We start from the raw sequence: 72,089 nt of genomic DNA on the forward strand, positions 1-72,089 counted from the left end.
GTTACTCGGGCAATGATAATAAACCTTACTAGAGTTTAATCAAATAATAATTAAATTAATATCAGAAGTTAATTCTACCAAAAATGTGAACACACATTCTGCATATTTGTTTCATTTTATGTTATTTTATATTATTTTATATTGTCACCATTAAGCAGAATTGCTTAGCGCATCGCTTTTGCCACACGCAGGTACTAGAGACCTAGCTGGGGAGCCCAGCAGACATCAGACGGGGTGAGTCTTGAGTCGCATCGAGAGTCGAGTCACCTCACATCACACTTGCATATGGTAGGACATTAGGACTATAGGTGGCCCTTTTGTATTTTGCATTTTGTATTAGTTTGGATTGTAACTATAAACTCCTGTAATTATGTATTAATGTAAATATATGAAATTTCATATTATTGAGATTTTCTGCATTATGTATGTTGATAAATGAAATATTGAGAATTATTTGTGAATATGCTTCAAGTGATGAAGTGAACAGAAAAGTTTTGAAAATAGTATCGTGATTGAGATTGAGATTTTGAGATTGACTTGAATATATATAATGGAGTTTGGATTTTGAAATTATTTTGGAAGTGTTTTTAAACAGGTTCAGAAGAACTGTTTTTCCAATTTACAGCCAGCACTCTGCTGGATTTTCTATAAAATTTGCGGATAAATTCAGATTTATCAAAATTGAAAATAAATGAATTATAAAGGGATAAATTTTAATAGAAATATAAATTGGTGCTCCGGCACACTGAGTGGCATAACTTGCTCAGCTACACTGTAGACGGGTAAGGGGTGTCACACAATTGACCAAATTGCCCCTCGCTGGTTCAACCCGGTTTGCAAATAATTCAATATTTCTTCCAACTCTCTGACCTAATTATTTGACTGGCTTAACAATTCTTTTTTATGATTTTCTCTTTTTCACTATGTTCGCAATAGTCCTAAGGACCGCGGTGTCACATTTTACGGTTTGAAAATTGAGTTTAAATCGACTTCGCAATCCTTCCCGATAAGGTTACCCATCGCTGTGACTCTTGGCTCATTTAACTTCTTATGTTCTGTTTTTCTTATTTATACTTAACTAATTGACAATTACTAATTATTTATATTTATGGCTTATCTAGTTGTCTTAAGTGTGGTTTTAATCCCCTTAATTATTCGGACCGACACCGATCATCGGAATAGTGAAATATTCCAGGCTATGCAAATAAGGGTATTACATGCATGATGGATGATCATGGACAATAAAAGACCAATGTGATTGGATTTATTTCTTTTATGTTTCTTTGGGTTATAAATTAATTAATTTATTTTAGTGGCATTTATTATAAGGTTGTAATATTTTTTGGGTTATAATTTCATTTGTTTGGTTCTTGTAAATTCGCCTTGGTATTCCAAGGATTACTATGTAATTGGATTGCACGAAGATCAAGGAGGTCAAGAGCATTGGTGGGACCAGTGGGATGAATTCAAGATCAAGTGTTGATTATGTGCTCATTCAACAACTCTTGTAATATGAATGAATGAAATGCACCTAGGAATGCCCTGATTCAATTCTTAGTGGCTCATAATTAAATTCCTTAAAAAGTCCATGATCATACCATATTTATATGTTTATCCATGAATGCATGAGATGTATGAGAATGTATGCAAGTGTATGATATATGCATGCTAATTGAATAATGTGCAAAGTGAGACCATAATAGTAATTAGGCCGACCACAAAATCTTTCAAACAAATGATTAAGTTTGAAATGGTATAATTAAAGGTAATTATAACATGGCCCCTCCATTGAGGCAATTATTTTAAGAAATTTTAAATACTTGCATATGATACAATTAATTTAAGAGATTTTCTTAAGAATAATTGTTAAGCATGAGATGTTGTAAATATGTAAATGGTTTGGTGGCCAATAATGGATGTGCCTGAGGATATTAAAATTATTTGCATGTTTACTGGCTCAATGGGATCAACTTAACTAATGCAAGATAAGTCAATAATGGATGTGCCTGAGATTTCGAGCATTAAGGGCTAGGTAAAGAATTGAACCTCACATGAGATGTGATGGGCAAGGAGTTACTCACTTATAGTTTATTGTAATTTTAATAATGGATGTGCCTGAGGATGATCAATAAGATTATAAGAATTCAATCACTCATTAGAAATCCATCCAACTAGGATTTCCGTTTTCTACTTTGGAAGTGTAGGATTCGCTAAGTTAGTAGGAGGACTAATTTGATTAAAAGACCATAATCATTTTGGTTAAATACTTGATACATTTACTAATTAATCTGATTATTTTCTGTAGTTAATTTTCTGATAATAATGAGAACACCACAACCACCACCATCCAATATCCTTGCAAGCATACTTGATCACAATTGTAACACTCTTACTGTAGCAATTCTGTACATTCTACTGTTTTAGTGACCAATGTCTATTCGGACAGCTAGAACATCCAGAAAAATATTTAAACTAAAGTGAGGAACCATAATTAACTCAAATATTAATAAGAAAAATTTAGGAAAAATTTTAGAAATAAAATACAACCAAGTTAAATGAGCCGGTACCTTAGCGATGGGTAACCTAGTGGGAAGTTGCGGTTCTCTTAACTAGGAGCCCTAGACCCAAAGGAAAATTCATAAAATAATTTTTCGACTCCAGAGAAGGGTCATTGAGGTTCCTATGGCACTAGAATTCCAAGGAAATGCTTAGAATAAGTTTTTAATCGGTACAGACAATTTTAGTCTGTTAAGCCAAATGGAGGGCATTTTAGTCATTTTGCCTTCACAAGTGATTTTTGGCTGACTTGTCCAATTAAGTAAATAATTATTATGATACAAAATATGAATAAATATCGCTAAAAATTAAATTGAAAATGAGTAGAGAAGAGAAGAAAAGAAAATGAAAGAAAATGCTAATTATGACATCATATGATGTCATTAAACACTTACCCACCAATCATATTTAATTAACACTTGAATTAACTAATAAAAAGACGATAAAGGATACAACAAAAATCAAACAAAGCCATCAGCCATTCTCACCAAAAACCAGCCGTCTCTCTTCCCTTCCACCCCTTTACTCCATGAAAGCTCCACCAAAGCTTCAAACCCCACCAAATCTCACCATAAAATCACTCAAGCTCTTCACTAAACTTGTTCCTCACACCTTAAATCACCACTAGACAGTAGAAAGAGGAAGGAGAAAGGAGGTTTCATTAGCTTGAAATTCTGCTCCAAGTGGTTAGTGTCCAAACTCTTACTACCTTTGATTTAATTCAAGTTCAATGGCATGAAATAAGTAGGAAATGTAAGAAAATGAAATAAAAATGTGTGTGTGTGCACCCTTAAAATTTCATCAGCTTAGGTTGGTTAGGGTTTGATGATTTTGCTTGATATCAAAATGGTTATGAGCAGCCCTTGGTATTAAATGAGTGATTGAACCTAGTTGTGTAAGTGAAATGCAAAGTTTAGGCATATATGAACATGGAAAATGTGGACACTTAAGAACATTAGGGTTTGCTCATGTAATGGTTTATTACCTTTTAATGGTCAATTAGTGACCATTTGAATGTGTGTGAGAAGGAATTGAAGTGAGTAAGGATGTTGGATTTGAGTTTAGTTGAGCTGCCTTGGCTGACCTGCAGGACTGAGTATGAGTCTAGCAGGTTTGGGCAGTTATAAATGGAGTTGTAGAGGTTCAATTGGTGCAAGGCCAATTGGACATGAAACTAGACACATAATGGCACCACTTTGGTGAAGAAACTCTGCCCAGAAAACCAAACCAAGTTGGCCTAAAAATTGCCGTAATCCGAGTGACCTGCATTTTACCTGGGCAAAATGACCAAATGAACAGTATTTCTTCATTTAGTCATAACTCAGTGTGGAAAGGTCCAATTGACCTGAAATTTTACCAATAGAAATCTGAGACATATACCTACAACTTTCATGAAGAACACAAATCCAAATTCTGATCATAACCTAGTCAAATTGCCAACCAAACTTAGGTTACCAAATCTGGCAGAACCAGTTTTGCCCAGAATTTTGGATTTTGTCTAATCCGGCAAGTTATGGTCTTTAAGCCATAACTTAAGCTAAAAAACTCCAAATGAAGTGATTCAAAAAAGAAAATGTAACTAGACAAAATAAGGAACAACTTTCATGAAGACAACTTTGCCAAATTCCTACTGTAAAAATGACCAATGGAACAGTAAACACAGGGCTTGAAATTTGAAAATTTTGAACAACTAATACTAAGCTTAGAAATGGTATTGGCAACCAATACCAACAACTTTAGAATGCAAAATGTGGTATGTTGGGAGTATTAGAACCAATGTACATATTGTTTATGCAAAAGTCAACATTTTAGTTGACTAATAAAATGAATAGTAACACCTAAACTTAAATTTCAAGAATTATAAAGTTTAAAAGTGTAACATGCCCTAGTACACCTAGCAAGATTGGTTTGGATAGGTTGGCATGCCAATAGGGTTCAGTTAGCGGTACTGCACATGGCATTATGCCATTCTGTGATTTCATGGCTTTTAGCCATTCTGACATTGTGTTGAGATGTGTCCTTGTGCCTAATGTTATTATAGCTTACTAGCTATTCTGTTGCACACCGAGAGACACACATGTGACCGATGGTGTGACGGCCCGAGGTACTTGATACTTAGTGCCAGTTTACCCGTTTATCTAGTCCAGTCATCTAATATAGGTTACTTGGGTAACCAAAAATGAAAGTTGATAAATTTAATGAAATAATGAATATAACAAGTACCAAATAAATAAGATTACCAATAATTATCAAAATTTTGTCTGCATGAGACATCAATGCACTCACTGCATATTTAATTTTTTTATTAGTTCTTTTTATTTTATTATTGGCACCACTAAGCATTATTGCTTAACGCATCACTTTTTGCCATGCGTAGGTTCTGAAGAGACAGACAGAGAGCCCAGCAGACCACAGACTGGGTGAGGTCATAGATCTGCCTGGCGTCAGAGTCACCTCTCATCTACAGTGCATCAGTGGTAGGACCTTTAGGTCCCTTTTGAAATTATGTTTTTGCATTTTGTATTAGGTAGTAGTTTGTGATTTGTAAATTATGAACTCATGTAAATAGTAAATCTATGTAATCATATATTGATGTACATATTTTGAAGAATTTTGTTAACTAATATAATTTGAGAATATCTTCATGAAATTTTAGTTGATTTTGAATTTGAACGAAATTGTGGATTAATGTTGAGAACTTGAAATGATTGCTAATGTTAAGACCATCTTGATGGTTATTGGAGTTTGAGAATGATTGGAAATGATTATTGGAAGTGTTTTTCACAGGTTCCGAAGAACTGCTTTCTCCATTTTTAGCCGGTACTCTGCCAAATTTTCTATAAAATTTTCGGAACCTTAAATAAATTGTAATTTTATATTTCATAAATTAACTTCATAACTATGAAAAAAATAAATTAGGAAGAATAAAAAAATGATTGAATTAAAATAGGGTGTTCTGGTACACTGCGTGGCATATCTTGCTCGGCTACACTATAGACGGGTAAGGAGTGTCACATTTAGAGGTATCAGAGCCTGGTTTAGGCATGTTGGAGAGTGACTGGTGCCTGCTTAAGGTTTGGGTAGACAGAGCATCAGTTGAGGAACTATCCACGCAGAACTACTACAGCTGCTCCAACACAACCAGACAGACCTGCTCCTGCACCACAAAGGGGTAGGAAATCTGGTAAATCTGAGGCAGTGAGACCATCACAGAGGCCTGCATCTGAGCCAGCAGAGAGACCTGAGGGCAGACCACCTACCAGAGCCTATGCCATGAGAGCTCAGGAGGAGCAAGATGCCCCGAACATCATCAGCAGTATGTTCTCCCTCTACAATACATCTGTGCATGCATTGGTGGATCCAGGATCCACTCATTCATACATCTGCATTAACCTACTCGTAGAAAGGGGGATACTAGTAGGGGAGAGTGACCAAGACATTCTGGTCACTAATCCATTGGGCCACAGTGTGGTGGTGAACAAAGTGTACAAGGGTTGCCCGTTAAGGATTCAGGGGTATGAATTCTTGGCAGACCTGATTGAGTTGCCCTTCCATGAGTTTGACGTGATTTTGGGAATGGACTAGTTGTCACGTCATCAGGCAATGGTTAATTATAAATTGAAGAGAATTTCTTTGAAAACTCCTAAGGGTAATGAGATCACAATTGTGAGGGAAAGGACAGATTTCTTGTCCAATGTCATTTCAGCCATAGTTGCAAGAAAACTGATGAGAAAAGGCTGTGAAGCCTACCTAGCACATGTGGTGGATACTAGGCAGGCTAAGCCAGATCTATGTGACATACCCATAGTAAGAGACTTCCCAGATGTGTTCCCTGAAGAATTGCCTGGATTGCCACCAGCAAGGAAAGTCGAATTTGCTATTGAAATACTGTCGGGTACAGCGCCAATCTCTATTGCTCCTTATAGGATGGCACCCACAGAATTGAAGGAACTGAAAATCCAGTTACAGGAGTTACTAGATAAGGGGTTCATACGCCCCAATGTGTCATAATGGGGAGCCCCAGTGCTGTTTGTAAAGAAGAAGGATAGGACTTTAAGGTTGTGCATTGATTACCGGCAGTTGGATAAAGTGACTATGAAGAATAAATATCCGTTGCCCAGAATTGATGATCTATTTGATCAGTTGAAGGGAGCAGCAGTATTTTCCAAAATTGATCTTAGATCAGGGTATCATCAGTTGAGGGTGAAGGATGCAGATGTGCCAAAGACTGCATTCAGGACCCAGTATGGGCATTATGAGTTTCTGGTGATGCCCTTTGGCCTAACAAATGCACCTGCAGCATTCATGGACCTTATGAACCGTATCTTCCATCCATACCTAGATCGATTCGTAGTGGTCTTTATTGATGATATTTTGGTGTATTCCAAAACCAAGGAAGAACATGATGAACATTTGAGGATTGTCCTGCAAACCCTGAGAGAAAAGAAGCTGTATGCTAAGTTGTCAAAGTGTGACTTTTGGATAAATGAAATTGCTTTCCTTGGACACATAGTGTCAGCTGATGGGATTAGAGTGGATCCCTATAAAATAGAAGTAGTGATGGAATGGAAGCCTCCCAGGAATACAACTGAGGTCAGAAGTTTCTTGGGGTTAGTTGGGTATTATAGAAGATTTGTGAAGGGATTTTCATTAATAGCTGCTCTAATGACCAAGTTATTACAAAAGAATGTCAGATTTGACAAGAATGACAAGTGTTAGACCAGTTTTGAGAAGTTGAAGGCTATGTTGATAGAGGCACCAGTGTTAACACAACCAGTGTTGGGAAAGGACTTTGTGGTCTACAGTGATGCCTCTCATAATGGGTTAGGGTGTGTATTGATGCAAGAGGGGAAGGTGGTTGCTTATGCTTCCAGGCAGCTAAGGCCACATGAATAGAATTACCCTACCCAAAATCTAGAACTTGCAGCAATTATCTTCGCACTGAAGATATGGAGGCATTACTTGTATGGTGAAAAGTGTTACATTTACACAGACCACAAAAGTCTGAAATACTTGCCAATCCAGAAGGAGCTCAACCTTAGACAGAGGCGATGGATTGAGTTCCTGAAGGACTATGATTGTGTAATTGATTACCATCCTAGGAAGGCAAATGTAGTTGCTAATGCTTTGAGCAGAAAATCCATCACAGCTTTGAGATCATAGAATGCCCATCTATCTTTTGCTCCAGATGGAGTTGCAAGTGAGGCCAAACCTATTACAGCAGATTTTAGATGGGCAGAAGGTAGATGTGAAGCTAAAGGCTATTATGAGCAAAATCCTAGAAGGGAAATAAACTGACTATGAAGTGAAAGCAGATGGGTATCTGTACTACAAAGGAAGAATGTGTGTACCAGATAATGGGGAATTGAAGGCCAGTATTCTAAAAGAGGCACACACCAGTGTTTATGCTATGCACCCAGGAACTACAAAAATGTATCATGATCTGAAACTTCAGTAGTGGTGGCCTGGTATGAAGAAGGACATAGCTGACTATGTGATTAAATGCTTAACATGTCAACAAGTCAAGGAAAAACATCAAGTTCCATTGGGTTTGCTACAGCCTATACGCATACCTAAATGGAAATGGGATCGGGTCACCATAGATTTTGTAAGTGGTCTACCTCTAACCCAGAAGAAGCATGATGCAGTATGGGTGATAGTAGATAGATTGACGAAGTCAGCACACTTTCTGCCAGTAAGGACTGACTACTCATTAGAGAAGTTAGTAGAATTGTATATCAGTGAGATAGTTAGACTGCATGGAATTCCACTTTCCATCATATCTAATCGAGACCCAAGGTTTACATCAAGATTCTGGAAGAAGTTGCATGAATCCTTGCGTACACAACTCCACTTCAGCACAGCTTTCCATCCTCAGACAGATGGCCAATCAGAAAGAGTAATCCAGGTAAACAATTGAAACCAATTGAACTAATACAAATATTGAACTGAAATGATAATAATAACATGAAATATATGTCAGGTCCTTGAGGATATGCTGAGGAGTTGTGTCATTGAGTTTGAGAGAAGTTGGGATAGATACCTCCCACTGGCAAAATTTGCATATAACAATAGCTACCAAGCTAGCATCCAAATGGCCTCGTATGAAGCACTGTGTGGGAGGAAATGTTGAACTCCAGTGTACTGGACTGAATTAGGTGAAGATAAACTGGTAGGGCCAGACCTGGTGAAACAGACTGAGGCAAAGGTAAAGCTAATCAAAGCCAATCTGAAGGTTGCCTCAGACAGACAAAAATCCTATGCCGACCTGAAGAGAAAAAAATAGAATATGCGGTTAGTGACAAAGTGTTCCTCAAGGTGTCACCGTGGAAGAAGGTACTGAGGTTTGGAAGAAAAGGTAAGTTAAGTCCTAGGTTCATTGGACCATATGAAGTCATTGAACGTGTGGGTCCAGTGGCCTACAGGCTAGCTTTACCACTAGAGCTGGACAAGATCTATAATGTGTTCCACGTATCTATGCTAAGAAGATACCGCTCAGATCCTTCACATGTCATCTCCATGGAAGAAATTGAAGTACAACCAGATTTGACATATGAAGAAGAACCCATACGGATCTTGGCTCGGGAAGTGAAAGAGTTGAGGAATAAGCAGATTCCACTGGTGAAAGTGCTTTGGAGGCACCACAACACTAAGGAGGCAACTTGGAAAAGTGAAGAGACGATGAGGCAACAGTTTCCTCAACTATTTGCATCAGGTAAATTTCAAGGACGAAATTTAAATTAGAGAGGAAGAGTTGTAACACTCTTACTGCAGCAATTCCGTACATTCTACTATTCCAGTGACCAGTGTGTGTCCGGATAGCTAGAACGTCTAGAAAAATATTTAAACTAAAGTGAGGAACAATAATTAACTCAAATATTAATAAGAAAAATTTAGGAAAAATTTTAGAAATAAAATACAACCAAGTTAAATGAGCCAGCACCCTAGCGATGGGTAACCTAGTGGGAAGTTGCAGTTCTCACAACTAGGAGCCCTAGACCTAGGGAAAAACTCATAAAATAATTTTTAGGACTTCAGAAAAGGGTAATTGAGGTTCATATGGCATTAGAATACCAAGGAAATGCTTAGAATAAATTTTCAATCGGTACAGATAATTTTGGTCTGTTAAGACAAATAGAGGGCATTGTGGTCATTTTTGTCACACCTTACCCCTCTGTAAGGCATAACATGATCCCGTAGAATACCTAATGAACTACCAAACTTCACCTACAGATAGCTCATTAAGTACCCCACAAGGGATTTTAAAAATTTTCTTACTTTTGACAAGTGGTGAGCATTTTCTAAAAGGTATTTCAAACATGTAATTAAGTGGAAAGCTAGTTGGAAATTTTGGCCCATTTTAGTTTTCCGCAAATTTTATAAAAATTTTGACAGAGTTCTGTCTGTATTTTGAGAAACTAGTTCTTCAAATACCTGTAAAAAGCACTTCTAAAAGTTTTTCTCAACCACTACTTCGATTTCACAATCAAACTCAATCAATTTCACAATCATTTCAATAAATTTCTCAAGTTCAAAATTCAATAATCCTCAGCATACTAGCAATACATTTCATTTAAATTAAATAAAATAGTTGTACTCATATTTCATTAGAGACAACACAATTTATGTACATTCTTACAAAATTTACATCAAAAGAAATACAAACTAAACTTTATTACAAACTTCATACAAATTTTTGTACAAGCTGCTCAAGACCCATTTGCACGTCCATACATTTATATGCAATACATACATGAAAAGAAATATTTACAATTACAGTATAAATTATACCCGAAGACTTTAAACTGATAGCTCCTCACACCTCAGCAGCTCAGTCTGCTACTCCTCTAGTATCTATAGAAGCCATCGCTGAGTACTAAGACTCAGTGGTGCACAACATACTAAAATAATCTTTATGCAGAATATAATCACATTTATTCAAAAATTTGACTAAACATAAGCATTAAACACAAAACATGAATTATGAAATTTTAATGCAAATCAAGTTCATTTCGAAGTATCAAAATACATTTCATAAAACCCACAGTTAGATCATGCCATTCGAAACAAATAGAATCTCAATAGCCAGAGGCTAAAGAGAAATCACATCACAAGGCTAGCTAGCTCAAATATATGGATATCCATTCACATCCTCTTCTACTGGCACACCTCAACACTTCTCCAGAGAAGGAATCAAAATTCGAAACTAATTACCTTCACTAGTCATGCTAGTGAGGTGTTCAAATATATGGTCATGACACTGTGGTTTCAAAACATATCTTAACAATTTGCTAAACATTGTCATTTCAATATACATAATAACTTTCAACAATTTAAATCAAAACATCATAAGAATGCCATAATTAAATATTTCACATTATTCAAAATAGTATGCAAAAGATGATCATAAAAAGTATACGTTGTGCACAAACCTCAAGCGAGTCGCCTCTGGGCCTTGACTCGGTTCCTCGGGTTTTTTCCCGGTATTCTTTTCAACTGAAACACACAATTTTACAATGTTTCAGTACTAGAACTTAACATAAATTCCAAAATAAATTTAGCTTCACATTTACCTAGTTCTAACGTGTTAAATTCGACGTTCTCGAAATTTTTTTGTTTCGGGTTACTATTCACTATACTATTCAAGTCAAATAATTGACTTTCTAAGGCTTAATAGGTATGGGAACTCCAACTTCACCCACATACCACATTTTGGTCACTAAACTTGTTGGTTTTGGTTGTTTACTCAAATCCTAAGTCTTTTAGGCAAATTTGGTAAATTTCAGTTTTGGAGTCCTAAGTTGCACTGTTCCATTGGTCACTTTATTGTTGGAATTTGGCAAAACTTTCTTCATAGAAAATGTTCCCCATTGTCGTAAGTTTATTATCCTTTTTGAATCACCCCAATTGGAGTTTTGTAGCTCAAGTTATAGCCAAAATACAGTTATTGTTCACGTGTACTATTCATGCTGCAATTTTGGTTATGGCAGATTTTTGATCCAACTTCGTTCAATAATTTGATCAAGTTAAGTCCGTAATTTGGTCTAATTTCCTTCATATGAAATGTTCTACTATATCTTAGGTTTCCATCGGTTCAAGATTCACCTAAATCATAGTTTTCTAGAGAGAGTTATAGCCATTGAAACTTTACTGTTCAAATTGCAATTCTGCAGTTTTGCAGGTTCAGTAACTCAACTTTGCTCAATAATTTGATTAGGTTAATGGCATAATTTGGGTTGGTGTTCTTCATGAAAGTTTTAGATCTATATCTTATCTAATTACTGGTAAAATTGCAGGTCATTTTGACCTTCCTAGCTCGAGTTATGACCAAATGAATAATTATTGTTCATTTGGTCAGTTTGTGTAGTGGCAGACTGCTCTTAACCAACTTTGGTCAATTGGTTCACTAGGTTTTGGTCAGTTTTTGGGCATGGTTCCTTAACAAAAATTGTGTCATTTTATATCTATTTTCATCCCCAATTGGTGGCATATCAATTGGACTTATAAAATTTCCATTTTGGTCCTTCAAAGTTGGCTTGGTCATGCTGCCAGCAGCATGACCATTTACCCTACGAATTTGACTTTCATTCTAGCAATTCCCACACATCTCCTTTGGTCATTATTGACCATTTTTCACTTCACAATAGGTCAAAGTCATCATTTATGCATTTCTCCAAAATTTGCCTCAAAACCCTAGGCCTCCAAACCCTAATCTCACTACTTAATTACCATTAGTAATTTCAAAGTTCCCAACTATAATCATTCAACTAAAGGAGGTCCATAACTCATTCAAACCCATTAAATTCATGCAAATCATGGCCCCCTTCAAGCTGGCCGAAAATTCAATAATGGTCCTTCCCCCATATTTTCATTTCATTTCATTAATTCTAAGCTCATTTCAACCATCACATATGCATTTAAAATGGAAAAATGACAAGTTAACAAACTAACCTCAACTTGTCAAATTTTCTTGAATTGCCAAGCTTGATTTTCCTTCACTTTTCTTCAATTTTCTTCCTCCCAACTTCTTGTTGAGGTTCAATTTAAAGGTTTCTACAAATTTTAGAAATGATTTATGGGGAAATTTTAGAGTTACCAAAGCTTGAATTTGAGCTCAAATGGAGGAATTAGAGTGAAAAGAGAGAGAGAGAAGAGGTGAATGGCAATTTGGAAGGAGAAGATGACCACTTTGTTTTTTTTTTTTTTTTTAATTTTTATGTTTATTTCTCTCCTTTTTGACTTAGTAAAAAATAACTTAAATAGGAAAATATTTATGAGGTATGCATGATGTCATCTATGTGATGTCATTACCTTTTTGACTTTTCTTTTTCTTTTTTTTTTCTATTTATTTTTCTATTAGTTCTTTAATTTAATTCTCGATTCTGAAATTTTCTTTTCTCCGATTTTATTTGACAGTTAGGTCAGGAGTCAGCTCTCGGGGTCAATTGACTAAATTACCCCTCGCCGGTTCATCCCGGCTTGCAAATAATTCAATATTTCTTCTGGCTCTCTGACCTAATTATTTGACTGGCTTAACAGTTGTTTTCCGTGATTTTCTCTTTTCTACTTTGTTTATAATAGTCCTAAGGACCGTAGCGTCATATTTTACGGTTCGAAATTTGAGTTTAAAATAACTTCGCAGTCCTTCCCGAGATGGTTACCCATCGCTGTGACTCTCGGCTCGTTTAACTTCTTATGTTTTGTTTTTCTTATTTGTGCTTAACTAATTAGCAATTACTAATTATTTGTGTTTATAGCTTATCTAGTTGTCTTAAGTGTGGTTCTAATCCCCTTAATTGTCCGGACTGACACCGATCACCGGAACAGTAAAATATACCAGGCTATACAAATAGGGGTGTTACAATTCTCCCCCCCTTAAATAAATTTCGTCTCGAAATTTTATCTGGTATCAATCTCTAAACAGCTGTGGGTATTGTCTCCTCATGTCCTCTTCTCGTTCCCAAGCAGCCTCCTGGCCCGAATGATGGTTCCACAGCACTTTTACCAACGGTATCTGCTTGTTTCGTAGCTGCTTCACCTCGTAAGCCAGAATCTCTATGGGTTCTTCTTCATATGTGAGGTCTGGATTTACTTCAATTTCCTCTACTGGTAGTGCATGAGATGGGTCTGATCGATACCTCCTCAACATAGACACATGGAAGACATTATGTATCTTTTCCAACTCTAGAGGTAGTGCCAACCGATATGCCAAAGGACCCACTCTTTCTAGAACCTCATATGGCCCAATGAAACAAGGACTCAGTTTCCCCTTTCTGCCGAATCTCATAATTCTCTTCCAAGGAGAAACCTTGAGGAATACTTTCTCGCCCACTGCATACTCAATATCCCTTCTTTTCAAATCAATATAGGACTTCTGACGGTCCGATGCAGTCTTAAGTTGATCTCGGATCACCCTGATCTTCTCCTCAGTTTGCTGAACAATTTCGGGTCCAATCATCTTTCTTTCACCCACGTCATCCCAACACAACGGGGTTCTACATTTTCTACCATACAAAGCTTCATATGGAGGCATCCCAATGCTTGATTGGTAGCTGTTGTTGCAAGCAAACTCAATCAAAGGCAAGTGTGTATCCCAACTGTCCTCAAACTCAATCACACAAGCCCATAGCATGTCCTCCAAGATCTGAATTACCCTTTCAGACTGGCCATCTATCTATGGATGGAATGCAGTACTGAAGTTCAATCTAGTTCCTAGGGCTCTCTGAAGACTACCCCAGAATCTAGAAGTGAACCTAGGATCTCTGTCTGACACGATAGATACTGGCACTCCATGCAGTCTCACAATCTCATCAATGTATAACTTGGCTAATCTTTCTAAACTGTAGTCCATCCGAACTGGCAGAAAATGAGCAATTTAGTCAGTCTGTCAACAATGACCCAAACTGCATTATGACTCTTCTGTGTCCTCGGAAGTCCCATCACAAAATCCATCGTTATTCTCTCCCATTTCCACTCTGGTACTGGTAGTGGATGTAACAACCCAGCGGGTACTTGATGCTCTGCCTTTACTTGCTGACAAGTTAGGCATTTAGAAACAAACTCTGCCACATCTCTTTTCATACCCATCTACCAGTAATGCTCCTTTAGCCCTTTATACATTTTTGTACCACTAGGGTGCATGGCAAAAGGAGACTCATGTGCTTCCTTCAAAATGATCTTCCTTAATTCAACATCATTAGGAACACATATTCTGCCCTGGTGTAGCAGTAGACCATCATCTCTGATTGAGAATTCTGGTTTCTTGCCCTGCCTGACTTCTTCCAACGACCGATACTTCGATCATTACGAGCGACCATTCTAATATGATCAATCAACACTGGCTGTACATGCCATGCAACTGCTGTCTGCCCATCATCATTAATCTCTAAGCTGGCATGCAATGATCTCAACTCATGTACCATAGACAAAGGAGTAACCCGTAGACTTGCCCTAGTCTTGCGACTTAAGGTGTCAACCACAACATTAGCTTTCCCTGGCTGATAGTCTATCAGATAATCATATTCTTTTATCAACTCTAACCATCTCCTCTGTCTCAAATTCAACTCTTTCTAGGTGCCCAAATACTTCAAACTCTTATGATCTGTGTAGATGTAACATTTCTCCCCATACAGATAATGTCTCCAGATCTTAAGAGCAAACACAGTAGCTACAAGCTCCAAATCATGTGTTGGATAGTTCCTCTCATGCGATTTCAGCTGGCGTGATGCATAGGCAATGACATTTCGATCTTGCATCAATACACAGCCTAACCCATTGTGAGAAGCATCACTGTAAACTGTGTATTCTTTACCCGGAGTAGGTAAAGTCAGGACTGGAGTTTCAGTCAAACATCTCTTCAATTCATCAAAACTCTGTTGGCATTTATCTGTCCACTGAAATTTCACATCTTTTCTAAGCAGCTTGGTCAATGGAGATGCCAACATGGAGAATCCCTTCACAAATCTACGGTAGTATCCAGCTAAACCCAAAAAACTACGAATTTCTGTGACATTTCTGGGTGGCCTCCAATTAAGGACAGCTTCAATCTTACTTGGATCTACCTTGATGCCCTCTTCTAATACTACATGCCCCAAGAAAGATATTTCTCTCAGCCAAAATTCACACTTCGACAATTTGGCATATAGCTGTTTCTCTCTCAAAGTCTACAGTACAATCCGCAGTTGTCTATCATGCTCTTCTGCATTCCTCGAATAGACCAATATATCATCTATGAATACCACAACAAACTGATCGAGGTATGGTCTGAAGATAGTGTTCATCAGATCCATAAAAGCAGCCGGAGCATTAGTTAACCCGAATGGCATGACTAGGAATTCATAATGGCCATAGCGGGTTCTGAAGGCAGTTTTAGGAATACTCTGCTCTTGTACTTTCAGCTGATAATAACCTGATCTCAGGTCAATTTTGGAGAACACAGCTGCACCCTTCAACTGATAAACCAAGTCATCAGTACGAGGCAATGGATATCTGTTCTTTATTGTCACCTTATTCAACTGCCGATAGTCAATGCATAACCGGAGAGTGCCATCCTTCTTCTTAACAAACAATACTGGCGCTCCCCAAGGTGACACACTAGGGCGGATAAAGCCCTTATCAAGTAATTCTTGCAACTGCACTTTCAACTCTTTCAGTGCGGTGCCATTCTATATGGCATTATGGAGATTGGGTCCACACCAGGCATAACATTAATCTCAAACTGCACCTCTCTTTCTGGAGGTAATCCTGGTAATTCATCAGGAAATACATCCAGAAAATCACATACAGTAAGGATATCCCTTAGTGCTGGACTCCCCACTTGGGTGTCTATCACATGTGCCAAGTATGCTTCACACCCCTTTCTGATCATTCTTACGGCGGTCAGCGAAATGATGTTTGATGGCGATAAATGCCTCTCCCGAGTATTACCACATCAGCATGCAGAGGAGACCAAAAGTAGTATCTTGATCTCTGATCAATCATGGCGTGATACCTAGCTAACCAATCCATGCCCAAAATAATATCATACTCTCTGAAGGGCATTTCAATCAAGTCTGACAGGAAAACATGTCCTTGGATCACCAAAGGATAGTCTCTATAGATTCTGTTGACCCGGACCTCTTGTCCTAATGGACTAGTTACTAGTACTTCAAAACCCATTTGCACACATGGAACAGCAAGTGAACTGACTATGCTAGCACTAACATATGAATGGGTTGAACCCGGATCAAGCAACACAAGTACATCTTGATCAGAGATAGAGAATGTACCAGCTACCATATCGGAAGTCTCAGTGTGACACCCCTTACCCGTGTACAGTATACCCGAGTAAGTAATGCCACCTGGTGTACCGGCACACTCTAATATTCCTCAATTAATTTAGACAATGCTTTTGCATATAATTTATGAAATATAATCTGTTTAAGCCATTTATCAAAAGTATTATTCATTTAAGGTTCCGAAAATTTTAAAGAAAATCCATGAGTCTGGCTAAAAATGGAGAAAACCGTTCTTCGGAACCTGTTAAAAACACTTCCAATATTTTTATTTCATCATCTCAAACTCCAATATCCCAAAATCTCAACAATATTTCTCAAACATCCATTATCAACACCAAATTCAATATCATGATTTCCACATTTCAATTTCCATTTTCATTCATCATTCACATGTGATGTTCGCATGTAAATCACAAGTAAACATCTACTTTTCCATTAACAAATACAATTTTCATAATTTACATATACATCAAAATATATTACATGAGTTCAAATACATATGAGAAAATACAAATCTGCTACAAAATATCAAAATGACAAAATGACACCTAGTGCCCTACCGATGCACTGCAGGTAGTGAGGTGACACGGACACTGAGCAGAACTGTCAGATAGACTCACCCAGTCTGTGGTCTACTGGGCTCACGATCGGGATCTCCAGTACCTACGCGTGGCAAAAGCAACGCGCTAAGCAATAATGCTTAGTGGTGCAATAATATAATAGAAGAAAATAGCAAGAAAATAAATGTGTATACAATGTGTATGCTTTCTTTGTTTGGTCTTGGTATATTCATTAAATCATTAGCTTTATTCACTTTTATTCATTTGGTTGCCCCAAGTAACCTACACTAGACGACTGGACTGGATAACGGGTAAACTGGCACTGGGTACCTAGTACCTCGGGCCGTCACACCATCGGTCACATATGTATCTCCCGGTGTGCAACAGAACAGCTAACAAGCTGTAAATAATATCAGGCACAAGGCCAAGTCTCAATACAAAGCCAGAATGGCTAAAAGCCATGAAATCACAGAATGGCATTTTTGCCATGTGCAGTACTGCTAACGGAACCCTATTGGCATGCCAAACTATCCAAACCAATCTTGTTAGGTATACTAGGGCATTTGAAACTTTTAAATTCTTCAATTTGTGAATTTCAACTTTTTTGGTGTCACTATTCATCATTGGTCAACCAAAAATGTTGACTTTTAGCATAAAAATGTGTACATCAACTTTGGCACTCCCAACATACCACATTTGGTGTTTAAAACTTGTTGGCATTAAGTGTTTTTGCAATTTCAAAGTGCAACCCACACTAGCAGAAAATTTCAGTTTTGGTACCCTTACTTCACTGTTTCATTGGACACTGTTACTGTTGGAATTTGAAGAAATGTAAAACATGAAAGTTGTTCCTTATTTTGTCTAGTTGAATTTCCTTTTTTGAATCACTCCATTTGGAGTTTTGTAGCTCCAGATATGGCTCAAAAACCCAAGCTGTCCGGATTGCATTCTGCAGAAATTTACCATATCTACAGTGCAGGAACAGTAACTTGAGTCACTTGGTTGGTTGGGTTCTGGCCATAATTTGGGGTAGGTTCCTTCATGAAAGTTGTTTGTCTATGTCTTAACTTATTGCTGTAAAAATTTCAGACCAATTGACCAAATCTACAGTGAGTTATGGCCAAATGAACAGTTACTGTTCATTTGGTCAAATTCTGCAGAATTCAGTGCAGGGAATCCGGATTGGAGCTGGGTTTTGACCCTTTTGCTTTGGTCTTTTGGGCATGGTTTCTTCAGCAAAAATGTGCCATTATAAGCCTAGTTTCATGTCCAATTGGCCAAACTTCAATTGGACTACCACTGCCCAAGTTATGGCAGTGCAAAGGGACTGAAATTTCAGTCCCTATGCTGCTGTCCATAGGGCAGAATTTTACTTTCACTTTGCCATTCTATTTTTAAGTTCTAATTATGGTCAACATACCTAAAATGGTCACTAATTGACCCTTATAATGTTCACTTACCACTTCATAAGCCAAAACCAAATTTCACTCTCCAAAACCCTAGCTTCACATTATGTTTCCTACATAATGCCTTAGTTAACATACCAAATTATTATTCTTATGTTTATAAACTTTCAACTTAATTCTAGTTCACTTCAAGCTCATCAAAAACACTCCTTACTATTTCTCCACTAGGGCAGCCAAAAAATTCATGTACACACACACATGAATTTTGTTCATTTAAATGACATTTTCTTACTAAATTCAAGTGCTCATTCATGAAATTAAGGAGTTTTAGGTATATAGTGCACTAACCTTGTTGTATGCCAATCCAAGCTTGAGAAAGCTTCACTTTCTTTCTTCTTCTTGGCTGCCAAAAGCTTTAGCAAGGTGCTAGGGCAAATTTTTGTGAAGATGACTAAAGGTTTTATGGTGATTTGGTGGGTTGTCTCAAGCTTCCATTAAGCTCCCATGGAAGAATAGGGTTTTGGGAGAGAATGTAACGTTTTTGGGTGAGGAAGATGGCTGCTGAAATTTTGTTATTTTGGTCTTATTTAGTCTCTTTTAATAGTTAGTCAAACAATGGCTTAAGTGTGATTGGTCCAACTCCCTTAATGACATCACCATGATGCCATAATTGATCTTTTTCTTCATTTTCTTTCCTTTCCTTCACTACTCATTTTAAATTTCATTTCTAGTAATATTTCTTTATATTTTATGTCATATTAATTATTTACTCAACTGGGCAAGTCGGCCAAAAATCACCTCGGAAGGCGAAATGACCAAAATGCCCTCCGTTTGACTTAACGGGCCAAAATTGTCTGTACAGATAGAAAAATTTTTCTAGGTATTTTCTTGGCATTCTAATGCCATAGGAACCTCAATGACCCTTCTCTGGAGTCCCAAAAATTATTTTATAATTTTTCCCCCGGGTCTAGGGCTCCTCGTTGCGAGAACCGAAACTTCCCTCCGGTGACCCATTGCTTGGGCACTGGCTCGTTTGACTCAGTTGTATTTTATTTCTAAAATTTTTACTAAATTTTTCTTATTAATATTTGAGTTAATTTTGATTCCCGACTTTAATTTAAATATATTTCTGGACGTTCTATCTGTCAGGACCGACACCGATCACGAACGATAGAATGTACGGAGTGGTTACCGGGAGGGTGTTACAACTCTTCCCCTCTAATTTAAATTTCGTCCTCGAAATTTACCTGATGCAAACAGTTGAGGGAACTGTTGCCTCATCGTTTCTTCACTTTCCCAAGTTGCCTCCTCGGTGTTGTGGTGCCTCCAAAGCACTTTCACGATGGAATCGCTTGTTCCTCAATTCTTTTACTTCCCGAGCCAGGATCCGTAGAGGTTCTTCTTCATATGTCAAATCCGGCTGTATTTCAATTTCTTCTCTGGAGATGACATGTGAAGGATCTGAGCGGTATCTCCTGAGCATGGACACGTGGAACACATTGTGGATCTTGTCCAGCTCTGGTGGTAAAGCTAGCCTATAGGCCACTGGACCCACACGTTCAATGACTTCATATGGGCCAATGAACCTAGGGCTCAACTTACCCTTCCTTCCAAACCTCAACACTTTCTTCCACGGTGACACCTTGAGGAACACTTTGTCGCCAACCACATATTCTATTTCTTTTCTCTTCAGGTCGGCGTAAGATTTACATGCATGCAGGCAACCTTCAAGTTAGTGTGATTATCTTTACCTTCTCTTGATCTGTTTCACAGTGCAGCCCTACCAATTTATCTTCACCCAATTCAGTCCAGCACACTGGAGTTCTACATTTTCTTCCATATAGTGCTTCATATGGGGCCATTTGGATGCTAGCCTGGTAGCTATTGTTGTATGCGAATTCTGCCAGTGGGAGATATCTATCCCAACTTCCCTCAAACTCAATGACACAACTCCTCAGCATATCCTCAAGGACCTGGATTACTCTTTCTGATTGCCCATCCGTCTGAGGATGGAAAGCAGTGCTGAAATGGAGTTGTGTACCCAAGATTCATGCAACTTCTTCCAAAATCTCGATGTAAACCTTGGGTCTCGATCAGATATGATGGAAAGTGGAATTCCATGCAGTCTAACTATCTCACTAATATACAATTCTGCTAACCTCTCCAGTGAGTAGTCAGTCCTAACTGGCAGAAAGTGTGCTGACTTGGTCAATCTATCAACTATCACCCATGCTGCATCGTGTTTCTTCTGGGTGAGAGGCAAACCACTTACAAAATCCATGGTGACCCGATCCCATTTCCATTCAGGTATGCGTATAGGCTGTAGCAAACCCGATGGAACTTGATGTTCTGCCTTGACTTGCTGACATGTCAAGCATTTAGTCACATAGTCAGCTATATCTCTCTTCATACTGTGCCACCAATCACGAAGCTTGGTCATGATACATCTTTGTACTTCTGGGTGCATAGCATATACACTAGTGTGTGCCTCTTTTAGAATCTCGGTCTTCAATTCCCATCATCCGGTACACACGTCTTCCTTTGTAATCTGACACCCATCCGCCTTTACCTCATAGTCGCTTGCTTTTCCTCCGAGATCTTGCTCATAATAGCCATTAGCTTCTCATCAGCCTTATGCCCATCTAGTATCTGCTGAAGCAAGTTTGGCCTCACTTGTAACTCAGCCAAAATAGATCCAACTCGAAACAAGGAGAGACGGACCTTCAAAGATCTCAAAGCTGTCAAGGATTTTCTGCTCAAAGCATCAAGAACTACATTTGCCTTCCTGTGATGGTAGTCTATTAAACAGTCATAATCCTTCAGGAAATCAATACATCGCCTATTTCTAAGTTTGAGCTCATTCTGTGTTGGCAAGTATTTCATGCTTTTTTGGTCTGTGTATATGTAGAACTTTTAACAATACAAGTAATGACTCAATATCTTCAGTGCGAAGATAATTGCTGCAAGCTCCAAATCATGGGTTGGGTAATTTTGTTCATGTGGCCTTAGTCATGCGGAAGCATAGGCGATCACTTTCCCCTCTTGCATCAACACACATCCTAACCCATTATGAGAGGCATCACTGTAGACCACAAAGTCCTTCCCTGACACTGGCTGTGTTAACACTGGTGCCTCTGTCAACATAGCCTTCAATTTCTCAAAACTGGTCTGACACTTGTCATTCCAGTCAAATCTGACATTCTTGTGTAACAACTTGGTCATTGGAGCTATTAGGGAAAATCCTTCACAAATCTCTGTAATACCCAGCTAACCCCAAGAAACTTCGACCTCTTGTATTTACGGGAGGCTTCCATTCTATCATCGCTTCTATTTTCTTGGGATCCACCCTAATCCCATCACGACACTATGTGTCCAATGAATGCAATCTCATTCAGCCAAAAGTCACACTTGGACAACTTAGCATACAGCTCCTTTTCCCGTAGGGTTTGCAGAACAATCCTCAAATGCTCATCATGTTCTTCCCTGGTCTTGGAATACACCAAAATGTCATCAATAAAGACCACTACGAACCGATCTAAGTATGGATGAAAGATACGGTTCATAAGGTCCATGAATGTCATTGGTGCATTTGTTAAGCCAAAGGGCATCACCGAAACTCATAATGCCCATAGGGTCCTGAATGCGCTTTGGGCACATCTACATCCTTTACCCTCACCGATGATACCTCGATGCGAGATCAATCTTAGAAAATACTCCGCTTCCTTCAATCGATCAAACAGATCATCAATTCTAGGCAACGGATATTTGTTCTTCACATCACTTTATTCAACTGCCGGTAATCAATACAAAGCCTCAAAGTCCCATCCTTCTTTTTCACAAACAGCACTGGAGCTCCCCATGGTGACACACTGGGGCGTATGAACCCCTTATCCAACAACTCTTGCAATTGAGTTTTCAACTCCCTCAATTCCGTGGTGCCATCCTATAAGGAGCAATGGAAATGGGTCTTTGTGCAGTTGTCTCAATGGCAAATTCAACTTCCTTTCTCGTGGCAAACTGTAACTCTTCAGAAATACTCGGGAAGTCTCTCACTGTGGGTATGTCACTCGGGTTTGGCTTAGCTCGCCTAGTATCCACCACATGTGCTAGGTAGGCTTCACACCTTTTCTCATCATTCTTCTTGCAATCGTGTTTGAGATGACATTGGACAAGAAATCATCCTTTCCCACAATCGTGATCTCATTACCCTCTCAAGTTTTTAGAGAAATTCTCTTCAATTTGCAATCAACTATTGCCGATGACGTGATAGCCAGTCCATTCCCAAAATCACGTCAAACTCATGGAAGGGTAACTCAATTAGGTGCGCCAAGAATTCATACCCTGAATCCTCAACGGCAACCCTTGTATACTTTGTTCACTACCACATGTGACCCAATGGATTAGTGACCGAATGTCTTGGTCACTCTCCCTACCAAGATCCCCTTTCTACGGGTAGATTGATGCAGATGTATGAGTGAGTGGATCCCGGATCCACCAATGCATGCACAGTGTAGTGTAGAGGAGAACGCACTCGATGACATCCGGCATCTTGCTCCTCCCGAGCTCTAATAGCATAGGCTCTTGCAGTGGTGCTGTCGGGCCTCTCTGCCGCTCGATGCAGAGCCTCTGTGATGGTCCTACACCTCGACTTGCCGATTTTCTACCTCTCGTGGTGCAGGAGCAGTGCACCGCTTGTGTTGGAGTAGCTGTAGTAGTTCTGCGTGGGACGCTTTTTCAACCGATGCTCTGTTGACCCACATCTAAAGCAAGCACAGTCCACTCTCAACACTCCCTTATGCCATCTTTGACGGTGTGGACATGCGAGAAGATGCCGGCTGGTCCTCGAACCCCATCCTCGGAGAGCTTCCCACCGATGGTGTGGGTGACCTCTCCTAGGGGTAACCGTGGCTGGGCCCCGAGATCGACCACGACCACGTGGTGAGCTGAACTTTGTGCAGAGGACCCTTGAACTTCTTCCCCGATGCGGGAGCTGAACTCGACCGACCCGGTCCCCTCTTACGCTATCTCTCTCTTCTAGTCCACTCACTAATTCTCACTTTTTCAACCTTTATGGCGCTTTCCACTAACTTGGTAAATTCGGTGATTCCCAAGGCGGTGAGCTGGATCTTGATGTTGTCATTTAGTCCCTCTTCAAATCTCTTACATCTTTCACTTCATTAGGGACTATCTCCCTTCCATAACGGCTTAATCGAACAAACTCCTTCTCATACTCACCACCGACAATTGTCTCGCCTCAGTTAATAAATTCTCTTCTTCTCTCTTCCAAATATACAAGACCCACATACTTCTTCTTGAATTCGAGAGAAAGAAATCCCAAGTTCTGACTTGCTGTACTTCATCGACACCGTGTCCCACCACTCATAGGCATCATCTTGCAAAGAAAGAAATGGCGACTTCGGGTTTTGCTCGGAGTGCAGTGAAGTTGTTTTAGTACTCGCCTGCTCTGTTCAACCAATTCTACCGCAATAGAGAGTCATCTTCTCTCTTACCATAGAAATCCACCGCCTAAATTTCCTTAACCTTTCCAGGTGTGATTTCTGCTGTGGAGCTGGTGGTGGTGGTGGTGGTGCTGGCATTACCCCAGCCATCTGTCTAAAGAAGTCGGCCATTTGTTGAAACATGGCCTGTGGAGGCTGAGCAGGTTCTGCTTGAGCTGGCGGAGCAGATTCTCTCATGCCCCCAGTCTCAGCTGCTGCAGGTGGAGCATGACTCTCCACTTCCTCCTCGACTGCCCTTTGCGATGAAGGGTCCATATCCTATTTAACAAAGACAAACAGATCTGCGTTAGTGTCACCTCGACTCTTACAAATGCAATGCATGGTATGGACTCAATCTAGGCCCAGAAACGCCTAAACCGTGCTCTGATACCACTAAATGTGACACCCCTTACCCGTGTACAGTATACCCGAGTAAGTAATGCCACCTGGTGTACCGGCACACTCTAATATTCCTCAATTAATTTAGACAATGCTTTTGCATATAATTTATGAAATATAATCTGTTTAAGCCATTTATCAAAAGTATTATTCATTTAAGGTTCCGAAAATTTTAAAGAAAATCCGGCGGAGTACCGGCTAAAAATGGAGAAAACCGTTCTTCGGAACCTGTTAAAAACACTTCCAATATTTTTATTTCATCATCTCAAACTCCAATATCCCAAAATCTCAACAATATTTCTCAAACATCCATTATCAACACCAAATTCAATATCATGATTTCCACATTTCAATTTCCATTTTCATTCATCATTCACATGTGATGTTCGCATGTAAATCACAAGTAAACATCTACTTTTCCATTAACAAATACAATTTTCATAATTTACATATACATCAAAATATATTACATGAGTTCAAATACATATGAGAAAATACAAATCTGCTACAAAATATCAAAATGACAAAATGACACCTAGTGCCCTACCGATGCAATCGCAGTAGTGAGGTGACACGGACATCGAGCGTAATCGGATAGACTCACCCATCTGTGGTCTACTGGGCTCACGATCGGTATCTCCAAGACTACGCGTGGCAAAGCAACGCGCTAAGCAATAATGCTTAGTGGTGCAATAATATAATAGAAGAAAATAGCAAGAAAATAAATGTGTATACAATGTGTATGCTTTCTTTGTTTGGTCTTGGTATATTCATTAAATCATTAGCTTTATTCACTTTTATTCATTTGGTTGCCCCAAGTAACCTACACTAGACGCATCGGATGGATAACGGGTAACCGCACTGGGTACCTAGTACCTCGGGCCGTCACACCATCGGTCACATATGTATCTCGGTGTGCAGTAATGTACCTAACAATGTCAGAATAATATCGTGCACAAGGCCAAGTCTCAATACAAAGCCAGAATGGCTAAAAGCCATGAAATCACAGAATGGCATTTTTGCCATGTGCAGTACTGCTAACGGAACCCTATTGGCATGCCAAACTATCCAAACCAATCTTGTTAGGTATACTAGGGCATTTGAAACTTTTAAATTCTTCAATTTGTGAATTTCAACTTTTTTGGTGTCACTATTCATCATTGGTCAACCAAAAATGTTGACTTTTAGCATAAAAATGTGTACATCAACTTTGGCACTCCCAACATACCACATTTGGTGTTTAAAACTTGTTGGCATTAAGTGTTTTTGCAATTTCAAAGTGCAACCCACACTAGCAGAAAATTTCAGTTTTGGTGCCCTTACTTCACTGTTTCATTGGACACTGTTACTGTTGGAATTTGAAGAAATGTAAAACATGAAAGTTGTTCCTTATTTTGTCTAGTTGAATTTCTTTTTTTGAATCACTCCATTTGGAGTTTTGTAGCTCCAGATATGGCTCAAAAACCCAAGCTGTCCGGATTGCATTCTGCAGAAATTTACCATATCTACAGTGCAGGAACAGTAACTTGAGTCACTTGGTTGGTTGGGTTCTGGCCATAATTTGGGGTAGGTTCCTTCATGAAAGTTGTTTGTCTATGTCTTAACTTATTGCTGTAAAAATTTCAGACCAATTGACCAAATCTACAGTGAGTTATGGCCAAATGAACAGTTACTGTTCATTTGGTCAAATTCTGCAGAATTCAGTGCAGGGAATCCGGATTGGAGCTGGGTTTTGACCCTTGTGCTTTGGTCTTTTGGGCATGGTTTCTTCAGCAAAAATGTGCCATTATAAGCCTAGTTTCATGTCCAATTGGCCAAACTTCAATTGGACTACCACTGCCCAAGTTATGGCAGTGCAAAGGGACTGAAATTTCAGTCCCTATGCTGCTGTCCATAGGGCAGAATTTTACTTTCACTTTGCCATTCTATTTTTAAGTTCTAATTATGGTCAACATACCTAAAATGGTCACTAATTGACCCTTATAATGTTCACTTACCACTTCATAAGCCAAAACCAAATTTCACTCTCCAAAACCCTAGCTTCACATTATGTTTCCTACATAATGCCTTAGTTAGCATACCAAATTATTATTCTTATGTTTATAAACTTTCAACTTAATTCTAGTTCACTTCAAGCTCATCAAAAACACTCCTTACTATTTCTCCACTAGGGCAGCCAAAAAATTCATGTACACACACACATGAATTTTGTTCATTTAAATGACATTTTCTTACTAAATTCAAGTGCTCATTCATGAAATTAAGGAGTTTTAGGTATATAGTGCACTAACCTTGTTGTATGCCAATCCAAGCTTGAGAAAGCTTCACTTTCTTTCTTCTTCTTGGCTGCCAAAAGCTTTAGCAAGGTGCTAGGGCAAATTTTTGTGAAGATGACTAAAGGTTTTATGGTGATTTGGTGGGTTGTCTCAAGCTTCCATTAAGCTCCCATGGAAGAATAGGGTTTTGGGAGAGAATGTAACGTTTTTGGGTGAGGAAGATGGCTGCTGAAATTTTGTTATTTTGGTCTTATTTAGTCTCTTTTAATAGTTAGTCAAACAATGGCTTAAGTGTGATTGGTCCAACTCCCTTAATGACATCACCATGATGCCATAATTGATCTTTTTCTTCATTTTCTTTCCTTTCCTTCACTACTCATTTTAAATTTCATTTCTAGTAATATTTCTTTATATTTTATGTCATATTAATTATTTACTCAACTGGGCAAGTCGGCCAAAAATCACCTCGGAAGGCGAAATGACCAAAATGCCCTCCGTTTGACTTAACGGGCCAAAATTGTCTGTACCGATAGAAAAATTTTTCTAGGTATTTTCTTGGCATTCTAATGCCATAGGAACCTCAATGACCCTTCTCTGGAGTCCCAAAAATTATTTTATAATTTTTCCCCCGGGTCTAGGGCTCCTCGTTGCGAGAACCGAAACTTCCCTCCGGTGACCCATTGCTTGGGCACTGGCTCGTTTGACTCAGTTGTATTTTATTTCTAAAATTTTTACTAAATTTTTCTTATTAATATTTGAGTTAATTTTGATTCCCGACTTTAATTTAAATATTTTTCCGGACGTTCTAGCTGTCCGGACCGACACCGGTCACCGGAACAGTAGAATGTACGGAGTGGTTACCGGGAGGGTGTTACACTCAGCCTCTTCTCGCTGTCTCATCGTGTAAACTCTGGCTGAAGCACTTCATTGTGCTGATTGACCAACTGTGCCCTAACTGCCTGAAGCAGTGCCTCTACCTCTGCCTCTTCCTCTGCCAACAGACTGTGAACCTCTAGGAGCAGGACTCTGAATAGATCCTTCGGCAGTAGTAAGAGCTGGACCATATTTAGGAGCACTAGTGCAGCCTTTAGCTATATGGCCCTTGCCTCCACAGTTAAAACAGGCTCCAGTGGCCCAATAGCATTCCCCCCCATGAATCTTGCCACAAGTCTCACAGGGGCAGGCAGAATGTGAGCCCCTGCTCGACTGCTGACCAGACCTAGGGGGTCTCTGTCCAGAAAATCTGCCCCTACCAAATCTTTCACCTCGACCCCTGCTGGGTCCACTAAATTTCTTCTTCTTCCTAGAAGTCCCACTAGAACTCTATTCTACTGACTTTTCCCCCTTGTCTTTTTCTGATTTCTCAGCTTTCTCTGATTTTTCTTTCACTTGGGTTGCTTCTGATTCTATTCTTTCCAACTCAAGTGCTTGAGACATGAGCTCTGAGAAGTTGCTGTGCCTGAATCCCACTACTTGCATTCTCAAACTGGGCTTCAAACCAGTCTCAAATCTCTTGCATCTTGCCTTGCTGGTAGAAAGGAGACTCCCCGCATAGTGACTCAAGCGAGAGAACTCCCTCTCATACTCTGCCACTGATCAGTTCCCTTGTTTCAAACTCAAAAATTCTTGCAACTTCTGATCAACATATGCATCTGGGATGTATTTCTGTCTAAATTCTCTAATGAAGTCATCCCAGGTCAGCACTGGTGGTTCAGCCAAGCTGTGGGGGATGGTTTTCCACCAATCATATGCATCCCCTTACAGTAGAGACACAGAATACTCAAACATCAGTTCATCTTGGCAGTGTAACTTCTTAAATACTCTGTCCATTCTTTCAAGCTATTGCTCTGCCTCTAAAGGGTCCACTGTACCCTTAAATTCTGCAGCCCCATACTTCAGTAATTTATCATACTGTCTGGCTGGAGGCAGTGGTTGTGCCATTGGTGTCTGAAGTGGAGCTTGAGCAGGCATACCCCCAGCCATTTGTTGAAAGATCGCAGCCATCTGCTGTGCGAACTGTGCAGGAAACTGCGGCATTTACGAGGATGGTGCTACAGATCTACTAACATTCTGTAAAGCTGAGGCTTCCCCTTGTGCCTTAGCTTCAACAAATTGCTCGACTGAGCGATCCCCTTCTTCCATTTCAGTCTGGAGTAGGATATCTCCTGAACAAATAACACAAGGAGATTTCCCTTCGTTAGTTCATATTTATGATGTAATGCACTGTATGTAACAAAAATGGACATTGAGCAGTTGTACTTAACAAAGAAAGACACAAATTCATAAGTTAAAACATACTTCAAAAATTTGCTCTGATACCACTAAAACATGTCACACCTTACCCCTCTGTAAGGCATAACATGATCCCGTAGAATACCTAATGAACTACCGAACTTCACCTACCGATAACTCATTAAGTACCCCACAAGGGATTTTAAACAATTTTCTTACTTTTGACAAGTGGTGAGCATTTTCTAAAAGGTATTTAAAACATGTAATTAAGTGGAAAGCTAGTTGGAAATTTTTGCCCATTTTAGTTTTCCGCAAATTTTATAAAAATTTTGACAGAGTTCTGTCTGTATTTTGAGAAACCAGTTCTTCAAATACCTGTAAAAAGCACTTCTAAAAGTTTTTCTCAACCACTACTTCGATTTCACAATCAAACTCAATCAATTTCACAATCATTTCAATAAATTTCTCAAGGTCAAAATTCAATAATCCTTAGCATACTAGCAATACATTTCATTTAAATTAAATAAAATAATTGTACTCATATTTCATTAGAGACAACACAATTTATGTACATTCTTACAAAATTTACATCAAAAGAAATACAAACTAAACTTTATTACAAACTCCATACAAATTTTTGTACAAGCTACTCAAGACCCATTTGCACGTCCATACATTTATATGCAATACATACATGAAAAGAAATATTTACAATTAGGGTATAAATTATACCCGAAGACTTTAAGCTGATAGCTCTTCACACCTCAGCAGCTCAGTCTGCTGCTCCTTTAGTATCTGTATCTGTGACAGCAATAGAAGTCATCGCTGAATACTAAGACTCAGTGGTGCACAACATACTAAAATAATCTTTATGCAGAATATAATAACATTTATTCAAAAATTTGACTAAACATAAGCATTAAACACAAAACATGAATTATGAAATTTTAATGCAAGTCAAGTTCATTTCGAAGTATCAAAATACATTTCATAAAACCCACAGTTAGATCATGCAATTCGAAACAAATAGAATCTCAATAGCCAGAGGCTAAAGAGAAATCACATCACAAGGCTAGCTAGCTCAAATATATGGATATCCATTCGCATCCTCTTCTACTGGCACAGCTCAACACTTCTCCAGAGAAGGAATCAAAATTCGAAACTAATTACCTTCACTAGTCGTGCTAGTGAGGTGTTCAAATATATGGTCATGACACTGTGGTTTCAAAACTTATCTTAACAATTTGCTAAACATTGTCATTTCAATATACATAATAACTTTCAACAATTTAAATCAAAACATCATAAGAATGCCATAATTAAATATTTCACATTATTCAAAACAGCATGCAAAAGATGATTATAAAAAGTATACGTTGTGCACAAACCTCAAGCGAGTCGCCTCTGGGCCTTGACTCGGTTCCTCGGGTTTTTTCCCGGTATTCTTTTCAACTGAAACACACAATTTTACAATGTTTCAGTACTAGAACTTAACATAAATTCTAAAATAAATTTAGCTTCACATTTACCTAGTTCTAACGTGTTAAATTCGACGTTCTCGAAATTTTTGTGTTTCGGGTTACTATTCACTACACTATTGAAGTCAAATAATTGACTTTCTAAGGCTTAATAGGTATGGGAACTCCAACTTCACCCACATACCACATTTTGGTCACTAAACTTGTTGGTTTTGGTTGTTTACTCAAATCCTAAGTCTTTTAGGTAAATTTGGTAAATTTCTGTTTTGGAGTCCTAAGTTGCACTGTTCCATTGGTCACTTTATTGTTGGAATTTGGCAAAACTTTCTTCATAGAAAATGTTCCCCATTGCCTTAAGTTTATTATCCTTTTTGAATCACCCCAATTGGAGTTTTGTAGCTCAAGTTATAGCCAAAATACAGTTACTGTTCACGTGCACTGTTCATGCTGCAATTTTGGTTCTGGTAAATTTTTGATCCAACTTCGTTCAATAATTTGATCAAATTACGTCTAATTTCCTTCATATGAAATGTTCTACTATGTTCAAGATTCACCAAAATCGGAGTTTTCTAGAGAGAGTTATAGCCATTGAAACTTTACTGTTCAAATGGCAATTCTGCAGTTTTGCAGATTCAGTAACTCAATGTTGCTCAATAATTTGATTAGGTTAATGGCATAATTTGGGTTGGTGTTCTTCATAAAAGTTTTAGATCTATATCTTATCTAATTACTGGTAAAATTGCAGGTCATTTAGACCTTCCTAGCTCGAGTTATGACCAAATGAACAATTACTGTTCATTTGGTCAGTTTATCTTGATGTGATCGCTCTTACCCAACTTTGGTCAATTGGTTCACTAGGTTTTGGTCCGTTTTTGGGCATGGTTCCTTAACGAAAATTGTGTCATTTTATGTCTATTTTCATCCCCAATTGGTGGCATATCAATTGGACTTGTAAAATTTCCATTTTGGTCCTTCAAAGTCGGCTTGGTCATGCTGCCAGCAGCATGACCATTTACCCTACGAATTTGACTTTTATTCTAACAATTCCCACACATCTCCTTTGGTCATTATTGACCATTTTTCACTTCACAATAGATCAAAGTCATCATTTATGCATTTCTCCAAAATTTGCCTCAAAACCCTAGGCCTCCAAACCCTAATCTGACTACTTAATTACCATTAGTAATTTCAAAGTTCCCAACTATAATCATTCAACTAAAGGAGGTCCATAACTCATTCAAACCCATTAAATTCATGCAAATCATGGCCCCCTTCAAGCTGGCTGAAAATTCAATAATGGTCCTTCCCCCATATTTTCATTTCATTTCATTAATTCTAAGCTCATTTCAACCATCACATATGCATTTAAAATGGAAAAATGACAAGTTAACAAACTAACCTCAACTTGTCAAATTTTCTTGAATTGCCAAGCTTGATTTTCCTTCACTTTTCTTTAATTTTCTTCCTCCCAACTTCTTGTTGAGGTTCCATTTAAAGGTTTCTACAAATTTTAGAAATGATTTATGGGGAAATTTTAGAGTTACCAAAGCTTGAATTTGAGCTCAAATGGAGGAATTAGAGTGAAAAGAGAGAGAGAGAAGAGGTGAACGGCAATTTGGAAGGAGAAGGTGACCACTTTTTTTTTTTTTTTTTTTTTAATTTTTATGTTTATTTCTCTCCTTTTTGACTTAGTCAAAAATAACTTGAATAGGAAAATATTTATGAGGTATGCATGATGTCATCTATGCGATGTCATTACCTTTTTTACTTTTCTTTTTCTTTTTTTTCTATTTATTTTTCTATTAGTTCTTTAATTTAATTCTCGATTCCGAAATTTTCTTTTCTCTGATTTTATTTGACAGTTAGGTCAGGAGTCAGCTCTCGGGGTCAATTGACCAAATTGCCCCTCACCAGTTCATTTCGGTTTGCAAATAATTTAATATTTCTTTTGGCTCTCTGACCTAATTATTTGACTAGCTTAACAGTTCTTTTTCGTGATTTTCTCTTTTCTACTGTGTTTATAATAGTCCTAAGGACCGCAGCGTCACATTTTACGGTTCGAAATTTGAGTTTAAAATAACTTCGCAGTCCTTCCCGAGAAGGTCACCCATCGCTGTGACTCTCGTCTCGTTTAACTTCTTATGTTTTGTTTTTCTTATTTGTGCTTAACTAATTAGCAATTACTAATTATTTGTGTTTATAGCATATCTAGTTGTCTTAAGTGTGGTTCTAATCCCCTTAATTGTCCGGACTGACACCGATCACCGGAACAGTGAAATATACCAGGCTATACAAATAGTGGTGTTACAATTTTGCCTTCACAGGTGATTTTTGGCCGACTTGTCCAGTTAAGTAAATAATTATTATGATACAAAATATGAATAAATATTGCTAAAAATTAAATTGAAAATGAGTAGAAAAGAGAAGAAAGAAAATAAAAGAAAATACCAATTATGACATCATATGATGTCATTAAACACTTATCCACCAATCATATTTAATTAACACTTAAATTAACTAATAAAAAGAGGATAAAGGATACAACAAAAATCATACAAATCCATCAGCCATTCTCACCAAAAACCAGCCGTCTCTCTTCCCTTCCACCCCTTTCCTCCATGAAAGCTCCACCAAAGCTTCAAACCCCACCAAATCTCACCATAAAACTACTCAAGCTCTTCACTAAACTTGTTCCTCACACCTCAAATCACCACTAGGTAGCAAAAAGAGGAAGGAAAAAGGAGGTTTCGTTAGCTTGAAATTCTGCTCCAAGTGGTTAGTGTCCAAACCCTTACTACCTTTGATTTAATTCATGTTTAATGGCATGAAATAAGTAGGAAATGTAAGAAAATGAAATAAAAATGTGTATGTGTGCACCCTTAAAATTTTAGCAGCTGAGGTTGGTTAGGGTTTGATGATTTTTCTTGATAGTAAAATGGTTATGAGCAGCCCTTGGTATTAAATGAGTGATTGAACCTAGTTGTGTAAGTGAAATGCAAAGTTTAGGCATATATGAACATGGAAAATGTGGACACTTAACAACATTAGGGTTTGCTCATGTAATGGTTTATTAACCTTGTAATGGCCAATTAGTGACTATTTGAATGTGTGTGAGAAGGAATTGAAGTGAGTAAGGATGTTGGATTTGAGTTTAGGTGAGCTGCCTTGGCTGACCTGTAAGACTGAGTATGAGTCCAGCAGGTTTGGGCAGTTATAAATGGTGTTGTAGAGGTTCAATTGGTGCAAGGCCAATTGAAAATAAAACTAGACACATAATGGCACCACTTTGGTGAAAAACCCTACCCAGAAAACCAAGTCAAGTTGGCCTAAAAATTGCCCTAATCCGTGTGACCTGCATTATATCTGGGCAAAATGACCAAATGAACAGTATTTATTCATTTAGTCATAACTTAGTATAGAAAGGTCCAATTGACCTGAAATTTTATCAGCAGGAAGCTGAGACATAGACCTACAACTTTCATGAAGAACACAAATCCAAATTCTGATCATAACCTAATCAAATTGCCAACCAAACTTAGATTACCAAATCTAGCAGAACCAGTTTTGCCCAGAATTTTAGATTCTGTCCAATCCGGCCAGTTATGGTCTTTAGGCCATAACTTGAGCTACAAAACTCTAAATGGAGTGATTCAAAAAAGGAAATGTAACTAGACAAAATAAGGAACAACTTACATAAAGACAACTTTGTCAAATTCCTACTGTAAAAATAACCAATGGAACAGTAAACACAAGGCTTGAAATCTGAAAATTTTGAACAACTAATACTAAGCTTAAAAATGGTATTGGCAACTAATACCAACAACTTTAGAATGCAAAATGTGGTATGTTGGGAGTATTAGAACTAATGTACCTATTGTCTATGCAAAAGTCAACATTTTAGTTGACTAATGAAATGAATAGTAACACCTAAACTTAAATTTCAAGAATTGTAAAGTTTAAAAGTGTAACATGCTCTAGTACACCTAGCAAGATTGGTTTGGATAGGTTAGCATGCCAATAGGGTTCAGTTAGCAATACTGTACATGGCATTATGACATTCTGTGATTTCATGGCTTTTAGCCATTCTGACATTGTGTTGAGATATGGCCTTGTGCCTAATGTTATTACAGCCTATTAGTTGTTCTGTTACATACTGGGAGACACACATGTGACCGATGGTATGATGGCCCAAGGTACTTGATACCCAGTTCCAGTTTACCTGTTTATCCAGTCCAGTCATCCAACATAGTTTACTTGGGCAACCAAAAATGAAAGTTGATATATTGAATGAAATAATGAATATAACAAGTACCAAATAAATAAGATTACCAATAATTATCAAAATTTTATCTGCATGAGACATCAATACACTCACTACATATTTATTTTTTTTATTAGTTCTTTTTATTTTATTGTTGGCACCACTAAGCATTATTGCTTAGCGCATCACTTTTTTCCATGCGTAGGTTCTGGAGAGACAGATAGAGAGCCCAGCAGACCACAGACTGGGTGAGGTCACAGGTCTGCCTAGCGTCAGAGTCACCTCTCATCTATAGTGCATCAGTGGTAGGACCTTTAGGTCCCTTTTGAAATTATGTTTTTGCATTATGTATTAGGTAATAGTTTGTGATTTGTAAATTATGAACTCATGTAAATAGTAAATTTATGTAATCATATATTGATGTACATATTTTGAAGAATTTTGTTAATTAATATAATTTGAGAATATCTTCATGAAATTTTAGTTGATTTTGAATTTGAATGAAATTGTGGATTAATATTGAGAACTTGAAATGATTGCTAATGTTGAGACCATGTTGATGGTTATTGGAGTTTGAGAATGATTAGAAATGATTATTGGAAGTGTTTTTCACAGGTTCCGAAAAACTGTTTTCTCCATTTTTAGCCAGTACTCTGCCGGATTTTCTATAAAATTTTCGGAACCTCAAATAAATTATAATTTCAATAAATGACTTAAATGAATTATATTTCATAAATTATACTTCATAACTATGAAAAAAATAAATTAGAAAGAATAAAAAAATGATTGAATTAAAATAGTTTTCTCCATTTTTAGCCAAGATCACCGGATTTTCTATAAAATTTTGAACCTCAAATAAATTATAATTTCAATAAATGACTTAAATGAATTATATTTCATAAATTATACTTCATAACTATGAAAAAAATAAATTAGAAAGAATAAAAAAATGATTGAATTAAAATAGGGTGTTCCGGTACACTGCGTGGCATATCTTGCTCGGCTACACTGTAGACGGGTAAGGGGTGTCACAACAATAGGTTGATAGGACCTAATCTCTCTAATTGGTTAAGAAATTTGAGCTTGTCCTGAACCTTAAACATATAGGATATGTTCTAGACTCACAGGTTCTCGGTCCCTTACCTCCAGAGGCCACTCAAGAGGAACATGAAACTTTGGACAAGTGGAAGGAGCATGATATGAGAGCCAAGTGTTACATGCTTGCTTCTATGAGTAATGAGTTACAGAAGCAATATGAGAACATACAATATGCAAGTGAGATCCTCCTTCACCTACAAGAGTTGTATGGTGAACATAGCAGGAATGCCAGGTATGAGATATCTAGGCAGCTATTTCGCATGAGGATATCTGAGGGGTAAAATGTTGGGGATCATATCCATAAGATGATTTGGCTTAATGAGCAGCTGGAACATCTTGACTTTAACATGGATTTCTAATTGCAAATGGATTTGATCTTTCAGTCCCTTCCTGAGTCATTTGGTAATTTTGTGACAAATTTTCGTATGATTAAACAGGAACGCACCTTGGCTGGTTTACTTAACAAGCTAGTTATTGCCCAAAAGAAAATGTTGGGCATTAAAGAAAAAGAGGTAGCTTTGATTGCATCTTCTTTTGCTGGAAAGTCCAACAAGAAGAAGGGCAATAAGAAAAAGAAACCTCAAATTCCTGGTCTTTCCAAGAAGTTAACTAAACAGAAAGGGAAGACTAAAGCTGGTGGAGGCAAAGGAAAGTGTTTCCACTGCCAGCAGGATGGGCACTGGAAAAGAAACTGCCCAGAGTATCTTGCTTCTCTGAATGACAAGAAGGATACACCTTCGGAAGGTATGTCCATTGATAAGTGCATAATTTATCAATTTTACTCCCATCACATTTAGTGTTTTTAATGTGTTTTTATGTTTAATTCAATTGGTTAAGTACAGTTATCTATTAGGCATATGTTTAGGAAGTTGTTTAAATAATTGTGTTAAATCAAGAAATTTGACTCTTGCTGTATTTTTCAGGGTTTTGGTGAAGTTTCTGAGCATAGAAGCATGGAAGGAAGCTTGGAAAGGTCAAAGGATTGAGAAGTGTTGTTGATACAAAGTACACGAGTCGTGTAAGCACAACCAAAAACCCGTGTAACATTCTGCCGGAAAGAATCCAGAGAACCGAGGAAGAAACGAAGTACACGGGCCGTGTAATTTGACCCGTGTAACTTTTTGTGCCAATGTGAGTGTGACACCCCTTACCCGTCTATAATGTAGTCGAGCAAGTTATGCCACTCAGTGTGTCGGAACACCAATTCATGTTTCAATTTCAATTAATCTCTTTTTATTCATTTTTTTATAATTTTTGATTAATCTAAATTTTTCCGAAATTTTATAGAAAATCCGGCAGAGTGCTGGCTATAAATTGGAAAACAGTTCTTCTGAACCTGTTTAAAAACACTTCCAATATAATTATAATCTAAATCTCAGTCAACCACCAACATTTTTCAACAATTTCTCAAATCAATTCAGTATCTCAAAATTCACATTCATCTCATATCACAACCAATTCAATGAGAAATACTCATATTTCTTTCTGAACACAGCTCATAGGTAATGACAACAAAAATATGATTACATGAGTTTATAATATACATAACAAAAGTTTTCAAATACAAAAGACTTAGGTAGCCCAATGTCCTACCAATGCACTGCAATTTGTGAGGTGACTTTGAACTCTGAGTGCAGATCTGAAAACTCACCCTATATGAGGTCTGTTGGACTCCCCAGCTATGTCTCCAGTACCTGCGCGTGGCAAAAGCGACGCGCTAAGCAATTCTGCTTAGTGGTGACAATATAAAATAATAACATGTATACAGAATGTATGTTTACATTTTTGGGTAGACTTAATTTCAAATATTTATTGCAATATTATTCGATTAAAGTTTGGTAAGATTTATTAATATTGCTCGAGTAACCTATACTAGTTGACTGGACTGGATAAATGGGTAAACTGGTACTGGGTACTAAGTACCTCGGACCATCACACCATCGGTCACATTGTGTCTCCCGGTGTGCAACAGAACAGCTAATAAGCTGTAATAATTATCGGGGATTAAACCCGAGTATAACAACTCAATATCATAGCCAAAGGCTATTATGTCACAGAATGGCATGGAAAGCCATGAAATACATAATGGCATGAAGCCATATGCAGTACTGCTAACAGAACCATATTGGCATGCCAACCTATCCAAACCAATCACATTAGGCCTACTAGGGCATTTAACACTTTTTATTTATGTAATTCTTTGAAATTGAATTCTTATGATTACTATTCATTTTATTGGTCAACCAAAATGTTGACTTTTGCATTGGCAATAGGTAAATTAGTTTAAATATCATCAACATACCACATTTTTCATTTTAAACTTGTTGGTATTGGTTGCCAATACCATCTCTAAGCTTAATGTGAATTGGACAGAATTTTCAGTTTTCAAGCTTTGGGTTTACTGTTCCATTAGTTACTGTTGCAGTGGGAATTTGGAAAAATGATAAACACAAAAGTTGTTCCTTATTTTGTCTAGTTGAATTTATTTTTTGAATCACTCCATTTGGAGTTTTGTAGCTCAAGTTATGGTCCAAAAACCACAACTGGCCGGATTGAAATTTTTATGGACTGACCATATCTACATTGCAGTGAACAGTGACTTCAACTCACTTGTTGGATAGGTTCTGGTCATAATTTGGGTTAGGTTTCTTCATGAACGTTGTTGGTCTATATCTCAGCTTGTTGTGGGTAAAATTTCAAGTCAATTGGACCATTCTACACTGAGTTATGGCCAAATGACCAAACACTGTGCATTTGGTCATTCTGTAGAAACAGACTGCAGGTCATCTGGATTAGGGCAAGCTTTTGGTCCACTTGGTTTGGTCTTATGGGCATGGTTTCTTCACCAAAGTTGTGCCATTATGTGTCTAGTTTCATGTCCAATTGACCAAACACCAATTGAATCTCTACAATTCAAGTTATGGCTGCCCAAACCTGCTGGACTCATGTCTAATTCTGCAGGTCACCTAGGGCAGCCACACTAAACCTAAATCCCATCACTCAACACACTTCATTTTTGGTTTAAACAGAACTAAATGGTCACTAATTGACCATTAATACCCATTTTCATCATCACATAGTCAAAGTCCTATTTCTCCACCCCAAACCCTAACTCAAACATTACCGTTCATGCATTTTCATTGCATTTCTTCAATCCACTTACAAAATGCACATTAAGGGCATCCATAATAACCTTTTAACTTCATTAAATCATCACAAACAAACCCTAACCATGGCTGCCAAAAATTTAGGGTTTACATACAATTGGTATTCAACAATTTTTCTTTGTAATTTACACTCATTTATACTTACTCAACATAAATTTGAAGAGAAACATAAGTTTAAGTCATTAACCTCTTTTAGCTCAAATCCAAGCCAACCAAAACTTTAATTTTTCTTCAAAATTTTGCTGCCCAAAGCTTCCTTAAGGTGTGGGGTGAATTTTTTGTGAAGACAACTAGGGCTTTTATGGTGTGGAAGCTAGGGAAAATCAAGCTTGAAAAAGCTTGTCCATGGAAGTTAGGGAAGGAATGGTTTACGGCAAGGAAGAAAGAAGAATTGAGAAATCTGGTTTTTCTCTCATTTTTCAGCCCATTTGTCTCTTTTAAATATAGTTATGCCATGTGTCAACATTGGGTTGGGTGAAGGCACACTAATGACATCATGTGATGTCATAAATTCCCATTTAATTCATTTTTTTTTCTTTTCTTTTCTACTAATTTTCAATTCAATTTTTAGTAATATTTATTCACATTTTATGTTATAATAATTATTTACTTAACTGGACAAGTCGGCCAAAAATTACTTCTGAAGGCAAAATGACCAAAATGCCCTCCGTTTGGCTTAACAAACCAAAATTGTCTGTACCGATTGAAATGTTTTTCTAAATATTTTCTTGGCATTCTAATGCTATAGGAACCTCAATGACCCTTCTCTGGAGTCCCCAAACTTATTTTATGAATTTTTCCCAAGGTCTAGGGCTCCTAGTTGTGAGAACCGTAACTTCCTACTAGGTTACCCATCGCTTGGGCACCGACTCATTTGACTTGGTTGTATTTTATTTCTAAAATTTTTCCTAAATTTTTCTTATTAATATTTGAGTTAATTATGGTTCCTCGCTTTAGTTTAAATATTTTTCTGGGCATTTTAGCTGTCCGGACCGACACTAATCACCGAAACAGTAGAATGTACGGAGTTGCTATAGGGAGGAGGGTGTTACAACTCTTCCCCTCTAATTTAAATTTCGTTCTCAAAATTTACCTGATGCAAAAAGTTGAGGGAACTGTTGCCTCATCATATCTTCACTTTCCCAAGTTGCCTCCTCGGTGTTGTGGTGTCTCCAAAGCACTTTCACCAGTGGAATCTGCTTATTTCTCAACTCTTTCACTTCCTGAGCCAGGATCCGTATGGGTTCTTCTTCATATGTCAAATCCGGTTGTACTTCAATTTCTTTCATGGAGATGACATGTGAAGTATCTTCTTAGCATAGACACGTGGAACACATTGTGGATCTTGTCCAGCTCTAGTGGTAAAGCTAGCCTGTAGGCTACTGGTCCCACACGTTCAATGACTTCATATGGGCCAATGAACCTAGGGCTCAACTTACCTTTTCTTCCAAACCTCAGTACCTTCTTCCATGGTGACACCTTGAGGAACACTTTGTCGCCAACCGCATATTCTATTTCTTTTCTCTTCAAGTCGGCATAGGATTACATGCATGCGAGGCAACCTTTAGATTGGCTTTGATTAGTTTTACCTTCTCTTCAGTCTGTTTCACCAAGTCTGGGCCTACTAGCCCAATTCAGTCCAGCACACTGGATTTCTACATTTTCTCCTATACAGTGCTTCATACGGGGCCATTTGGATGCTAGCTTGGTAGCTATTATTGTATGCAAATTCTGCCAGTGGGAGGTATCCATCCCAACTTCCCTCAAACTCAATGACACAACTCCTCAACATATCCTCGAGGACCTGACATATATTTCATGTCATTATTATCATTTTAGTTCAATATTTATATTAATTCAATTAGTTTCAATTGTTTACCTGGATTACTCTTTCTGATTGCCCATCCGTTTGAGGATGGAAAGCTGTGCTAAAATGGAGTTGTGTACCCAAGGATTCATGCAACTTCTTCCAAAATCTCGATGTAAACCTTGGGTCTCGATCAGATATGATGGAAAGTGGAATTCCATGCAATCTAACTATCTCACTGATATACAATTCTGCTAATTTCTCTAGTGAGTAGTCAATCCTAACTGGTAAAAAGTGTGCTGACTTCGTCAATCTATCTACTATCACCCATACTGCATCATGCTTCTTTTGGGTGAGAGGTAGACCACTTACAAAATCCATGGTGACCCGATCCCATTTCCATTCAGGTATGCGTATAGGCTGTAGCAAACCAGATGGAACTTGATGTTTTGCCTTAACTTGCTGACATGTCAAGCATTTAGTCACATAGTCAGCTATGTCCTTCTTCATACCAGGCCACCAATACTGAAGCTTCAGATCATGATACATTTTTGTACTTCCTGGGTGCCTAACATAAACACTGGCATGTGCCTCTTTCAGAATACTGGCTTTCAATTCCCCATTATCTGGTACACATACTCTTCCTTTGTAGTACAGACACCCATCTGCTTTCACCTCATAGTCAGTTGCTTTTCCCTCTGAGATTTTGCTCATAATAGCCATTAACTTTTCATCTGCCTTTTGCCCATCTAAAATCTGCTGTAGCAGGTTTGGCCTCACTTGCAACTCAGCCAAAATAGCTCCATCTCGAACTAAAGATAGACGGGCATTTAATGATCTCAAAGCTGTGATGGATTTTCTGCTCAAAGCATCAGCAACTACATTTGCCTTCCCAGGATGGTAGTCAATTACACAATCATAGTCCTTCAGGAACTCAATCCATCGCCTCTGTCTAAGGTTGAGCTCCTTCTGAGTTGGCAAATATTTTAGACTTTTGTGGTCTGTGTAAATGTAGCACTTTTCACCATATAAGTAGTGCCTCCATATCTTCAGTGAGAAGATAATTGCTGCAAGCTCTAGATCATGGGTAGGGTAATTCTGTTCATGTGGCCTTAGCTGTCTGGAAGCATAAGCGACCACCTTCCCCTCTTGCATCAATACACACCCTAATCCATTATGAGAGGCATCACTGTAAACCACAAAGTCCTTTCCTGACACTGGCTGTGTTAACACTGGTGCCTCTGTCAACATAGCCTTCAACTTCTTAAAACTGGTCTAAAACTTGTCGTTCCAATCAAATCTGACATTCTTGTGTAACAACTTGGTCATTGGAGCAGCTATTAAGGAAAACCCCTTCACAAATCTTCTGTAATACCCAGCTAGCCCCAAGAAACTTTTGACCTCAGTTGTATTCCTGGGAGACTTCCATTCCATCACTGCTTCTATTTTCTTGGGATCCACTCTAATCCCATCAGCTGACACTATGTGTCCAAGGAATGCAATCTCATTCAACAAAAAGTCACACTTGGACAACTTAGCATACAGCTTCTTTTCTCTCAAGGTTTGCAAAACAATTTTCAAATGCTCATCATATTCTTCCCTGGTCTTGGAATACACCAAAATATCATCAATAAAGACCACTACGAACCGATCTAGGTATGGATGGAATATACGGTTCATAAGGTCCATGAATGCCGCTGGTGCATTTGTTAGGCCAAAGGGCATCACCAGAAACTCATAATGCCCATACCGGGTCCTGAATGCAGTCTTTGGCACATCTGCATCCTTTACCCTCAACTGATGATACCCTGATCTGAGATCAATTTTAGAAAATACTCTTACTCCCTTCAACTGATCAAACAGATCATCAATTCTAGGCAACGGATATTTGTTCTTCACAGTCACTTTATTCAACTGCCGGTAATCGATGCATAACCTCAAAGTCCCATCCTTCTTTTTCACAAATAGCACTGGAGCTCCCCATGGTGACACACTGGGGCGTATGAATCCTTTATCCAGTAACTCCTGTAATTGGATTTTTAGTTCCTTCAATTCTGTGGGCGCCATCCTATAAGGAGCAATAGAGATTGGTGCTGTACCCGACAGTATATCAATAGCAAATTCAACTTCCCTTTCTGGTGGCAAACCAGGCAATTCTTCAGGGAACACATATGGGAAGTCTTTTGCTGTGGGTATATCACTCAGGTTTGGCTTAACTTGCCTAGTATCAACCACGTGTGCTAGGTAAGCTTCACAGCCTTTTCTCATCATTCTTCTTGCAACTGTGGCTGAGATAACATTGGACAGGAAATTTGTCCTTTCACCCACAACAGTGATCTCACTACCCTCAGAAGTTTTCAGAGAAATTCTCTTTAATTTACAATCAACTATTGCCTGATGACGTGACAACCAGTCCATTCCCAAAATCATGTCAAACTCGTGGAAGGGCAACTCAATTAGATCTGCCGAGAATTCATACCCCTGAATCCTTAACGGGCAACCCTTGTACACTTTGTTCACCACTACACTGTGGCCCAATGGATTAGTGACCAGAATGTCTTGGTCACTCTCCCCTACTAGTATCCCCCTTTCTACAGGTAAGTTGATGCAGATGTATGAATGAGTGGATCCTGGATCCACCAATGCATGCATAGATGTATCATAGAGGGAGAACGTACCCCTGATGACGTCCGGGGCATCTTGCTCCTCCTGAGCTCTCATGGCATAGGCTCTGGTAGGTGGTCTGCCCTCAGGCCTCTCTGCTGGCTTAGATGCAGGCCTCTGTGATGGTCCCACTACGTCAGATTTGCCAGATTTCCTACCCCTTTGTGGTGTAGGAGCAGGTCTGTCTGCTTGTGTTGGAGTAGCTGTAGTAGTTCTGCATGGACAGTTCCTCAGCTGATGCTCTATCGACCCACACCTTAAGCAGGCACTAGTCACTCTCCAACACTCCCCCTTATGCCATTTCAGACAATGTGGACATGCAGAAGATGCTGGGGCTGGTCCCCTGAACCCCATCCCTGGAGAGCTGCCCACTGATGGTGTGGACTGACCTCTCCTAGGGGTAAGCGTGGCACTGGGCCTGAGGTGACCCTGACCTTGTGGTTGACCTGAACTCTGTGCAGGTGGACCTTTGAACTTCTTCCCAGGTGCAGGAGATGAACTAGATTGACCCGAGCCCCTCTTCTGCTGTCTCTCTCTTCTGGTCTACTCACTTATTCTAACCTTTTCAACTTTTATTGCAGCTTCCACTAACTTGGTAAAGTCTGTGATTCCCAAGGCAGTAATCATGATCTTTATGTTGTCATTTAATTCCTCTTCAAATCTCTTCACCTTTCGGCCTCATTAGGGACTATCTCCCTTCCGTAGCGGCTTAATCTGACAAATTCCTTTTCATAGTCGGCCACTGTCAGCTGTCTCTGCCTCAAGTTAATGAACTCTCTTCTTCTCTCTTCCAGGTATACACTACCCACATATTTCTTCTTGAATTCTGAGAGGAAGAAGTCCCAAGTTATTACTTCTGGTTGCACTTCACTAGACACCGTATCCCACCATTCATATGCATCGTCTTGTAACAGAGATATGGCAGCTTTTAGGTTTTGCTCTGGAGTGCAGTGGAGTTGTTTTAAAACTCTGCCTGTTCTGTTCAACCAATTTTCGACTGCAATAGAATCATCTTCTCTCTTGCCAAAGAAGTCCACTGCTCCAAATTTTCTCAATATTTCCAAGTGTGATTTCGGTTGTGGAGGTGGTGGTGGTGGTGGCATTACCCCAGCCATTTGTTTGAAGAATTCGGCCATTTGCTGGAACACGGCTTATGGAGGTTGAGCAGGCTCTGATGGAGCTGGTGGAGCAGGTTCTCCCCTACCCCCAGTCTCAGCTACTGCAGGTGGAGCATGACTCTCCACTTCCTCCTCAACTGCTCTCTGAGATGAAGGGTCCATATCCTATTTAACAAAGACAACAAATCTGCATTAGTGTCACCTCGACTCTTACAAATGCAATGCATGGTATGGACTCAATGTAGGCCCAGAAATGCCTAAACCGTGCTCTGATACCACTAAATGTGACACCCCTTACCCGTCTACAGTGTAGTCGAGCAAGTTATGCCACTCAGTGTGTCGGAACACCAATTCATGTTTCAATTTCAATTAATCTCTTTTTATTCATTTATTTATAATTTTTGATAAATCTAAATTTTTTTCGCAAATTTTATAGAAAATCCAACAGAGTGTCGGCTATAAATTGGAAGACAGTTCTTCTGAACCTGTTTAAAAACACTTCCAATATAATTATAATCTCAATCTCAGTCAACCACCAACATTTTTCAACAATTTCTCAAATCAATTCAGTATCTCAAAATTCACATTCATCTCATATCACACCTAATTCAATGAGAAATACTCATATTTATTTCTGAACACAGCTCATAGGTAATTACAGCAAAAATATGATTACATGAATTTATAATATGCATAACAAAAGTTTACAAATACAAAAGACTTAGGTAGCCTAATGTCCTACCAATGCACTGCAATTTGTGAGGTGACTTTGAACTCTGAGTGCAGATCTGAAAACTCACCCTGTATGAGGTCTGCTGGAATCCCCAGCTATGTCTCCAGTACCTGCGCATGGCAAAAGCAACGCGCTAAGCAATTCTGCTTAGTGTTGACAATATAAAATAATAACATGTATGCAGAATGTATGTTTTTTTTTGTAGGCTTAATTTCAAATATTTAATGCAATATTATTCGATTAAACTTTGGTAAGATTTATTAATATTGCCCGAGTAACATAACTAGTTGACTGGACTGGATAAACGGGTAAACTGGTACTGGGTACTAAGTACCTCGGACCATCACACCATCGGTCACATTGTGTCTCCCGGTGTGCAACAGAACAGCTAATAAGCTGTAATAATTATCGGGGATTAAATCCGAGTATAACAACTCAATATCATAGCCAAAGGCTATTATGTCACAGAATGGCATGGAAAGCCATGAAATACAGAATGGCATGAAGCCATATGCAGTACTGCTAACAGAACCCTATTGGCATGCCAACCTATCCAAACCAATCACATTAGGCCTACTAGGGCATTTAACACTTTTCATTTATGTAATTCTTTGAAATTGAATTTTTATGATTACTATTCATTTTATTGGTCAACCAAAATGTTGACTTTTGCATTGGCAATAGGTAAATTAGTTTAAATATCATCAATATACCACATTTTGCATTTTAAACTTATTGGTATTGGTTGCCAATACCATCTCTAAGCTTAATGTGAATTGGACAGAATTTTCAATTTTCAAGCTTTGGGTTTACTGTTCCATTAGTTACTATTGCAGTGGGAATTTGGAAAAATGACAAACATGAAAGTTGTTTCTTATTTTTTCTAGTTGAATTTATTTTTTCGAATCACTCCATTTGGAGTTTTGTATCTCAAGTTATGGTCCAAAAACCACAACTGGCCGGATTGAAATTTTTCTGGACAGACCATATCTACAGTGCAGTAAATAGTGACTTAAACTCACTTGTTGGATAGGTTCTGGCCATAATTTGAGTTAGATTTCTTCATGAAAGTTGTTGGTCTATATCTCAGCTTATTGTGAGTAAGATTTCAGGTCAATTGGACCATTCTACACTGAGTTATGGCTAAATGACTAAACACTGTCCATGTGGTCATTCTGCAGAAAGCAATTCGCAGTCACCCGGATTGGGGCAAGCTTTTGGCCCACTTAGTTTGGTCTTATGGGCATCATTTCTTCACCAAAGTTGTGCCATTATGTGTCTAGTTTCATGTCCAATTGGCCAAACACCAATCGAACCTCTACAATTCAAGTTATGGCTGCCCAAACCTGCTGGACTCATGTCCAATTCTGCAGGTCACCTAGGGCAGCCACACTAAACCTAAATCCCATCACTCAGCACACTTCATTTTTGGTTTAAAAAGAAATAAATGGTCACTAATTGACCATTAATACCCATTTTCATCATAACATGGTCAAAGTCCTATTTCTCCACCCCAAACCCTAACTCAAACATTACCATTCATGCATTTTCATTGCATTTCTTCAATCCACTTACAAAATGCACATTAAGGGCAGCCATAATAACCTTTTAACTTCATTAAATCATCACAAACAAACCCTAACCATGGCTGCCAAAAATTTAGGGTTTACATACAATTGGTATTCAACAATTTTTGTTTGTAATTTACACTCATTTATACTTACTCAACATAAATTTGAAGAGAAACATAAGTTTAAGTCACTAACCTCTTTTAGCTCAAATCCAAGCCAACCAAAACTTTAATTTTTTTTCAAAATTTTGCTGCCCAAAGCTTCCTTAAGGTGTGGGGTGAATTTTTTGTGAAGACAACTAGGGCTTTTATGGTGTGGAAGCTAGGGAAAATCAAGCTTGAAAAAGCTTGTCCATGGAGGTTAGGAAAGGAATGGTTTACAGCAAGGAAGAAAGAAGAAATGAGAAATCTGGTTTTTCTCTCATTTTTCAGCCCATTTGTCTCTTTTAAATATAGTTATGCCATGTGTCAACATTGGGTTGGGTGAAGGCACACTAATGACATCATGTGATGTCATAAATTCCCATTTAATTCATTTTTTTCTTCTTTTCTTTTCTACTCATTTTCAATTCAATTTTTAGTAATATTTATTCACATTTTATGTCATAATAATTATTTACTTAATTGGACAAGTCGACCAAAAATTACCTCTGAAGGCGAAATGACAAAAATGCCCTCCGTTTGGCTTAACAGACCAAAATTGTCTGTACCGATTGAAAATTTTTTTTAAATATTTTTTTGGCATTCTAATGCCATAGAAACCTCAATGACCCTTCTCTGGAGTCCCCAAACTTATTTTATGAATTTTCCCCTAGGTCTAGGGCTCCAAGTTGCAAGAACCGCAACTTCCTACTAGGTTACCCATCGCTTGGGCACCGGCTCATTTGACTTAGTTGTATTTTATTTCTAAAATTTTTTCTAAATTTTTCTTATTAATATTTGAGTTAATTATGATTCCTCACTTTAGTTTAAATATTTTTGGACATTCTAGGTGTCGGGACCGACCAGTCACCGGAGCAGAGAGAATGTACGGAGTTGCTACGAGGAGGGTGTTACTGGTGAGATAGACCCACTTAGCTCCGATGAAGTCACACGGCCCAAGATACACAGCCGTGTATCCATCGACGATCGATTCTCGATTTTGTTCGATTGCGATTTTGTGAGAGACTCTAAAAAACCTAACCCTAGACCATTTATTATAAATAGAAGAGATAGCGACCAACTCAAACATCCAATTCAAAGATGCCTCCACCACTATTCAGCAGCCTCTCCATTCTCTTTCTTCAATTTTCTTCTTTATTTTTATTTCTGTAAGCCATGAGTGGCTAAGTTTTTAATTTAGTTCAAGGGATTCAAGTTCTTTTGCTTGATTTGTGAGACCAAGTTCTTAATTCAATTTATGTCTTTTTGAATATCTATTGTTTTCTGATTTATTTGTCTTTGATCTATTGAATGATTTGCCAAAAGGCTTATTAGTTGATTGTTTGATGAGATCAATTGCTAGTTGTAACACCCTCACTGTAGCAACTCCGTACATTCTACTGTTCCGGTGACCGGTGTCGGTCCGGACAGCTAGAACGTCTGGAAAAATATTTAAACTAAAGTAAAGAACCATAATTAACTCAAATATTAACAAGAAAAATTTAGTAAAAATTTTAGAAATAAAATACAACCAAGTTAAAAGAGCCGGTGCCCAAGCGATGGGTAACCAGATGGAAGTTGCGGTTCTCACAACGAGGAGCCCTAGACCCGGGGAAAAATTCATAAAATAATTTTTGGGACTCCAGAGAAGGGTCATTGAGGTTCCTATGGCATTAGAATGCCAAGAAAATATTTAGAAAATTTTTTCAATCGGTACAGACAATTTTGACCCGTTAAACCAAACGGAGGGCATTTTGGTCATTTCGCCTTCAGAGACGATTTTTGGCCGACTTGTCCAGTTGAGTAAATAATTATTATGATCTAAAATATGAATAAATATTGCTAAAAATTAAATTGAAAATGAGTAGAGAAGAGAAGAAAAGAAAATGAAAGAAAATGCTAATTATGACATCATATGATGTCATTTAAATTTCCTCCACCAATCACAATTTGTTAAACTCATTAAAAGAGATAAAAGAGACTAAAAATATGAAAAACCAATCTGCATCTTCAACCTTGGGCAGCCTAAAAAACGTTGAGAGAGAGAGAGAGAAGAGGTTCCACCATTAAAGCTCCTTTAAGCTTCATTTCCCACTTCAATTCCCCTTAAAAGCTTATCCTCCCTTCACTAAAACTTATACCCACACCAAGGAGAAGTATTTGGCAGCCAAGAAAACAAAAGAAAGTGGAAGAAAGTGAGGTGTGAACAAGCTTAGAAAATCACCAAAGAGGTTAGTGCCATAACCTTTGCTTTTACATCTTTTTAATCATGAATTTGAGCTAAGTTAAGTTAAAAATTTGACAAAAATTGAATTAATGAAGCATGGTTATATACCATGAATTTTTGCAGCCCTAAGGAAGGAATGAGTTTGATTGTTTTAATGGACTTAGAATGAATTAGAGATTATGTTTAAAGTGTATACATATATATATATATAAGTAATGAAAGAGTTAACTAAGGAAATTTGTGAAAATCTTGAATTTGAGCTAGGGTTTGGGAGTGCAAATTTGACTTGGCTTATGAAATTGTGAAAGAAAATTCTAATGGTCAATTAGTGACCATTTGAGGTAAGTTGACCATAAGTTGGACTGAAATAATGCATGGCAAAGTGAAATGTGTAGGCTGCCTAGTGACAGCAGCAATGAGGCTGTGATTCCAGCCCACTTAGATAGCCATAACTTTGGCTGTGTAGGTCCAATTGGTGTTTGGCCAATTGGACATGAAACTAGGCTTATAATGGCACATTTTTTCTGAAGAAACCATTCCCAAACGACCAAAGCAAGAGGACCAAAAGTTGGCCCCAATCCGGATACCCTGCAACAGCACCTGTAGAAATGACCAAATGAACAGTAACTGTTCATTTGGCCATTACTCACTGTAGAAATGGTCAATTGACCTGAAATTTTTACAGCAACAAGTTAAGACCTAGAAAAACAACTTTCATGAAGAAACCTACCCCAAATTATGACCAGAACCTAACCCAAATGGCAGTCACAGTCACTGTTCATGGTACTGTAGATTTGGTAAATTCTGCAGAATTAAAATCCGGCCAGCTGTGGTTTTTGGACCATATCTAGAGCTACAAAACTCCAAATGGAGTGATTCAAAAAAGGAAATTCAACTAGACAAAATAAGGAACAACTTTCATGTTTACCATTTCCTCAAATTTCCACTGTAACAGTCCCTAATAGAACAGTAAACTTATGGTACAAAAACTGAAAATTCTGCCACTTAGTGTTAGGCTTAGAAATGGTAATGGTGATCACTTCCAACAAGTTTTAAATGCAAAATGTGGTATGTTTGGAGTGTCAAAACCAATGTACCTATTTTCTATCCAAAAGTCAACATTTTTGTTGACCAATGAGGTGAATAGTGACACCAAAACTTGAAATTCAAATGTGAAATTAGAAATGCATCTAGGGGACTTTAAATTACAATTGGCAATTAATACTAGCAAATGTAAAACTAAAAATGTGGGATCTTGGTGTAATTAGAATTAATATATCCATTAAGTATAAAAAGGTCAACATTTTGGGTTGACTAGTAAGGTGAATAGTAATCAAAATGATTAGTAAATTAAGATGAAGACCTAGAACCAATTCTAAGCTTAAATGCTTAGAATTGTATGACAAATGTGGACTATGCATCCTAGTCAAAATTGTTAAAAAGAAATTAAGGCCATAAATTGGAAATCCATGAAATATTTATGGATTACTTGAAACATGAAAAATAAGTCACCAAATTGATGTGAATAAATAGTTAGGGCTTATATGCCCATCACAAATGGAATTCATAAAATATTAATAACTCAACTTGAAATACAAAAATTATAATTACATAAGTAGATTCTTGAATGTATAAATGAGAAAGGAAAATGTTTTGAATACAATGGTACATGTGAACCATTGTTTAGAATTGTGATCAATATGAATAACATAATGAATGAATAAATGAACTATATTAATGTATGAATGAGACATTAGTTCTCATTATTATAGAAAGGAGAAGTATTTTGAGTACAATGGTATAAAAGGATAATTGATGTGAATTGTGATCATATAAATGATCAAATGAATGTATGAATTATAATTGAAATTTCTCATGAAATAATGAATTCATAAAACACAATATATTAATATTTAATGATATTATGTGCCCTTGTATTGCCTAGACACATGTGTCAGATTGGATAGATTGGCATGCCAACAGGGTATTGTTTTAGCAGTACTGCGAAAGGCTTTATGCCTGTATTCATGGCTTTATGCCCGTATTCATGGCTTTATGCCAACAATCATGGCTTTTATGCCCGATTATGTGTTATCATGGCTTTTTAGCCATCTTGCATACGTGGTTGATGTTCTGCGTCCCATGGTATGATCGCGAGGCACCGCGGTGTCGGTGCCAATGACCCGTTATCGATTTAGTCGACTGTCGTGAGGTTACTTGGCGTGTAATCTATTGAAATAAATTAAGACTATTAGTAATTAAAAATATTAGAAATCAAATAAATGAGTTAATAAGACTTCAAAAGAATTAGTTAGAATTATGAAATGATCCAAACCACATAAAAAAAAAATTGTTAAGTAAAATGATAAAAGAGTTGCAAAAATAGGTATAACTTAACTAAATATTTTAAATGTACCTTCTATTGCCATATAAATATAAACTGAGTATTTTTATTAATTCTGTATGTTGTACATTATCACTGTGAATTTCGGAATTAAACGCTTCCAAAGCGAAACAAATGAGAACAAAAGATAATTAATATTAGACACATTGTATTAAATTAAACAGATTCTTAAATATTCAAATTATGCTTCGTTCTTTCTTTATTTTTATATTTTATTTTCTTGTGCTATTATTGCACCAGTAAGCAGCAATGCTTAGCGCGATGGATTTGTTTCTTCGCGCAGGTACTTTGACTAAGATTTTTGGAGTCCAGATCTGCAGAAGTGGCTAGAGTATTCAAGGTTGTCACCTCCTCAGCAATGCATGTAGATAGGGCCCATATAGATCATATTTTGTATTTAGTATAAAATGCTAGATATTGTATTATAATGTAGATTATGAGCAGGTAATTAATAGAAATGTAATGTAATTTAATAAATTAGCTTTTTCATATGTAATTAATTTATATATCATGTAAATTATGAAATTATGTAAATTAAAGAAATTTGAAAATTTTACTTATGTGATTTGAGCATGAATGAGATTGTATGGATTCGAAGACAGATTTGAAATATATAGATAATGCATGGAAATGAATATGAAATTGAGATATATGAATGAGATGTGAATTATGAGATGGTTATGAAAATAATTGATGAGATTTTATTTGTAAAATATTATTGAAACTTTCAAGCAGGTAAATAGTAAAATACGTCAACTAGTAATAAAATAGGGGAAACTCCGCTGGTTTCTCCGTCGAAAAATTTATTAATATTAAAATATATCAAGATCAAAATATGAAAGGAATAAAGTAAGATAAGATAGGGTGCTCCGGCACCGAATGTAGCACACTTTGCTCGGCTACACTGTAATCGGGTGAGGGGTGTGACACTAGTTCATCTTCATAATCCGTAATTGTTGTGTAAGATTGAACATGAGTGGTAATTAGGTTTTATTGATTATGATCCCAGTTTTCGAAAATAACCTAAGGAAATAATAGGATGGATTAAATGATTTATGCTTCATAAATTATTATTGAGCTTAACTACTTCCTTTTCTTAAAGCAGTTATTAATTTAATGAGGATTGCTTAATACCAACTCAGTTAATAATTAGAGTCAATAAGAGTCTTTGAGCTCGAATTGATGAGTATAGGAAGTCGAGGGGTTTACCTCATTTATGCAGTAAATCTACGTTAAGTATTCAATAAGATATAATTGTATTTCTTTTGTCTATGATCAAATCAATGCATTAGAATGAGAATTACCTTAGACTGAAGTTTTTTTTAAATTAAGATTTTTATATTTAGTTCTTGAATTTTTTATTTCTTCTGATTTTGTGTTACAAAACCTCCCCCCAACCTTTGTTTCTTTTTTTTTTTTACATTACACAAGCACACAAAATTTAATAATTTAGTCTCTATGGTTTGACTTGGACTTACCACTTATTGCATAAAATATTTCATAATTAGTGATTTCAATTAATTTAATATCTGGTGGATTCGACACCCACCAAGAATTTTGGGGCTATTACCGGGGACTGAAATTCATTAGATTTCATGTTTTTGGTGTTAGATATTCTGTTATTAATTTTTGTTTGTGGAGTGTTGCTATTTTCAGGTTTTTGAAAAAAAAAATTACGGTGTTACCATTCATTAAGAATTTTGGTTGAATTTGGAGGGCGGCCCATACCTATTTTGAAGGAAACGACGCTCTGATCAAGACCAATTATTCGTAGGATTTCCTTGGCCCCACCCTCTTAAGGCCAAATTCCATCATTTTCTAGGGTTTTGAGGCATTTTTTTTTGTTTTTACTTTGATGTCTTTTTGTTTATGACAAGAACTTCTCAATCTGGTGTGTTGACCTTTGATCCAGAAGTAGGAAAAATAGCTAAACAGTTGAGAAAATTGGCTAAGAAGGCTAACTAGATTCCGAGTACATTTGAAGGAGTCCAATCTCCACGAGAGTTAAGTTCAGATTCGGATTCAGAGTCAAATCTGAAAACAAAACCATGGCTGCTAGAACCTTGAAAAAGTTGGCTGCTCCTAATCTAAACCAATAGCCTTTGTGTATTCAATACCCTGCATCAAATGTTGCTTTTGAGTTAAAATCTGGACTAAACCATTTGTTGCCTAAGTTTCATGGTCTTGCAGATAAGGATCCATATAAGCATTTAAAGGAATTTCATGTTGTTTGTTCCAGCATGAAACCTCAAGACTTTCAGAGGATCAAATCAAGCTTCGAGCTTTCCCTTTCTCACTAGAAGGCACAACTAAGGATTGGTTGTATTACCTTCCTTCCGGATCTATCAAGTCATGGAATGGAATGGAACAGATATTTCCGGAGAAGTATTTTCCTGCTTCCCGTGCTACCAACATAAGAAAAGAAATTTATGCCATCCAGCAGTACAATGGAGAGAGCTTGTATGAGTACTGGTAATGATTTAAGAAACTGTGTGCAGGCTATCCCCATCATCAAATAAGTAAGCAGCTGTTGATTCAGTATTTCTATGAAGGACTTCTACCAATGGACCATCGTATGATAGATGCTGCTAGTGGAGGAGCTTTGGTTGATAAGACACCAGAAGAGGCAAAGAGGCTGATTGCTAACATGGCAGCAAATTCTTAGCAGTTTGGAATGAGAATGGATCACACACCTATGAAGGTTAATAAGGTAAGTACATCTAACCATGAGAAATAAATTTCCGATTTAATTTCTTTGGTGAGGCAGTTGGCTGTAGGGAACATGCAAACTGTTAAGGTATGTAGAATTTGTTCGGGTTCGGGTCATGCTATTGACATGTGTCCTGCATTACAAGAGGATGAATCAATGCAACATGCTAATGCAGTAGGACATTATGGATAGCCACAATGCAGGTATGATCCATATTTGAGTACTTATAATCCAGGATGGCAAGATCATCCCAATTTGAGTTATGGGAATCAATCGGTGCAAAACAAATACCAGCAGCAAAGACCACAAGTGAATCAACCACAACCACCTCCTCGTCCCTCAAATCAAGGTATGTCACTTGATGAAATTGTTAAGGCTTTAGCTAACAATACACAATAGTTTCAATAGGAGACCAGAAATAGCATTCAAAACATAGAGGGGCAGATTGGTCAGTTAGCTTCATCTGTGAGCAAACTGGAAGCTTAAAGTTCTGGAAAGCTTCCATCACAAACAGTCATGAATCCTTGAGAAAATGCGAGTACTATACTATTGCGGAGTGGGAAGGAAGTTGATAATCAGACTCCACATGATCCAATGAAAAAGAAGAAGCAAGGAGAAAAAGAGTCTGAAGTTCCTGAAGTTGAGGTAAATACTGAACCTATACTGAATAAGGTTAATAATTCTGTTCTTCCTCCATTCCCATGCAGTTTGGCCAAGACGAAGAACGAAGAATAAGAGAAAGAAATTTTGGAGACTTTCAGAAAGATAAAGGTCAATATACCTTTACTTGATGTGATCAAACAAGTTCCCAAGTATGCTAAATTCCTTAAGGAACTATGCACTACAAAGCGCAAGTTGAGGAATAATGAGAAGATCAGTGCGGGGGAAAATGTGTCGACATTAATTCAGCAAAAATTACACCCTAAGTGTAAGGATCCAGGTTGGTTTTCTATTCCCTGCAGAATATGTGATTCTAAATTTGAATATGCAATGGTAGATTTAGGAGCATCTATTAATGTCATGTTAAATGTAGTTTTTGAAACTTTAAATTTGGGTCCTTTGAAAGAAACCAGTGTCATTATTTAGTTAGCTGATCGTTCTAATGCTTATCCATTTGGAGTAGTTAAGGATGTATTGGTGAAGGTTGGAGGATTAATTTTTCCTGCCAATTTTTACATTCTGGATATGGAGGATGATAATGCTCTCTCATCAAATTCAGCTTTGATTTTGTTTGGAAGACCTTTCCTAAAAATTGATGTGGATGAGGGCACCTTAACTATGGAGTTTGATGGAGAGATTGTCAGCCATGAAGTATCCTGCAAATAATCATTTGTCTTTTCTATTGATATTGTTGATACATTTGTGCAGGATAATTTTGAGTTAAGCATGGAGGATGAGTTAGAAAGAAAATCACATTTGCATGAATTAGAGGAAATTCGCCTTAAGGCTTATGAAAGTTCTAGGATCTGTAAAGAAAAGACAAAGGCATTCCATGACAAACTAAGGAAGCAGTTTGTGATTGGGCTGTATAATTCCAGATTGAAGCTGATGCCTGGTAAGTTGCATTCTTATTGGATTGGACTTTTTGTTGTTACTAATGTGTTTCCTTATGGTGCAGTTGAAATTCAAAGTTTAAGAACTAACAAAGTGTTCAAGTTTAACAGTCATGAACTCAAGCCATTTTATGAGGGGTTTCAGGAGCATTCTATGGATTAAGGAGCTTTGCCATGTCGAGCTAACGACGATAAACAAAAGAACTTCTTGGGAGGCAACCCATGAGTGGCTTGTTAGCAAAAATCAGATTTGTTTTCTTTCCCTTATTTTATTTTATTTTATAGCATTTTTTTTTCTTTTCTTTTCTTATGCAATTGGGCTTTACATTGGGGACAATGTAAGTTTTAAGTGTGGGGGAGGAGAAATTTATTGCTGCAATCTTTTTAATTATTAAAAAAAAATAAAAACAAAAATAAAAATAAAAATAAAATAAAATTTATTCTCATAAGCTTGATTCATGATTCTATATTAACTCTCGGAGAGAAGTGCTTTGTCCTTGAACTAACTTTTCTATTTTAGATTGAATTTTTGAGATTTTAGGCAAGGTAATAGTAACTTTAGTGATGAATTTTCCCTCTTCTCCATATCATAGAGCAATTTTTTTCTGCATAAATCATTTATGCTTGATTTAATGGTGAAATGATTAGTTATATGTGCTTTAAACTAGTGTCATGCATATTTCAGAACTTTGTTTAATTTATCAAGGCACTTTATAATATGTAGATGCATAAATTGAGGGCAATAAAAGTTTGAACTTGAAAATTGCTCCGCTATTTTAGTTAAGCAAACTAACCAGGGGTCTTCATGAACCCCATGTCGATTCTCAGGCCAAAAGCTAGGTAGGATATGAGCAAGGTATTTTTCTGAAGTTGATGGTCGAAATAAAAATAAAAAAGTAACTGTAACGAGAGTGAAGTACCAATTTCAATATAAAAAAAAGCCATTTCTATCTCCCCTAAGATATGCAAAAAGCTATAATTGTTGTGCCTTGATAAATTAACCTTATGTTTTGGTATGTATTGACTTAAAATTTTATGGAACTTTAATTGTGTGAGCTTAATTGATTTCAAGCCTTTTGTTTTATGTTGGAGAATTATTGATATATTGGTATGTTGTTGATGGAATTTGTTGTTATGGTTATTACCTTACTTGCCTCTTCTTTCAAACTTTTAATATTTTGTTAGAGAATGATTGTGATAGGGTGAAGTTAAGGAACTTCTAAGTGGAGTTAATTAAGAATTTAAGTCATGCTTGAGGACAAGCATGGAATAAGTGCAGGGGAATTTGATAAGTGTATAATTTATTAATTTTACTCCCATCACATTTAGTATTTTTAATGTGTTTTTATGTTTAATTCAGTTGGTTAAGTATAGTTATCTATTAGGCATATGTTTAGAGAGTTGTTGAAATAATTGTGTTAAATGGAGAAATTTTACTCTTGCTATATTTTTCAGGATTTTGGTGAAGTTCTGGAGCATAGAAGTATGGAAAGAAGCTTGGAAAGGTCGAAGGATTGAGAAGTGTTATTGATACAAAGTACACGGGTTATATAAGCACAACCAGAGTGTAACACCCTAGGCAAATCCCACATCGGCAAAACACGGGAGAGATGCTGGGTTTATAAGTTGATGGTTTGTAACCCCTATTGACACGTTTTAAAACCGTGAGGGCTTCAGTCTAGAGCGGACAATATCACTAGTGGGCCGGGCCATTACATTTGTGATATCAGAGCCGCTCCACATGCAACCTTGAACGATGGTGGGGCAAACCTCAGCGAGGACGCTGAGTCCCATAAGGGGGGTAGATTGTAACACCCTAGGCAAATCCCACATCGGCAAAACACGGGAGAGATGCTAGGTTTATAAGTTGATGGTTTGTAACCCCTATTGACGCGTTTTAAAAACATGAGGGCTTCAGTCCAGAGCGGACAATATCACTAGTGGGCCGGCCCATTACATTTGTGATATCACTAGTGGGCCGGGCCATTACATTTGTGGTATCAGAGTCGCTCCGCGTGCAACCTTGAACGATGGTGGGGCAAACCTCGGCGAGGCTTGAGTCCCATAAGGGGGGTGGATTGTAACACCCTAGGCAAATCCCACATCGGCAAAACACGGGAGAGATGCTGGGTTTATAAGTTGATGGTTTGTAACCCCTATTGACGCGTTTTAAAACCGTGAGGGCTTCAGTCCAGAGCGGACAATATCACTAGTGGGCCGGGCCATTACATAGAGACCCATGTAACATTCTGCCAGAAGGAATCTAGAACACCGAGGAAGAAACAAAGTACACGGGCCGTGTAAATCTTGGAGACTCGTGTAACTTTCTGTGCCAATGCGAGAAAACCCACTCAGCTCCAGTAAGTTACACGGCCCTGGGCCGTGTAGTGATACACAGGCCGTGTATCCGTCGACAGTCAGATTCCTGATTTTGCTCTAGTTGCAGTTTTTGATAGAGACTCTAAAAAAACTAACCCTAAACCATTTATTATAAATAGAAGAGATAGCAGCCGACTCAAACATCTAATGCAGAGACTCCTCCACCACCATTCAGCAGCTTCTCCATTCTCTTTCTTCAATTTTCTTCTTTATTTTTATTTCTGTAAGCCATGAGTGGCTAAGTTTTTAATTCAATTCAAGGGATTCAAGTTCTTTTGCTTAATTTGTGAGACTAGGTTCTTAATTTAATTTATGTCTTTTTGAATATCTATTGTTTTCTGATTTATTTGTCTTTGATCTATTGAATGATTTGCTAAAAAGGGCTATTAGTTAATTATTTGATGAGATCAATTGCTAGTTCATCTTCATAATCCATAATTGTTGTGTAAGATTGAACATGAGTAGCAATTAGGTTTTATTGATTATGATCCCAGTTTTCGATAATAACCTAAGGAAACAATAGGATGGATTAAATGATTTATGCTTCATAAATTGTTGTTGAGCTTAACTACTTCCTTTTCTTAAAGTAGTTATTTATTTGATAAGGATTGCTTAATATCAACTCAGTTAATAATTAGAGTTAATAAGAGTGCTAGGCTCGAATTGATGAGTATGGGGAAATCAGGGTTTTACCTCACTGTTTAGTAAATCTACGTTAAATATTTAATAAGATATAATTGAATTTCTTTTGTCTATGATTAAATCAATGCATTAGAATGAGAATTACCTTGGACTAAAGTTTTTTTAAATTGAGATTTTCATATTTAGTTCTTTAATTTCTGATTTCTTCTGATTTTATGTTACAAAACCTCCCCCTAACCTTTGTTTCTTTTTTTTTTTACATTACACAAGTGCACGAAATTTAATAATTCATTCTCTAGAGTTCAACCTGGACTTACCACTTATTGCAGAAAATATTTCATAATTGGTGATTTCAGTTAATTTAATTTCTGGTGGATTTTATACCCACCATCCATATCTTGTTATTTAGATTCTGATGATACTCATAGTTCATCTACAACTTGGGTTTTAGATACTGGTGCCAGTTCTAACATTTCTTATGATATGCAGGAACTAGCAAACAGTAGCAGCTTGCGTTCTCGAGATGTTAGACTCCGGATTGGCGATGGCTCAACTCTTGAAGCTTCAGGCATAGGATCTAAATCTTTTTACATGTCTGGACATGTTTTGTGTTTGAATAATATTTTATATGTGCCTGATGCTTTTAAGAACATCATTTCGATATCTAGTTTGACTATAGATGGTTATGAATTTCAGTTCATAGATGATGTTTGCAATATTTATTTTGGAAATAAATATGTTGGCTCGGGTTATATGCATGATGGTCTTTATTATTTGGATAATAATGACAAATACAAATTGAATGCAAGCAATCTAAATGAATGCAATGCCATGATGAAAATCAACTCAAGTATAAAATATATTTGGCACTTAAGATTAGGTCATATTGCAGAAGATAGGATTGCAAAACTGGAGAAAATGGGGATTTTATCCTCATAGGGTTCTGAACCTACTCCAACGTGTGAATCCTGTCTTTAAGGCAAAATGACCAGATCACCCTTTGTTGGACAAGGACTAAGAGCTGAAAATATTTTGGAGCTAATACATAATGATGTATGTGGTCCATTTAAAGAAATGGCTAGAGGCAGTTTTCAGTACTTTATTACATTTACTGATGATAAATCAAGGTTTCGGTATTTGTATTTGATGAAATACAAACATGAATCCTTTGAAAAGTTCAAAGAATCTAAATCTGAAGTAGAAAATAAAATAGGAAAAAGTATTAAAGCTCTTCGATCAGATCGTGGAGGTGAATACTTGAGTAATGAATTTGATGAATACTTGAAAGAGCATGGCATTATTTCCAGCTGACTCTTCAAGGAACACCACAGCTGAATGGTGTATCTGAAAGGAGAAATCATACCCTATTGGATATGGTACGTAGTATGATGAGCTATACTGATATGCCAATCTCCTTTTGAGGATTTACATTAGAATCAGCTTCACATATTCTGAATAGGATTCCATCAAAATCAGTATCTTCCACACCTTATGAGATATGGCATGGAAGAAAACCAAGTCTTAAGAATATTAAGATTTGGTGTTGTCTAACTTATATCAAAAAGCTGAACACTGATAAATTGAAAACAAGATTAGAAAAGGTTCGATTTGTTGGATATCCAAAACAGAGTTTTGGATATTATTTTTATTTGCCTACATCACAAAAGGTTGTGGTAAGTAGAGATGCCACATTTCTTGAACAATAGTTTATTCAAGAAGGAGGCAAAGGAAGGCAAATAGATTTAGAATTGGAGAATTCTGACCAACTAATAGATCAGATAGATATAGATCCATCTAGTCAACCTATACATTGATGAAACATCTCTGTAATTCCTCATGAATCAACGGGATATCTCACCCAGCAGTGAGATATAGTTTTCTTCATGAAGAAGAATAAGAGTTGTTTACTCATGAAGAAGTAGATCATGGAGATAATCCACTAACCTATGAAGAAGCTATATCAAATATAGACTCTTCAAAATGGATTGATGCTATGAAATTTGAGATTGATTCCATGTATAAGAATTAAGTTTGGGATCTTGTTGACCCACCTAAAGGTATTGTACCTATAGGGAACAAATGGGTTTTTAAGAAGAAAATTGGTTCTGATGGAAAGGTAGAGACCTATAAAGCAAGGCTAGTAGCGAAAGGGTTTCGCTAAAGGTAAGGAATCGACTATGAGGAGACTTTCTCACCTATTGCTATGCTTAAATCAATTAGGATTCTATTAGCAATAGCTGCATACTATGATTATGAGATTTGCAGATGGATGTCAAAATAGCTTTTCTCAATGGATACATTAAATAAAACATTTTCATAGAATAACTTAGGGGTTTTGAATCCCAAGATGGTTCCAAGGTATGCAAGCTAAAGCGATCCATTTATGGGATGAAACAAGCTTCAAGGAGTTCGAACATCCATTTTGATAAAGCCATTAAGTCATTTGGTTTTATAAAAAATGAGGATGAGCCATGTGTATATAAGAACATTAATGATAATGCTATCACTTTCCTTGTCTTATATGTGGATGACATTTTGTTAATGGGTAATGACATAGGTATGTTGACAGCTGTAAAGGTATGGTTGTCAAATGCATTCTCCATGAAAGACTTAGGGGAGGCAACCTATATTCTTGGGATTCGCATCTATAGAGATAGAGTGAAAAGAATAATTGGTTTATCCCAAAGTCTATACTTGGAAAAAGGGTTAAAGAGGTTTAAAATACTTGATTCCAAGAGAGGATTGTTAACAGTGAGACACGGTATCCACCTTTCTAAAGAGATGTCTCCAAAACACCTAAAGAAAGAGATAAAATGGCCAGGATTCCATATGCTTCAGCTATTGGAAGTTTGATGTATGCAATGTTGTGTACTAAATTTGGATATCGCATATGCTATTAGTTTGACTAGCACGTTTCAATCCAATCCAGGTTTAAAACACTGGATAGCTGCCAAGAATATCCTTAAGTACTTGAGAAGAACTAAGGATTTATTCTTGATATATAGAGGTGGTGACTTGCAATTTGATGGTTATACTGATTCTGATTTCCAATCAGATATCAATGATAGAAAGTCTACCTCTGGGTATGTGTTCATTTATGATGGAGGTGTAGTCAGTTGGAAGAGTTCCAAACAGAGTACGACTGCATATTCCACTACAAAAGGTGAGTATATTGCTGCATCAGATGCTGCAAAAGAAGCTGTTTGGATAAAGAAGTTCGTGACAAAACTTGCAAAAGTTCCTTCCATTGAGTCAGCAGTTCCACTCCACTGTGACAACAATGGAGCAGTCATACAGGCTAGGGAACCTCGGTCTCACCAGAAATCCAAACACATAGACAGGCGCTACCATATTATCAGAAAGATAGTTGGGCGAGGCAATGTAGCTGTTAGTAGTATGCCATAGAGCATATCATTTAGTATGTATCTTGTACATGATTTTATTAATAAAATGCATTTTCCCTTTTCCGTTTACATAATATATTTATATGTAATCGAAAAGGTCCATTGATATTTTGTTAGAAATTCTATTCTTAAGTTGTTAAGAATATGAGTGACAGTATTTCTAGTACAAAGTATCATAAATAGGTTCACAATTGAGGATACTTCATAATAAGGACATGACTTATCCAAAAAGATTGTATTGATGTTTGTTTCCAAGTTATTTATATGAGATATAAATAAGATGGAATGGTGAGTCTCATGCCATATAACAAACATGATAAGTTCGCCGAACTAGTGACACTTATAACAAGCACATGGAGTTTACTCTTGTCAATGCATTGTCATAAATCATATTAGTGCATATAATTTTTAGACCTGAGATAGCACATTTATCTTGTATATAGGTAGTTTGAGTTTGATACTGCTTTCATACTTATACTGTGTATGGGTATATGGGCATGTGTTGGCTCCTACTAGTTATATATAGAGGTAGGTGTTGATCAAGATGAAATCTGTTCCTCTAAGTAAATAGAGATAAAATCCTATGTTTATTTAATTATTCTTGATGTTTCAAGTTCCTGGCTAGGAATGATAGATTTATTCAGAAAGAGTTTCTGATGAGAAAAATCTTTTTAATCAAGAACTAGAATTAAAAGAGAGCATAATATTCATAGCAAATGGAGTTTGACATAAACCATGACTCCAGCTTGAGTTGGGATATTGTAACAGAGAGATTCTAGTGCATGGTAACATATGATAATAGGTTCATTTAAGGTAATCCTTATTACTAATTGGGTGGCCATGGCATGCTATGCTAGGTGTTAACCATGGTCTATGAGGTGCATAAAATGTTTTAGAGAAATCATTTATGGTAAAAAAGAGTTCTGATGATATTAAGAGTTGATGTCATGTCTCATTGCCAATTAGTGATGAGCCTAGTAAGTCACACATATACACAAGTTATCATCTAATTAAATATGATTTAATTAATTAATTAAAGAGTTTAATTGATTAATTAAATAGGTTTGGTTTGCAATTAGATTGCAAAGTCCCTAGCATGACTTGAAACCAAATCTAGTTTATTGGATGTACAGTATAAGTTAAATTTATATTTAAAATATTTAAATATAAATTTAATTAATGAGAAATTAATTAATAAAGATTAATTAATTGATTTATATTTGATATAAATTGATAGAAGAAGAGAAATAATTATTTTGGATTGAGAACTCAAAATTAAGACACAGGGCCATTTTGGTCATTTCATAGGGTGACATGTGGCACCATATGATGGTGACACATAGCTCACACATAAGCTTGCCAAATATTTTTTAATCATGTAAGATGATTAAAATTAAGATTAAATATAGGTTTGACACTTGGCACAATGTGATTGGGTCAATTAAACCTAGAACTAATCAGCGGGTGACATGTGGCAAGGGTTTTATGTGTTGACCTACCTATATAAGTGTTGTTATGAAAAGAAAACAACACAACCAGCAGCTATTCTCTTTGGTGCCGCCACCCAAGAGGTTCCCCTTCTCTTCATCTTCTTCTCTCATCAATTCCAAGAGATTAGCAAACAATCTCTTGAATTAAAAATACTATAAATTATTTCTAGTGTCCTGTTTACATATTTAATTTCTTAAAAGGCAGAACTTGATTTTCTAATTAATAGACAAAGCTTTAGAAGCTGTTCAAGAGCTGCCATAGGTGTTCTTAGTGTGGACAAGCTAGAGGGATAATATCTGGTGTCCTGAAGACGCATCCGAAAGGCACAAATACACTACAATGCATCAAAAGGTTAGTGTATTTGTTCTTGATTTAATCTAGAGTTTTAAAATTAATCTCATTAATTTTAAAATCTTAAATGGCAAATACAGAACCAAAAATGTATTAAAAGTATTTTAATATGTTGTTTATCATTGAAATCAAATTGATAAAAATAAATCTTGCATGATGCATGTGACCCTAGGTGAAAATTTTTGAATTCAATAGTATAAACTTGTGTTTTTCACGCTTCTGCTCCTTCAATTGGTATCGGAGCCACTATATTTGCCATTTAGATTGTTTATTATATGATTTAATTGTGTGTTTTGATCATGAGATGATTTATCGATTGCTAGTTGCAATGGATATGTGGCGACATGCTTGAAGAACACCAACATGGTGCGCAAGGTTTGTAGCTTCATGGGTGGTGCAAGGTTTGGTTTTTTAATTTTGAAATTGTTGTATATCTAAGCCCTATTGATGGGGCGAATCCGCAAGTATACGGGTCGTCTCAAGTAATAAAGTGATGAATCAAGTATCGTTCCCACGAGGATTTGCTGTTTGATTACCAAACTATGAATGAAGCGATTATTTGGGCTAATGATTAATGAATAAATGGTAAATGTAAATGAGCAAGGTAAATTGATTAATCTAATTGAAATGGGTAAAGAGCAAACAAATAAATTCTAATTCTAGTTCGCAATTAAACTAAAATTAACAATGGGTAATTTAAACGAAAGTCTAATTATGGTAAAAGTGATTCCAGAGTTGGGGGTTTATGCATAAATTAATTGGGATTTGTCTTGGGCATTCCAATTTTTAGGGAAAAATAGAGTTTGAAGGAAATTGATTCTAAATCCTTTTGAGATCTTTTTCAAGCAAATCAAAGTGTATTCTAAAATAACCAAACCTACTTTCGTATGTATTTGATTACTTTAAAACCCATTAAGTTTTGTAACCAATAATTAATTCCTCTTAAAGTCCTAGTTTATTTCTAAATCTAGGTGATTTTAAGTTCCAATCCATGATTACCCATCAATGACTTTCACCTTTCGGTCCTTCAATCAAAGATTAACACAATACCCAATGGGTACCAACATTAGGCAAGTAAATCAAGCACACAAGGAAGGAATCAAAACTCATATTCATATAAAATAAGGAAATACACAGTCTAAATCCACAAATTAATCTAAGACATATTTTCCAACTCTGAAATCTAAAGAAATTACTCACTCATAATGGTATTTACAAGAAATATAGATGGAAGAATATAGAAAAACATGATAAAAGGACTGAAATGGGAAAACCCAGGTGGAAGAACCAAGGTCTCTGGTTTCTGGAGCTCCAAACTCGTGTAGCAGCTCCTCTTCCTAGAGAGAATGGCGCCTCCTCTCTCTCTTTCTATTAAATTTTTTCTTCCTTTTTGTTTTTCCTCCCCTTCCACTTATGGCAAAAATAAGGAAATGATGAATTTATATGGTCCCTAAAAGTTGCCCTAAAAGTAAATAAAAGACAAGGAGTGGATAGGAAATGAGGTGTAAAATTATCCAAGTCAGCAGCACTATTCACGTTCTGGGCATTCTGCTTAGGGTTCGGCTTAACCCTAAGCAACTTCTTAGCAAATTTTAGCCTCTGGTCGCACTGTCTGCTTAAGGTTAAGCAGACCTTCAGCAAATCTCGTCAGACTTAGAGTAAAATAGACTTTTCTGCTCATGCTTGACCTGTGCTGCACCTTAAGCACTGTCGCTTTACCCTAAGCATGATCTTAAGCAAAGTGTCAAGCAAATTTTAGCTAGTTTGCTCTTTCAAGGCTTGATTTCTTCAACTTTCCTCCATGCTTAAAGAACTTCAAATCTCTTCAAATTATTTCCTATTACACTCATTGATCTTCGATTTGCCACAAAATCCTATCAAAACAACAAAAATTACGAAAATCAAATATAAAGTATCTAAAATTAACAAATAAGATAAAATAAAGCTAAAAACATAAAATATACTAAAATATGAGGGCAAAATGGATGCAAAACTATCCTAAAATGCCTATATGAAATGAGTGTAACAAATTCCCCCAAACTCAAATCTTTGCTTGTCCTCAAGCAAATTAAAACAATTAATGCAATTTGGGGTACCTTACCTTAAATTTATGAAAATTACTTATCCAAACTCTTAAACTTACTTTTAGCCACCAACACACCATATACCCACTTTCAAGATGCAAAGAGTTCAATCCTTACCAAAGTTATCATCGCTTAGCCTTGCATCAATTATCCATATCATCAAGCCCAAACCAATCAATCACAAAGAATAATCATGCCTAAATAGACTATAGGGTAATCCATAAACTAAAGTGTCCCAAATAATGATGGAAGTAAATGAATGTATTAGTGATATCACAATCCCATAGGCAATTCTTCTATTCCAATCTCCACTAATGTAGCAAAACACTATCAAAAGATCAAAAGGACTTTCAAGGGTTGTAATGGGGCTAAGGGGGTGATAATGTGGCTAACAAGAAAAGGATAAAGGCAACAAAATATGAGAATAATCAAATTATTAAAAGATCAAGATACAATTTTTTTTTTTTTAAATCAATTGGGAGAAGGAACTTTACAACTTTTCACCAATGCTAGCATATAATTTTGAAGCTTTTAGAGGGACTACATAAATATCATTGACTTGAATTATAATTGTCCCTTTCAATTCACCCCCAAACTCATTTCTTTGTGTACTTGGGTGGTGAATTACTTTACATACCATAATTGAATTTGCTAGCTTTCTTTTTTTTTTTTTTTTCACTTCTCCCAACTAATTATTATCATTTTTTTTAATTTTTATTTTATTTATTTATATGTATCTATCACTCAAAGAATTATTCTCATGGAGGGTAGGTAAGTATTTGGGTTTATGGCTAGGTATTAATGTGGGTTCCAAAGAAATAAGAGGGATAAATGTAGGCTCAAATTGGTTTCAAAGGAAATTTTGAAGTGAGGTTGGCTAAGGCTAAAATGTGGGTTTAAAATTCAAAAAATGCCTAGATCATTTCTTTTTCAAGTGTATGCTATGATTTCGCCTTGAAAGGTTTAGAAAGATTGTTCTAGGATTGGTGAGACATCAATTAGCTACTTCTCACCCTAGAGTTTTCTCTAAGCACTCAAAGTCAATGTAACTGATTGGGTGGCCATTGGCAAAGAAGATATAAACTAAAGCAAGAATCTAATAACTTTGCACCTATCTAGAACTTTCAATCCATCAAACCCTTCTAAAAGTAAGCTCAATTGCTCTTAAAAGCAATTCTCAATCCTCCAAGGACAAGGTAAAAAAAAAAAATAAAAAAAAATAAAAAATTATTTTTTATGATATGCATGATCCTAAAATGAATGCACAAATCAAATTAAAACTAAGTGTAATCTATATGAAAAGTATATGCAAATGTATGTGTATGAGTATAGACATGTGTGTGGTTTATGTATAAGTGTATGAATTATCTATATATGGATGAATGAAATGCAATAAATGAATGAATGAATGAAAATTTTAAAGAAAATTTTAAAAATTTTGCAAAAATTTTGCCCTCACCCCCAAACTCAAATGAAACATTGTCCTCAATGTCTAAAATGAATGCAAAGATGGGCAAAATTGTGTAAACTAATCAATTAATGAAATTTATACAATTGGGGATTAAATTAATATAAGCTCAAGAATTCCAAAATTAGCTCAAAATGATATTAACAATGAAGCTTTATAGAGAAAATGTGAAAAAGTATCCCAAATGTATGAATTTACACTGCTTAAGATGTTGCTTAACCTGCTGCGCAGGGTAAAGCGAAAGCATAAGCATTGGTAACATACCATAAGCTTAAATGGTGTAAGGGTAAGCTGTTTCCTCCAACTGATGTGGAACAGGTGTGGCTCAAAGAAAATTTGTGCAACTCATCAATGTCAACAAAATTAGGATTGAAGAAAAAGATAAAGTGCAAAAATAATGTGCAAGAAGATGGAAAAGTGTAAAGAAATAAAATCTAATAGTTAAATCAAAAATTAAACTAAAAAGCATTCACAGAGTATCTATGTCCATAGCAGAAAATAAAATAAAATAAAGTAAAGTAAACTAAAGGAAAGAAGTGCAAGTATAATTATAAAAACTAATTACCAAAGTATTACAACTAGTACCAAAGTTCGAAAACTAAAATAAACAGATTACAAAATAAACTTAAAACAGAAATTAAAACTGCTGCTACTGATCAAGCTCTGCTATTAAGTCTTTGTTGCTGCATCAGGGTCTGCTTCAGGTTCTGCAGTAGGTTTATTGTGATCCGAAGCTTCAGAAGCAGTTTCCAAATTTTCTGTGAGGTCTTTCATTTCTTGAAACATGGCTTGGCCCCAATGATATAAGTTGTTGTAGGATTGGGCCAGTTTGTTGTAAAGCTCCAACATTTGAAGTTGATGTTGCTTCTGTTTCTTTTTAAGAGATAAAAATCTCTTTTTAAGTTTCTTTTCTAGCTTCTTATTTTGGTTAACCTGCTGCTGACCCATGGTTTCAATTTTGATTTCTAAGTTCTTCAAGGTAGCAAGAATTTCTGTGTTGTCAGGTGAAGGAACAGATGGTTGGACAGTGAAACTTGTTATTCTGGATTCCAAGGATCTTAAGATGGATAAAATGTCTGCTGAAAACTGTGGGGTAGTGGTTGGTTATGGTTCTGCTGGTGTAAAGGTAGTGGGGTCTGTAGTACCAGTGGTATCACAATGCTGCTGTAACAGAGTATAGGTATGGCCTATTTTCTCACAAACATCCATATGCAGCAACATTGTGCTGTCTATATAAGATTCCCCAGAAACTGGCAGCAATTTATATAGACTAGCATCAAAGCTAAATGAGTTTGCTATAGCAGTTATATACCCCCCAAAAACTATACTACCTTTAGTATGCTTTGTGACAATTTGGTGCCAATGAGTGGCTATGAAATGGGCTGTGCTTACTTGTTTTCTCTCCTTCATGCACCACAAGAGAAACAAGTCACCAGCACCCACAATACTGTTACTGTGTCCCCTTCCTAAAACAGTGTAAGAAATGAACCTATGGAGGTATTTCAATACATGATCAACTATCCTAGAGGCTTTTGCAGTCCTCTGTCTATAATAACCCCCAAAAGGTGCAATATCCTTCCAGAATTGAACAGGGTCATAAACAGTTTGCTGCCACTCAATGTTTTTATACCCCGAATCCTGAAAACCAAAAATCGCATTCATAGCAGCCATGTCTAACTCCCTATCAATTCCAGCACATCGAAAATATATCATATCTTTATGTTTAGGCACTGTTGGTTTGAAACTCAGCCTTAAGGAACTCAAAAATTCCAGGGTTAAATCCTTATACACTGGTTCCCTAATTTTAGCAAAATCAGTCCAGCTAACAACATCCAAATAGGCAAATACAGAATCATAAATGCCTAATTCTTTCAAAATCTGCTCATCCATATACTTGTTTGCCAAAATAGTTTTAGAAACTAATTTCTCATAGGCCTTTTTCATATCCATATCCCTAAAAGCCCAAGGTAATGGAGAAATTACCTCTTCGATATTATCTGCAGATGATGCAGGTGCTGGAGAGTGTAAGGGAGACTGAGGTACTGGTGTTTGGACCGCTGGTGTTGGGGTTTGCGAGGAAGACCTGGTCCTTTTGCTAACTGGTTCAGAGGACGGCTGAGGTGGAGAGTTTAGGTCGAAAGGAACAAAGGGTACTCATTTCCGTTTTCCGACAGGGGTTTCTTTGGGTCTACCTGCGGCCCTTTTTGTTTTGCCTTTTGTTTTTGTTTGGGTAGGCGCAGGTTCTGGGGAATGGGTGTCGAGAATTGGTGTTTCATTTGGCAGCTCGGATTGCGGCGAGAGGGGAGTCGGCGGAATGAGAGGTGGTATTTGGCTTGGGGGTGGTGGCGGTGATTGAGGTGGTGGCGATTGTGGTAATGGTGGAGTTTGTGGTGGCGGTGACTGAGGGAGTGGCTGACTAGGGCTGGGGTTAGGGTTTTTGGGAAATGAAGATGGAGTACCCATTTTAGGTCGAAATTTGCTGAGTTTGGGATTGTGGGAAGACCACATTTTCGTTCTTACCATTTTAATGAAAGGAAAGAAACTGTTCGGCTTCCTGTAAAGATTGCCGGAAGAAATGGCGTGGGAAAAGAAGTCGACGAGGTTTATCGGGAGTGTTGGCGGAGGCTTTTGGAAAATTGGCGGACATCTTGGGCTATTTTAAATTGTGGGGCAGACCTGTTGTAAGATGGGCCATGCTTGGGGTTAAGCATAAGGTTCAGCAGAATTTTCTTAAGACTCTGCTTGACAAGCAATGTCATCAGCAAGTTTCGGCAGGTTTTGGGAAAAATTGTGATTTTGCTTGCTAAAAACAGTCCAAAAGCTATGGAATGCTATCATGACCCTCAGCAATTACCAAATACACATAAACACCATAAAATTGAGGGATTTAAGTTCATCATCTCTTAGCACTCATCAAACACAATATATTCATTTAGCTTATGCAAGCATTTTTCAATTTAGGCACCAATTGTGACTATCTTTTTGCACATTCAATGAAATGGTCTCCTTTCTAAACTTATACCAAAAGCATATTTTCAGCAGCATTTTAGACAAGTTCCAAGCATTCAAGAATTGCAGAAAAGACATAGAAATTGACCTTTTTAGTAGCATGAACAGTTGCAAAAATTTGCAGACTGCAAAAACTAGCAGTAACTCAAACAAAAACATGCAATTTCTAACATACTACAAAAACTATATATACACTAAAAGGTAAAACTTAACAAACACTATTTTTGCACTTCAATAAAGCTCACATCAGTCCTAAATATCAAAATTGATCCTCATTCAAGTTGCATTTCACAGAATTTACACAAAACACAAAATCAAACATGTGCTATCACGTATATTGCAATATCAGCAATTTAACACAAGTTTAAAGGTGTTACTGTTCACAAGCACTGGATAAAGTGTAGAATTTTGCTTATACTTGCTTCCTTTCAATTCTTTGTTTTTGCCACAAGTGTAAACTTGCCCAATCTTCATGAATGACCTACAAAAGATAAACAAATGTCACTTTTGAGTTTAATGAGGGTAAAAACTGAAAATGAAGTGAAATGGAAAATTAATAATCTATAAAAGGATACGCTTGGGTTGCCTCCCAAGAAGCGCTTGTTTAGGGTCTTAAGCTTGACCTTCCACTCCAATTCTAAGCATCCCTGATTGGGGAACTAAGCCATGAAACCTCTACAACCCTTTGCGTGGGTTCTCCAACAATATAATGCTTTAATCTCTGCCCATTAACTTTGAAAGTCCCTGAGGTTTCATTGCCTATCTCAACAGCTCCATAGGAGTATACCTTTATAACAGTGTAGGGTCCTGACCATCTTGACTTTAATTTTCCCGGAAATAACCTTAACCTAGAGTTGTATAGAAGAACAACATCACCTTCCTGAAATTCTTTCCTCCTAATATGCTTATCATGCCATCTCTTAGTTCTTTCCTTGTAAAGCTTGGCATTTTCATAAGCATCCAGTCTAAGTTCCTCAAGTTCATTTAGTTGCAGCATTCTTTTTTCTCCTGCAGTTTTTAAGTCAAAGTTCAGTGTTCTTATGGCCCAATATGCTCTATGCTCCAACTCCAAAGGTAAATGACAAGCTTTCCCATAAACCAATCTAAATGGGGTAGTTCCAATAGGA

At 37.0% G+C, this 72,089-nt stretch overlaps 1 long non-coding RNA gene across 1 annotated transcript; it reads right to left on the reverse strand.

The window, feature by feature from the left end:
- Positions 1 to 17,238: 17,238 nt before the first annotated feature.
- LOC131173210 (uncharacterized) lies at positions 17,239 to 19,647 on the reverse strand. The gene is made up of 2 exons (XR_009143442.1): positions 19,147 to 19,647; positions 17,239 to 17,495 (listed from the first exon to the last, which is right to left on the reverse strand). It is a non-coding gene; the product is annotated as an uncharacterized LOC131173210 (long non-coding RNA).
- Between the last annotated feature and the right edge of the window lie 52,442 nt (positions 19,648 to 72,089).

The sequence above is a fragment of the Hevea brasiliensis genome, chromosome 2 (assembly GCF_030052815.1).
Source record: "Hevea brasiliensis isolate MT/VB/25A 57/8 chromosome 2, ASM3005281v1, whole genome shotgun sequence".
NCBI classification, from domain to species: Eukaryota; Viridiplantae; Streptophyta; class Magnoliopsida; order Malpighiales; family Euphorbiaceae; genus Hevea; species Hevea brasiliensis.